Consider the following 72,089-nt stretch of genomic DNA (forward strand, 5'->3'; position numbering starts at 1 on the left):
TCAGATTAATTTTGAAAATTGAATGGTCAGAGAGGATGGAGCAGTTGACATAACACACAACTGGTTGTCTGGTGCCAGTTAGCACCTAAAATTGGCACCTCATGGTAATGTGACAGGCTTGCTATGCTATTCATTCACTGCAGGCAGGTTGGGAGACGTCAAACATATGTCACTTAAGGTAAAGGCACTTCTTAATGAGAAAGTGCACTTTGGTTGCAGAAGTGAATGAGTTCTTTTGGACAAACGGTTGCCCAGAGACACATTGTAATGTTGCCCTGTTACAGGCAATGAATAATAGGAGTGAGAGCTTTTCCCATTCAAGGTGTGGAGAAACTTGAGGCAAGGAATGTGCCACCCAAAAGAAAGAAGACACAAGGTAAATGAATGCCAAGAGTTTATATCCAAGGATAAAGCTGAAATGCCAGAAGAAGTTTGATGATCTGTGTAGCATTGACAATGAACCCATATTGTTCTGTTTTAAGCTCCACTACCTTCAGCTTCATGGCTCTAAATACTCAAACCTATTTTCAGCATCTGATCATGAGCACTTGAATACCCTCTTTCACACCATGTTCACACATTCTGCAATTCTTACGTTCCTGTAAATTTGGATATTTAATTCATAACATTGAATATCAAGCCTTAATTGTTGACCCAATTGCTTTCCTATATCTTTCATTTGTCATTAGATGAAAGTTATGGTTAATAACAATAGGGTTCAGCAACTTAAGGCAACAATAGAGGAGCTCTGAGATCTTAATTGATAAAGAAATTGCAGTTCACTAGTGTCCAGTTGTACTCAGAATATTACAGCTTCTCTCAAGAGGTGATGGCAATGGAGCAGGGTGACACTGTTGGATTTATCACTGTTTGAAGATTCTCAATTACAAATTATATACCTGTTTCCATAGACGTTGGACTATAAACAGTTGCCAATAATTTGGCACAGAGGATATGAGAGGACATAATGGTGGCAGAGGCAGATAGAGAGAGACAGATGAGATCAAGAAGGTTTATGTGCCTGTTGTAAGCAGAATATTATAAAATACACTGATTTAACTTTGAAAATTGATAAGAGTTTGAAACTATGATATCGGGTTTGCAGAGTCAGACCTGAATTGTTGCTTCCAAGACAGGCAGCTTGTGTCACAAAATTTCAGACCTGCCTAGGTAGAAAGTACTCTGATTAAACTGATTTTTATTCAGGTTTGGGAATAGGGCAGTGTGGGCAATTATGAATTAAGATTGGGTCTGCCACACCCAAAAAGTAAGTAACCACAGGGCATGGGTGTGCTGAGTTAGATGGCCTGCCTCAGTTCTCTGGAACATAGTAATTTCAGAAGCTGGTAATAATCATATGCCTGGATTGATAAACCGGAAGTGCACCACTAAACTGACTCCTGAAGAGAGAGTTCTGAAGCAGGGTCACTGGACTCAATTTTAACACTCCTTTTTCTCCATAAATGTTGCCAGATCTGCTGGGTTTCTCCAGAAATTTGGTTTTGTTTCAGATTTCCTGCATCCACCGTTCGATACATCTGTATAAAGAGATTTGTTTAAGAGTAAACTCAGAAGCTCATGGTTTATGGAATGCAGTAAACTCATAGGAGAGCGGTGATAATGCCACTGGACTGGTAATCCAGCACCTCAGGCCTAATGTTCTGGAGAAATGGGTGAGATAGCAAATGGTGAAATTGGAATTAAAAAGAGAATCTGGAATTTAATGGCAAGCATGTAACCACGGCAAAATGCTATAAAAAAGCTCATCTGGTTCACTGATGTCGCTGATACAGAATTGAAGAAATGGACTCCTGAGGGTGCATTGGTTGCACAAATAATTTAGTGGGGATTTAGCCAGAAGCCAAGCCTGAGGCAGGCTCATTCTCAGAACAGTGCAAGATTATTGATGAACTTTATAGATATATCTTTCAATCAAACTTGCCAGAGACGGAATTACATACTTCTAGAGAAGATTGCACTTAAACCTGGGCTTTCTGGCTCAGTGGTGGGGACATTACCACTATTCCATAAGAAGCCTATCTTGATGAATGTTACAAAGTCAGAGGTTGGTCAAGGCATGAATAAATTAATAGAAAACTGATGCCATTCAATCAGTAAATACACGTGTGGTGACACAAACTAATTCACCAAGTAATACAGAAATGGATGAACCAGTGGAGTAGTTAAACAATGGGTGTATCAATTAATCAGTAAAATGTTATGGATGCAGATTAGTTAATTAACTAATGAGAAGCAAGTACACAAAAGAGTGAGCAAATCCATTAACCAATTATGTAATGGAGTAGCAAGCTGACATGAATATAAAATGTTAGTGGCGAACTGAACACCAATGAATAAAGAGGAAACAGTTTCTCCCTATTGCTCTATCAAAGTTGTCCTTAATTTTGAAACCTCAATTAAGTCTCCCTTTGAAGCGCTCTTGTGCTGCAGTGGTAGAGCCCCTACACCTGAACCAAGTCCCAGCTTCGAGTCCCACCTGGGCCAGAAATGTGTAATAACACCTTTGAAAAGATTGATTCAAAAAATAAGTTCCTTATGAAACTTAAGTCACTCCTTAAACTTCTTTGCTCTAAATAGGACAATTCCAGTGCCTTCAAGCACTCAACATAAAGGAAATTTGAAAAATAGTCAAAGAACAATGGATGCTGGAAATTTGAAACAAAAACAAAAATTGCTGGAGAAACTCAGCAGGTCTGGCATCATCTGCGGAAAGGAGAGAAAACAGAGTTAACATTTTTGGTCCAGTGCTCATTGTTCAGAATCTGTCCACTTTGAAATGATGTGCTGATGGAGTTGCCAATTCTCCAGGATTAGCCTGGGGGCTACAAGAATTGAAGATCAATTTGCAGAACACCGTTGTGTGTAACTCCAGAGAAAATTCACATAGATATGAAAAAAAAGTCTTGCTTGTTTTATTTGACGCTCTCTGTTCATCAATACAAAAACAATGACAATGAGGAGTGTTGTCTGAGCTCATCAGACACTTTGTCCAATTAGTTTTAAATGAATTTACCCAGGTACCCCACAATATCAGAACAGTCAAATCGCTACAGACACAAATTGGTACCAACGCAAATTGTCATAACTTTATTTTGGAACAAGTAACAGTAAGACTGAAATACGAACAATGCTATTCCTAATTCTGTATGATCCCCTTAATCATTACAATACTTCTCAGGGTCTCTTATAGCTTTAGTCAGGTTCACAAAGTCATTGTTCTCTTTCTCTCTCACTCTGGATGGTCAGTTGTTCTTTGCCTTTGCCATGTGGCCTCTTCTTCATCCACAGAAGGTCCAAGATGTTGGTCTGCAGGTAAGCCCTGTTATCAGAGCTCCATCACTGGCGCCTGAGGAAATCAGTACAAGCTATTCTCACTGAAACCTTTTTGATCATTTTCAGCTGCTTCATAAATCACCTTCCCTTGCCTTGAGGTTACAAGTTCATTGTGACAACGTCTTAAAAATAAATTCTTTCTTAGGCTCCACGCATCACCAGCAAGGCCAGCATTTGTTGACCATCAACTAAGTAGCTTGCTAGACCAATTCAGTGGGCAGTGAAGAGACAATCATATCATTGTGCATCTGGAATCACATGTCAGCCAGATAGTTCCTCCGCTGAAAGACATTTGTTTTTACAACATGTATAACATGACTTCAACTAACTTTGTGTGGCAGATTCTGAAGTGAATTCTACACACTGACGGTGTTAGATTCATTTATTAGTTCAATGACATTCCCATGACACCACCTTTTGATAATACTTTAAGCAATATTTTATTTTCTTCCTCGTTTTTTACATTTGTTGTATTCATTGACAATTTTTTTAACTTAACGGCAATTCATTTTGGTATTTTGCTTTTCAAAATTGCCTTTCATTAGTAGCTACTACTCAGACATTCATTCATTATTGTTATTGTTAAACTTGAATGAAGAAAACATCAAATCATGATTATACTTTTCAAAGTGTAGACTCTTCATGCACCAAGAGATGAATGTGAATGTGAGTGTGTCTGATGCTAGCAAGCTGAAACCACTTTAGACATAATTAATACAAGGATTTTTTTTTGTGATGATTAATGCAAGTGCATCTATGATTGAACTATGGCTGATTTTAAATATCAAGGCATAATTGGGTAGGAAATTCTTCTAATGCTGGTTTTTAATAAATGGCATCATATTGATTTGGGGTGGCTCAGTGGTTAGCATTGTTACCTCACAGCACCATTACCTCACAGGGTCCTGGGTTCAATTCCAGCCTTGGGTGGCTGTCATGTAGAGTTTGCACATTCTCTCTGTGTGGATTTGCTCTGGGTTTCTTGTGCAGGCCAGATGAATTGGCCATGTTAAACTGCCCAAAGTATTAGGTGCATTAGTCAGAGGGGGGGTGGGTTGCTCTTCCGAGGGTCAGTTTGGACTTGTTGGGCTGAAGGGCCTGTTTCCATGCCGTAGGGAATCTAATCTAATCTACAGCATTTTAACATACAATTGCTCATAGTTTGAAATCTGATGGTGAAAGTAGACAGTTAGATGAATGAATGAACCTGAAATATTTAAATTGAAAAGCAAAATAAAAAGTGAAATTTGTGGAAATGAGTTTAAAAATATAGATAAAGTAAATAGAGAGGAACACACGAAAGAATTATGGATTAAAATAAGGACAAAAATGGAGCTGATTGTTTCGATGTAATAATTTGTGATCAATTGTTTGGATATCATTCTAATTTTATTTGCGTATTATTAACATTCATTTTAATACAGTGATGTGAGAATCAAAAATAAATGAAACAATCTGATCCACCAAATAGATTTTTTTCTTAAACTCATTATTAATGCAACAGCTAATATTATGTAAGGGGATTGGTCAGCTCTGTTGGCTGGACAGCTGGTTTGCAATGCGGAGTGACACCAGCAGACTGGGTTGAATTCCTGCAATGACTGACATTGCCATGAAGGTTATGCTTTCTCAGTCTTGCTGCTTGAATGAGGTGCAATGACTCTTAGGCTAAACTCATCACTGGCCATCTTGCTCTGATTAGCATGCAGGCCTATAGCCCTCTGGGAGTATGATGACTTTACCTAATATCATATCGCAAGTGATTGCAACAATGCCATAGCTTTTGAGCAGCGAGCTCATATGAAATAAAGTAAGCAATGAAATTTATGTGTATGTAAAAAGAATATGAAAAGAATAGACAAGAACATAAACAATAGCCATAACATAAAGCCTAAGGGAACAGTTTCTGACTGGAAATACTCATAAACACATAGCCTAATTAGGAAGTAACAGAGATGTTACACATTTCCTTCAAGGTATTTCATTTTCTGTCAAACACCTCCTGCCACTGTCTTATTTTGTACACAATTCACTGTATTCTGCTAGGAAATTGGATTTTAACTTTGCCAGAGGTGGCAATGACATGTTCAACTTGTTACAACTACTTTATTGGATTATCATCAAGTAGATATCAATATATCAGAATTCCTATTTCACCAAACAGTAAAAAAGCTGTTGTATTTTATCTAGCAGGATAGTGCTCTTTGGCATTTGCAGACTTTAAAAAGTCAAGCTTGATACTAACTATTCTCAACTTCTTAACTTTACATAAACCTCTACTCATCTTTACCATCTTAATGGTGCCAACACTGAGCCAACCTCCTTCATCTTGGTTTCCCAATAAACAACAATTGATAACTCAATGACTGCTCACAGATAGCATCCAGGAGTCACCACATTTCAATAGGAATACTCAGCAGAGCTGGCAGTATCTGTGAAAGGGAAATAGATTCAAAATTTCAGGTTGATGAATTCTCATCAGAGCCCTTAGCATTACTCAGTATCTGGACAATTGTTTCATTTTCACTGTTTGACAGTAATATCTGTATGTCTAAAATGTGGTTGTGGTTGTAATGAGTTGAAACTGCTCATTGGATTCTTAATATTATTAAAATGTAATCATTTTAATTTTTCAGAGGAAAGGTCACTGATCTGAAACATTATCTCTGTTTCATTCTCCACAGATGCTGTTAGACCTATTGTTTATTTCCAGTATTTACAATTTCATTTCGGCTTTTCAGTATCTACAGCATATTTGCTGTTCTAGAAATTATTGTTTTAATAATCTGAAACCATGGTGTAGATTCATGTTAGATAGAAATAGATAGCATTCTATTAATACGCACGTTTCATCAATGCAAATTCACTGTAACGCGATTGACGAATTGGGTATGCTGTTTCTACAGCACGAACATTTAAAACATGTGTTAGCTGTAATGCAGATACAGTGCCAACACTTTAAGCGCTGTTTCTAAAGCATGATTTTTCTATAACGCAAAGGAGCACAAGAACGCTTCTATAGAAGAATTGATTGTATTGCAATGAAATGCAATGTCTTTGCAAGGGCATGATTATAAGCAGGATTTAAGAATAGCATGGTCTGGCAGTATATGTGGAGAGAAAGCAGAGTTAGCATTTCAAATCCAGTAACCCTTCTTCAGAACAATTCTGAGGAAGGGTCACTGAACTCAAAACATTAACATTCTTTCTTCTCCACAGTGCTGCCAGATCAGCTGAGTTTCTCCAGCAATTTCTGATTGTCTTTCAGATCTTCAGCATCCGCATTTCTTTAGCTTCTCCAGGGATGCATGCATGGGAATGCTGTGGCAAGTCGTTTCAAGATGATATCTTTCTTTCTTCACATAATGGTTGGAATAGATGCTCAATTATGAGTCCTGTAACCGAAGGGAACTATTTCAGTATGACCTTTACATTTTCTACAAAGCAGAAAGTAATTAACTCATGCACCACTAATTTCCAAATGGTTAATGAAACATATAACCTTTCTTTATCTTTGAGAGTTGAATGAAGAAAATACAAATTTGTTCAGCCTCATGATCATATGGGTTCATTGCACATTTCAACCCAGTAAATGTGTCCAAATGTTATTACTGCACTTAACGAAAATACTATTAGCACAGACTTCAGCGAGACAGATGTGATCTGTATTAAATTATGGCCTAATAGTGTAAAGCATACAGGAAATATTTTTGGGCCAAATATCCACAGGCCCTACAAATGTCAGTCAAAGTTTAATTGTACAAGTGGTCAAATAACTTGGAAATATTTATAAGTGATATTATTGCACTGAACACATTTACGTCAACCTCTTTCTCTACTATTAACTGACCTAAAATAAACGGGTTAATATCTCTGAAAAACTAGCAGCCAGAACAATTTGGTGTGAACATGTTAACTGTTTGAACAATTGCAGTGTTCTTTATAATTTCTAGATTTATGCTTGCTCCTTGTCTTTCTGTTTCAGTGTACTAGAAGATATTAACAAGTAAGAAGTTTTGAAGACTTTAGTAAAAACAATGTTAGAAATGATTTTGTTTGAGGGCTACCTGTAGAACAATAAATAAGTTGGCTTTTATATAAGCAGGCATATGATAGGGGAAAAAAATGTTATAGACTCATAGAGTCATACAGCATGGAAGCAGACCCTTTGGTCCAACCAATCCATGCCTACCATGTTCCCAAACCAAACCAGTCCCACCTGCCTGCATTTAGCCCATATTCCTCCTTACCTTTCCTATTTGGGTACTTATCCAAATGTCTTTTAAACATTGCAACTGTTCCTTCATCCATCATTTTGTCTGGCATTTCATTCCATATGCAAACCACTGTCTATGTAAAAACAGTTGCCCTTTAATGTCCTTTTTAAATCTTTCTCCTCTGACCTTAAAAATACGCCCCTTAGTTTTGACCTCCCGCACCCTAGGGAAAAGACCTTAATCATTCACCTTTTTTTTGAGAAAATGATTTGAAACTTTTTACAAAATTATAAAATTACTACAAAATAGTATAACAATCTTATAATATAACAACAACAGTAAAACTACTACTCCACTCCACAAACAATTGAAAAAGAAAAAAAAGAGTAAGAAAACCTACACAAACTACAATTCAATAAATTACTAAATAAAAAAAAACTAAATTAAACCAAATTGAACCAAAGCAAATTCACCTTATTTTTAACCCTCATGACTTTATAAACCTCAATAAGGAACTGAACTGAATGTGTATTATCATTGTGATTTCAAAGTTGAGAAATGTTACATTACATTCCTGAAATATAATTCAGTCTTATTATTCTATATTATGTATAATAGAAAGCTTGTTTATTTTGCTATCAACATGTTTCCTAGTGGAGTCATGCAATTTGATTTGTACTATTGCTCCACACAATTTGAAATTAAAGGGATATGTGTTACTTTATCACATTTTAGATAGGCATTGTAGCTGAGAAACACATTTAATAATTTGACTAGATGTGTGGGAGTTACATGTAACATTGGGGGGTGTATTTCATGTGCTACCCATGAGTGGAAAAGCTGGGAGGGTAGACTTTAATTTAGGGCATCATGCTGGTGAAGCAAGTCTTGCTACCAATCTGCCAAACTGCAGCAATGCAAATTTATAAATAACATGGAGATGTCGGGCATGTGTCCAAGATTCAATTGAGGCCATTGAGTGGACAATTAATCACCATTTAGGGGCCTTGTCTGTCCCTGCTCTGATTGCATGGGTGGTGGGAGAGGTCCCTCAGGGTACAGCCTGGCAGAATTAACCACTGGGCTACTGGCTACTTCAAGATTGAGATGCCTCTTGCTCAACCTTGGTATCGAGTAAAGGCTACTCCCCATGCCCACCACCATCCAACTCCTTAGCCCTGTCTGCAATAATAGTGTGTCATCTGGATGTGACATAAATCAAATATATGGATTTCATTTACTTGAAGGTATCTGTTGGATTTATTTACAGCTAAATTAATATTTACAGTTCAGCATAATCTCAAACGCATCTGAGGTTTATGGTCATGTGAAAACATCTAGGCTATACTACAAAGGTGTATAACACTTATTTTCATGTTTCTGTCTTTAAGGGCTGTCACTTCAAAGGTGATAATACAACCTTTTCCAATATGACCCCCTCGCTGTTGTATATCAGCTTTGCTGTGCAGGGTGAATTAATTCTGTTATTTTTAAGTGAAATCAGAAAATAGAGAAATGTTGGAACACTAAAAGAGTGCATCTTGGTGGATGTTGTGTTTGCTCCCATGATGCCCAGTCTGTTCTGGAGTTGGGCCATGTCACCATGGAATATATTGAATGTAGGCCAGCTGTCTGTTCTCAAATCAGGAGAAATAATCCCACAGCAGTCACCCAGAGGCTTGTGTCATGCACCTCCCTTTCTATACAAAACAGGAATCAATACATTTTAAATTAAATTATTGCTGGAAGAACTTTCAAGACATTTAGTTGTGACAGTTAGCTTTGTAAATGCTGTTATGAATAATAATTCTATTCGCTGTAGTCTATGTACCGACATTGAAAACAAGTTTCATCCTTTTTCTCTCAACATATGCAAAATGGAGATACCTCAAAAGGAAGAAATAGATCTTGAAATAAAGAGAAAATATAATGCTCACCTGTAAACTACAACAGAACTTATCAACATGATAAGCATTCACGTACTCAAAGTGATTTTAGGCAGAGAACAGAATTGAATTGTTCAAAATGAATTTCAATTCAACAATACACTGAAACACATTTATACAGATAAAAGTCCTTCCCTAAATTATTGTTTAAGTGTCACGATGGGCCATTTTGGGGATATTCACTAACGATCATCCAGATTTAAGACATTCTATTCTCTTCACATAAGAATCAAGGGAAGGGTAGCAACAACCATGGTACATTGTTACTGGTGCTTTGAAAAGTTTGTCATAAAATTGCAGCATCCATCTTCTTCCAGCATTTTCTATGTGATCATTTCTCAACATTGGCCAAACAAAAGGGTACTATTGCTTTACTCTACAAAGCTAATTCATGTCAAATGTATTTCAAGGTGCAGCAACCTTGTGAGTTAACAAAAATAAGGAGTTCTCCAAAATTTTAATCATGTTCCTGAAATCCTCTGACAAGTAAGATAATTAAATGCATGTTAATGAACAAACCCTGGCGTAAATAGATTTGACTTACAAAGCACCAGTTATGGGCAACCATTAAATGTGCTCATGCTTGAATTCCAGTTACTATTGCAATAATGAAATATGGCAGTTTGACTATGGGGAGATTCAGAAGGAATGAAGGATGAGATATTATAGAGAGTAATTCAAATATCTTAATTGACTGATTGGCAAGAATGGATCAGAAGGATTTACTCTGCTGGGTATGTAGAAGAGGAGAAGGACAGCAATACACAAATGTCAAAGTTTACCAAGGCTTAGAATGAGGACAAACTTGACATGATATAATTTGCAAGTAGCATTACCTCAGTTTCAGTGAGAGATACTATCTGAGAATCCATTGTATCATTAAGAGATTCAGCGGTATGAAGATACAACAATAATAGGAAGGAAAAACACAGCAGATCTATTAGGACTGATTTACAGTCATTATACATGGAGCGTCATGATTGGATACTTCCGACTTGCCACCTACGGAAAAGTAGTACAGAAGAATGACAGAAAAAGGAGGTACACAGCTAAAACGAGAAATTTCTTCCTGACTAGCTCAGGTGATTGAATGGAGTCTAAGATAGAAAGCTTGTTATGGTTTATATTGACTAGTAAATAACTTATTTTTTATGGTGAACTTCTATAATAGAGAGAAACTGTGCCCATATGAGGAGGTGCAGAGAATCAGTACATAACATCCAAATTGGCAACATCTTTCCTAATTTGTGAAAATGTGACCTACCTAATACCTAGCCTTTTCTACATTTGTGTAACTAATGTATGCCCTAAGTCTTCCCCAATTTAACAAACTGATAACCTCTCCACAGGCACACGACCCAGAATATTTTATTGTTTCATATATTTCTAGCAAGCAATAAATGGTACCAGTCTAGAGAATGAGTCTAACAGCTAAGAAACAGCATCAGTGCTGTGTAGCCAGTAGTTGTAAAAGTTCTGACGTATTTTGGGTCAGCCAGATAATAGACTGTGTAAGTTTGCATTAGTGTGCAACATGGCCTTGTTCACAAATGCATTCTATATATGGTACTGACTAAAATAAATTCACTTTTTAAAATGCACAATGGGAAAGCAATGCAGACAATTTTCTTTTTATCAATGGTATGAAACACTATCAACTTCACCCAAATTACTATTCAGGCACATTCCATGGTGCTTAATGAATACAAAACACAAAACTATTTAATGAACTTCCAAATGATATGCAGTGAACGCTAAAGAATTCTGCACACCCATAGACAATTTTCTTGGAGTTCATTTAAGGAATCATACATTCTTGGCTTGTTATAGACACAATGGAAGGGGATAACACCCAAAAATTAACGACTCACTAACTTTTTTCTCTGACTGTAAATTGGCCTTCATCTCTCCAATCCATCATCTCTGTTCCTGTTTTCCAATGATTCCAGATTAACATTTAGGCATTATCCACAGGCAATAAAATGCTGGCCAGCCAGTGCCATCCATGTCCCATGAGCAAATAAATGAAATTCCTGGAACCCATCAATCCTTCACTAAGCCAAGAGATGATGATGAATTATCAACAAGCTGTTTAATCATTGTTGAACATACATTTATATTTCTTTTTTTTCCCACAATTTGGTTCAAATTGATTGTACCTTGTAACATGCCAAGAAAATTTCAGGCTACTTGTGACATGCTTCTATGCTATATATCATAGGACTTACTGTTCAAATTTGCACTCCTACTGAAAGGCTTTGTGAGCATGCTTTTGAATCTGCATTCATTCAAAATTCTTGATGAACTTGTATGTGAATTCTGGATATATAATATAATCTGAATAGGTAAGGTTCTGCCGTTAAAGACAAATTTGTAAAATTAACCTTAAATGTAATGGAAATAAGATTGGATATGTTCTCTTTTAACTTGAATGGCAGCAGAAGACGAGATGAAGCTATAAGAAATTATGAAGTCAGAACCGTGGGCCTTCGGAAAATGTGAGTCACCAGTGGGTTATCAGTCAAAGGTGTGGGTCATGGTACAGCTTTACTTGTTGTCCAGATCTGACCAAGTGTTAACAACTGTGAGGCTGCTTTAAATCCCACAGTTGTTCTTCAGTAGTGGATGTAGTCAAACCTCCCAAACTTGTAGGCCTGAATGTAATCCTAAAATTCCTAAGAGGACGTAGATGGTTTTTACTCAAAGGTCCTGCCTAAATGCGACATTCCCTCCACTGCCATTTCCCCATCTGCCTCAGAACACTCTCACAGGATCTCAGCAACTTTCACACACCAAAATGTTTTCACAATGGAAAAACATTTGGAATACGTGACAGAACAGATTGCGGAATTATGCTGGTCATTCTATCTGAGATGAAAAGAACATTTACAATGTTCTATAGATTCAGGCTCAGTTCCTGCGGATTGGAGGGTGGCTAATGTTGTCCCACTTATTAAGAAAGGAGGGAGAGAGAAAACGGAGAATTATAGACCAGTTAGTCTGACCTCAGCGGTGGGAAAAATGCTGGAGGCAATTATAAAGGATGAAATTATGACACATCTGGATAGTAGTAACAGGATAGGTCAGAGTCAGCATGGATTTATGAAGGGGAAATCATGCTTGACTAATCTTTTGGAATTATTTGAGGATGCAACTCTGAAGATGGACAAGGGAGATCCAGTGGATGTAGTGTACCTGGACTTGCAGAAAGCCTTTGATAAAGTCCTACATAGGAGGTTAGTGAGCAAAATTAGGGCACATGGTATTAGGGGCAAAATACTGACATGGATTGAAAATTGGTTGACTAACAGGAAACAAAGAGTAGTGATAAAAGGCTCCCTTTCGGAATGGCAGGCGGTGACCAGTGGTGTGACGCAGAGATCAGTGCCGGGACCGCAGCTTTTTCCAATGTACATTAATGATATAGATGAAGGTATTAAAAATAATATTAGCAAATTTGCTGTTGACACAAAGCTGGGTGGCAGGGTGAAATGTGAGGAGGATGTTAGGAGAATATAGGGTGACCTGGACAGGCTAGGTGAGTGGATGGATCCATGGCAGATGTAGTTTAATGTGGATAAATGTGTGGTTACCCACTTTAGTGGCAAGAACAGGAAGGCAGATTACTACCTAAATAGAGTCAAGTTAGGTACAGGGGCAGTACAACGAGATCTAGGTGTTCTTGTACATCAGTCAATGAAAGCAAGCATGCAGGTACAGCAGGCAGTGAAGAAAGCTAATAACATGCTGGCCTTTATAACAAGAGGAATTGAGTATAGAAGCAAAGAGGTCCTTCTGCAGCTGAACAGGGCCCTGGTGAGACTGCACCTGGAGTATTGTGCGCAGTTTTGGTCTCCAAATTTGAGGAAAGACATTCTGGCTATTGAGGGAGTGCAGCATAGGTTCACGAGGTCAATTCCCGGAATGGCGGGACCATCTTACACTGAAAGACTGGAGCAACTGGGCTTGTATATCCTTGAGTTTAGAAGGCTGAGAGGGGATCTGATTGAGACGTATAAGATTATTAAAGGATTGGACACTCTGGAGGCAGGAAGCATGTTTCCGCTGATGGGTGAGTCCCGAACCAGAGGACACAGTTTAAAAATAAGGGGTAGGCCACTTAGAACAGAGTTGAGGAGAAACTTCTTCACCCAGAGAGTGGTGAGTGTATGGAATGCTTTGCCACAGAAGACTGTGGAGGCCAAGTCTCTAGATACTTTCAAGAAAGAGTTGGATAGAGCTCTTAAGGATAATGGAATCAAGGGTTATGGGGATAAGGCAGGAACAGGATACTGATTGAGGATGATCAGCCATGATCATAATGAATGGTGATGCTGGCTTGAAGGGCAGAATGGCCTACTCCTGCACCTATTGTCTATTGACTGTTGAGTGGGAATCTTTGCGGTATTGAAGATGTCTGTTAGAATAATAGAATCCCTACAGTATGGAAGCAGGCTTTTTTGGCCCATCAAGCCCATAATGACTCTCTGAAGAACATTCCACCCAGACACCACCACCTCCCACTAAACACCACTCCCCATCCACCATAACCCTGCTTTTCCTATGGTTAATCTACCTAGCCTGCACGTCCCTGGACACTATGGGTAATTCATCATGGCCAATCTATCTAAAAATCTGCACATAGAGTCATAGAGATGTACAGAACAGAAACAGACCCTTTGGTCTAACTCATCCACGTAGACCAGATATCTAAAATTTATCTAGTCCGATTTACCAGCAATTGTCCCATATCCCTCTACATACCCATCCAGATGCCTTTTAAATGTTGTAATTGTACCAGCCTCCACCACTTCCTCTGGAGGCTCATTCCATACCTGCACCACCCTCTGCCTGAAAAAGTTGCCACTTAAGTCCCTTTTAATTCTTTCCCCTTTCACCCTAAACCTGTGCCCTCTAATTCTGGACTCCTCCAACTCAGGGAAAAGATTTACTCTAAATACTTACCTTATCTGTGCCCCTCATGATTTCATAAACCTATATAAGGTCACCCATCAGCCGCCAAAACTCCAGGGTAAAAAAAGCCAGTCTATTCAGCCTCGCCCTATAGCTCAAACCCTCCAACCCTGGCAACTTCTTTGTAAATCATTTCTGATCCCTTTCAAGTTTCACAACATCCTTCCAATAGGAGTAAGACCAGCATTGCACGCAGTATTCCAAAAGTGGCCTAACCAATGTCCTGTACAGCTACAACATGACATCCAAGCTATTGCTCTGAAAGGAAAGAATACCAAATGCCTTCTTCGCTATCCTATCTACCTGCAACTCCATTTTCAAGGAGCTATGAACCTGCTCTTGAAGGTCTCTTCGTTCAGTAACATTCACCAGGACCTTATCGTTAAGTATATAAGTCCTGCCCTGATTTGCCTTTCCAAAATGCAGTGCCTCACATTTATCTAAATTAAACTCCCTGGACTGTGGAGGGAAACTGAAGCATGTGGAGGAAACCCACGGAGACATGAGGAGAATGTACAAACTCAAACAACCATTTGCTCAAGGCTGGAATCGAATCTGGGTCCCTGGCACTGTAGCAGCAGTCATAGTGATGTAAACATAATCAGAGCCAATGTAGATGCATGGAATCAGAATACCACTGATCAAATCAGATGAGCTTACTTAAAACCTTGTGTTCTGATGCTGGTGATAGTTTCCACTTTATTTATTGAAAATCTTTGTTTCTTCACTATCTAGAAGAAAGCTCAATATAACACAGGGACAAATCCCTCAGCCCTCCAAGCCTGCACCGACGTTTTGTCCTTCCATACTAAAACTGTTTTCACTTCCAGGATCCATATCCCTCTATTCCCTTCCCATTCATGTCTTCGTCCAGGTGCTTCTTGAATGCTGTTATTTTGTCTGCTTCCACCATCTCCTCTAGCAATGCGTTCCAGGCACCCACCACTCCTTGTGTGAAAATCTTGCCTCATACATATCTTTTAAACTTTTCCCCTCACACCTTGAAACTGTGTCGCTTCGTAATTAACCCTTTTACCCTGGGAAATAGCTTTATACTTTCCACTCTATCCATGCCATCCACAATCTTATAAACTTTTGTTAGGTTGCCCCTTAACCTCCTGCATTCCAGTGAAAACAAACCCAGTCTATCCAACCTTTCTTCATAGCTAAACCCCACCCCCCCCCCCCCCATCCCGTACCATGCAACATCCAGGTAAACCTTTTCTGTACCCTCTCCAAAGCATCCACATCCTTCTGATAGTTTGGTGACCAGAACTGCATGCAATTGACCAGAACTGTACACAATATAACAGCTGACTGGAAAGGAAGAATATTTTAAAAATCTATGGACAAAGCTATTACAGACAGTAAATTTGGTGAATAGGCACTGATTCTCACAAATATATTTCTATATTGTAAGTTCTGGTTTCCAGCTTCTATCTCACTAAGGCAGACAGTAAATATCAAACTTCGAAATCACAATGGAAAATGCATGAAAGACAAAGCAAAAATAATATTTATAGCTGACACATCTGCTGTTTTTTTTGCCTAATCGTGTACAACCATCACAATATTGACACCAAAAATAAATCCAGGCAACATATTATAAAAAGTTACATTTCTGGCCATTGTCAGTAGTAAGTCAATTTCAATTTATAATCAGTTCCAGTCTCATTCTTATAGTTTATGCCATTCACAGAATTGCTTGACTAAATTAGTGCTTCACAATTCACTCTTAGCCACCTGCTTCCTTTGCAATATCTGTCATGTATTTAGTCAAGTTGGATCTTCATAAAAATACTAATACACAATGATGATGGTTTCTTTATTGTTGAAATTATGCCAAATACAGTACTTGCAGAAAAAAAACAAGTTGCATTTGTTTGACAAATTAACTTTTCATAAAATAATATATTGCTGTATTTAACATTTAAAATTTAACATGAGGAAATTTTCAGGTAGTTTGTTAAATTTAATGATGCAATATTCTCAAGCTTGTAGAAAGCTACTTGTCAAAACTTGTCAAAAAGACTTAAGGCTGTGTGAATACAACATCATTGTCAGCTTGGAAGGCACAAAGGACAATATGAATCTATAAAGTTGTCAGGCTTGTTAATAAGGATAATATTCAAATAAAACTATGTAGTTCACTTCATCATTATCTAAATGTTACATTCCCAATTTTCTGTGCTCCTCCAATGTACTGAGAATCTATATTTTTATCATGAGCCTCTATTGCACAAAGGATCAATTGTACTCTGGATAAAATCTATATGGCTTGTAGTCAATCATGTGATTTTCATGTGAAGATTTACAACTGGTTTGTCCAAACTTTATCTGCACTTTATACATCAATTTTCAATACAGTTTCTAAAGTTTCATTATCAATAATTAACTAATTTTATGATAGAATATTAAACAATCTTTAGGTGTGAAAGTTTATCTCCTCAACCACACATCAAAGGTCTTTGACATTGTTAAGACTGCAGTCGAGAGTGTGGTGCTGGAAAAGCACTGCAGGTCAGGCAGCATCCGAGGAGGAGAAGAACCGACATTTCAGACACAAGCCTTTCGTCAGGAAGGGCAGATATTCCTGATGAAGGGCTCATGCCTGAAACATTGATTCTCCTGCTCGTCGGATGCTGCCTGACCTGCTGTGCTTTTCCAGCACCACAATCTCAACTCTACTCTCCAGCATCTGCAGTCCTTACTTTCTCCTGTTGCAGCAATACAATGTTGTGAAGAACATAGGTGTTTTCTTGCATACTAAATCGAGAATTTGAGGAAGACTAGTATGCAGTGAAAATTAATCTAATGTTGACCATTGGATCGCGCCCACTCTTGTACTTTTTTTTAATCAAGCTAAATAGATTCTTTACCATAGATCCTTTAACATCTACACAACATTAGACAATAAATTATTTATATTCAAAAGTTTCATCTATACTGAAGCAAAATCATCATGACATGGATGCCCTGCCTTGTAAGGCTGTTCATATTAATGTTACTACAAGCTATGTCATTGTTGATTGACTCCAGATTACTTGTTTTAGAGCAGCAGGGCTTCAAGGTTGGTTAGCTCAGTTGGTTTTACAGGTGGGCTGCAATGTGATGGCCACAACTCGGGTTTAATTCCCACAATGACTGAGGTTACCATAAAAGCTCTGCCTTCTCAACCTCACCCATCGCCTAAGGTATGGTGATGCTCCAGTTGAACTCCCCACCAGTCAACTGTCTCTAAAGAGCAGAGCTTTGGTCTTCTCGGGCAATGGTAGCTTTACTCTTACCTCTTATCTGGCTTGTATTAGAACTATCTATTATTTGCTGTATTCTAAAAATGCCTTTACAGAGGATGTTCTCAACAATAACAATGGCTTTGTTTTGCAACATTTTAAAGTCTTACATTAAATCCTATCTTCTTCAATGGGCCAGTACCATTCATCCTCAGATCTAGCTTTGTACCTTGAGGCTGCCATGCAGAATAACACAGAGAAGTCAGTCATGTGAACTGTCTCACTAAATTTTGAGAGACATTCAATGCACAACTGAATTTATACATAGTTCCTACCTCACATGTGTTTCCTTCACCTGGTCTTGAATTCCCCAAATCTGAGCTGACATTATTTTTTCTGTTTTGGTAGTTCAGGACATAAAGGGACAAATTGCTACTAAAGTATGCATAAGGTGGTACTATAAATTATTACCGCTGAGGCTATTGAACAAGAAACACCCATGTTCTGATTATGGAACCATGTCTAAGACATTTTCAGTTGGCTTCTCTGTTTACAGATGTCGATTTACAGTGCATTTTATTACTGGTCGTTCTGCTATAATGCATGTTTCGTCAACACGAATTCACAGTAATGCGATTAACAAATTGGGAATGCTGTTTCTAAAACAGTAACACAATTACATCGCCAACACTTTAAACACTGTTTCTCTGGCACAATTTTTCTATAACACAGGGCTGCACAAGAATGCGACCACTGCATTATAAAATAATTGACTGTATTTAAAAACTGGCATGTAACTCACTGCTTTGGCTTTAATTTGAGGACTGCTATCTTCATTACTAAAATTCAATGGATTTACACTAGAAAGTATTATCTACTTAGCTAAAGTTGATCTCATATTGGCTGGTGCAAGGGTCTTAAAGCATAGTCCTGGAATCTAGAATTCATAGAATTAACATAAATATTCTTGGAGGATAGATAAGCTTTGTTCAACTGCCATGATGATTTTTAAAACTGGACGATGAAGGTTTACTTGCAGACTCCAATCCTACTGGGGGAAAATGGTGCTCACTTTTACCAGTAGCACCTTTGCTGAGGGTGTGGTCAGAGTTTGGATAAAATCATTGAAGATGATCCTCATGCCTAATCTTTCTTCTCAAATCTCACTTTCCTCTCATCCCATTAGCCCTACATAATTGCACAATTAAGATGGTGTGAGCTTGCTCTTATTTTTCTCCATCTCCCACATCATTCTGGGACTGCTTTCATTTCGATATCCAAAAATTGCAACCTGTCCAGGTATTGGAGGAAATCTTGAGAGGACTGTAATGAAGAAAACATGTCTGTCACTTTTTTCTCACTCTCACAGATACCAGTTCAGTTGCTGTCACTGCCTGTAACTTGGAGGAGAAGGGGCATGTGCGTGTTACAGCCAAAATAGCAACATGCACCACTGGCCCAAATTGCTTATGAGATCTGCTGCAGAGGATTTAGATGTTGACCTGTCAAAGAAATTTTGACAGGTAAGCTATGAGATGTTGCAAGAGTCTTAAGCATCTGCTGTTCTTTGATGAGATATATGAAAATCATGATGATATAACTAACTTTGACATCAGTATGAGTGAAGACATCTATTCAGACTGAGCATGTGGATGGAGAGGTCTTAGACATTACACCGGAGAACTGCACTTGATAAGCAAATATGTGCAGATGCAAATCAAGGAACTCTGTCAGCATGTAAGGAATTGAAGAATCTTATGTGGACTCTTATGTTAAAGAACAAGCAGCCTCAGGTACAGTGTATATACAGACAGCCATGGCCTGAGATAATTCAGGCTATGGTATCTGAATATGCAGCAGCAATATTGGCTTAATCACACAACACCAGGTTATAATCCAACACGTTTAATTGGAAGCACTAGCTTTTGGAGCACTCCTCCTTCATCAGGCAGACAACCACCTGATGAAGGAGCGGCGCTTTGAAAGCTAGTGCTTCCAATTAAACCTGTTGGACTATAACCTGGTGTTGTGTATCTCAGTGATGTTATCCTTAGTGATGTGCAAACATCTCTCACATTTTTATCGTTGCGTTTTAGGAAGACAAATTGCTCCCTGAATATCTGTGAAAAACTGGCCTCCCGCTGCGGATCTTTCTCCAGCTCATCTTCCCTCAATCCAGCAACATGCTCTGCTCTGCATTGACCCTTCCAAATTGTCAGCTCTTCTGCAGTATAGGATCTCTGCATATCACTGTACACAGGTGTGGGAACAACTAGATTTTGCAGAAACCCTGAATCAGCAAAAATAAAACCTCCCATTTCCTGTAGATTTTTGAAAGTTGAAGCAACTATGGAAAGCACCAAACATGTAGAAATGTGACACATCCAGAAAAAGAAAACCAGTCAGTTAGCAACTTGCAAGTAGTTATGTCTAAAGGAAGTAAGCAATTTCATGAAAAAAATAATAAGTTGTTAATTAATTTAATAAGAGTTAATGGAAATAAATTGCACATTGCCTTTGAACAAGTACTAGGAAACTACTGAGAAACCATTTTGGAACCGCTCCTCTGGACTTTTAGGGAGCTTGGGAGCAATACTTTTGAAAAATTGCCAAACAACTGTAAGGCAAGTCATTAGTGAACCGTTAGAATTAATAAGAGATTCAGTACAAGCAAAATGAAAATATCTTTTCTTCCTAGTGGAAATAGAAGAAACAATGGAAGTCTCTTTCTTTCTACTACAGAGTCAGACTATAAAGTTCAACAGAGAACATGTATAGATACACAAATAGGGAGACAGATCAGCCATCTTCGGGCACAAATTTGTCCAGGTTATCACTACCATTTGAAAAATTTAGCCAAAGACATTCTATAGTGATTATAAAGGATTGTGAATGTAGCTTCCTTTAAATCTTATTTGATTGAGTAGGCAATTGTTTTTACATGCTTTTAAATCTTGTGTAGAAATCTTGTGTAAAATAGAATAGTCAAAACTATCTTTGATATTGTACAAAACAGTGTTTATTAATTTAAAGCAATTTGGAATTAATTCTTTCAATAAACTGTCTTCATCTGGACATTTAGATTACAATATCCTAGAATTCTTAAGTTATGATTCTATGTGCTGACATTGATGTACAAAAATAAATGCTTCCAACTCACTATTAAAGCTGTAGATATAGTTCAGCCTGAGATAATTTTGCTGATTTAAAATTATTTGTTGGGGGGGAGGTGATATTTCATTCCAGGGCTTAATCTGTAGCTGGTAAAATAAATTCCTTCTGAGGTATTTCCTAATTAAGGCTTTAAGTTGACAAACATTTTGACAAAATACGTTTACCTTGCCAGGGGTTAAAGATAGTACAACTGTGAACACACGAGTTCTTTAAATTTCACTCACAGTGGGTCCTTGCTTCTACTTAACATTGTGGTCAGTCAAGCAAGCTTCAAGCTGATAGATGTTATGATCTGCCGACTCCACATACTTCTGACAGGCATTCATTTCGTATCAAGATTAGAGTGGTGCTGGAAAAGCACAGCAGGTCAGGCAGCATCCGAGGAGCAAGAAAATTGATGTTTCGGGCAGGAGACCTTCATCAGGAATCTTCATTTCGTATGTACTAATGTCTACATCGCGATGGGATCTAGTATGTTTAGTATCCCAAATAGGCATTGTTTCCAAGGCCACACTTCTTTGAAAGCCTTTTTCCATTCCCACCAGAACCCAGAGTCTTAAAGAGCAGCTGAATAGAAGCAGAATTTTTCACCCATAAGCTTTCAGCATGTCCAACATTAGGCTGTAACTTCTAAAGAGCTGGCAGATGCTGCCTTCAGACTGTATCAAGTCCAGAATATCGCTTATCTAATGTCTGAAAGCTCCTGACAACCTGCATTTGGCCTAGATACAACTGACAGTCAAACTGATAGAAGCAGTAAAAGCAGAAATACCAATGAGGAAGGTCTTAGGTTCAAGCGCTGCAATCATATATTAACATAGGCTCTGGTTCATTCAGTTAAACCAAACACAGAGAGCAGGGAATTTATTTAAATGAGGCTCAGGGAGACAAAAATCATCGGTGAAATCAAAATTAAAATCAGACAACTGCTCAACACTAAGTGGGGGGAAAGTTTGAATCTTTTCTGTAACAGTTTAACTAAAATCAAGATGCACAGCAATAAATGAGAAGGAAGCGTTTAGAAGGATAAGGGCCACGTGCTGGCAAATGGGACTAGATTAATTTAGGATATTCGGATGGTATGGATGAATTGGGCCAAAGGCTTTGTTTCCATGCTATATATCTCTATGACTCTAAGACTATAAATGCTGGTGGAGGCAGCAGTGCCCTCATCCCATGAATGAATAAAAAAATGTTAGATCAACAATAAAATTTTTCTAAAGGCACAGTGGCAGTGCATGATCTGGTGTATAATGTGAACAGGAACATAACACTTGCTGGGTTCTTCAAATATGCTTTATGCGCAATCATTAGGAATCAGACAGAAGCTGCGAAAAGGAAGTGGACCATTTAATCTGTACACATCTCTAGTAATTTTGTAAACAGCGTGTCAGAAAGATCATCATGAGGGCAATAGTCTGGCTGCTAAATTGCAAGCTGCGCATGAACCAGAGCTAAGTTAACCTTCAAACATTCCTCAAAGTTTAATTCCCATCAATTTTAGAATGTAGATTTAACCTGGTACAGAATGAGTCAGCCACAAATTAAGAGGTTACAAATAATTCAGAACTAAGTAAAAAAAGTGACATATCTCATACATTATCTGCATAAATATCAGTAGAGCAACCAATGAAGAAAATGATTTGGGAAACTGCACAGAGATTCCTCACAAGGGAAAAATAATTTATCATTGTCACTGCTGATCAAAGAAGTAAGAAGGGACAATTACCCATGTAAGAACACTTGCAGGACTGCCCTGTTTTGACCCATCAGAGGACGGAAGACCTTGGTAGTGCTTAAGAATTGACATTATACTGGTAGAGGGTCCAACACCAAAAGGCTTGAAATTCATACAACTTCAGCATGTCTGGATATTAAAAGCTAGGATTTGAAGCGAGTTGCACCATTCCAGGTTCCCAATTGCTACTTACTGGCTTGAAAAGCTGAAGTTTATTCTGCTCACCAAATGTGGAAAGAGAATAGAACTTGCATTAGTAAAAGGAACGTAACCTTTTAGACTCTCCTAGGATATCTTGATAATGGAATGACAGAAATAATTTTAAAAATAAAATGAAACAAATTTTAATGATTAAAAATACTGTAAAGTTACAACATATACATTTGTTTTTATCATGTGTGAACTTTGAAGTTATCAACTAGGCCAGTATTGGAATGACAAAAATAATTTTAAAAATAAAATAGAAACAAATTTTAATGATTAAAAATACTGTAAATTTACAACATATAAATTTATTTTTTTACAGGTGAAGGTTCCATGTTGATAATATTTTAGATATTATTAGGGGGTGGCACGGTGGCTCAGTGGTTAGCACTGCTGCCTCACAGTGCCAGGGACCTAGGTTCGATTCCAGCCTTGGGCGTCTGCACATTCTCCCCGTGGAGTTTGCACATTCTCCCCGTGTCTGCGTGAGTTTCCTCCGGGTGCTCTGGTTTCCTCCCACAGTCCAAAGATGTGCAGGTTAGGTGAATTGGCCATGCTAAATTGCCCGTAGTGTTAGGTGCATTAGTTAGGGGTGATTGTAGGGGAATGGGTCTGGGTGGGTTCCGCTTTAGAGGGCCGGTGTGGACTTGTTGGGCCGAAGGACCTGTTTCCACACTGTAGGGAATCTAATCTAATCTAGAGGATTCGTGATGCAGTATTCTCCTTCCCCGCTGTATGAAACCCAGGTGGTATCAGTGTCTAGGCTCTGGAATTATAATGTACAGTTTAAATCAGTGTTTGTCTGAAAGTTTCACAAGTTATGTTCATTTGTATAAGTAGGATAGAGGCACATAATTGCTTGTTTGGTTTGCAGACATTTACCCAGTTTGGCACTTATGAGCCTTTCTCCTTTTTCAACGACAACAACATTTTATTCTAACCACATTCCTCATTGATGATGCCAATATTTTCAATCTGAAAGACTTTTCACTCAGTTTTGCTCAGTGTAATTATTGGAATTCCTAGTACCATGTCTAAGGCCTTTCTGAGGGCTTCCTTCCAGTCCTTATCAAACCAGACCTTGCTTCGTTGTCATAGCTGGCAATTTGAAATATTAGAATGTCTCTTCTTGTGGAACAAGTGCTTAATTTGCTCAACACTGATTCAAAACGTCACCTGTCCCTGGTCAGGTTCTCCCTCAACTGTTCCATCATCCACTGCCCATGAATACCAGTCAAGTTTAAGTCTGCTTTTACTGTTGTCATCTATTTTTCACTGGATGATTTAATTTATTGTCCTGGCATGCCCCTCTAGGACCATTATCAAGTTTTGGTGAGCTAGATTGTCCTTTAATTCCCCTTTATCATCTTGCTGATTGTCTTGATCGATCTTATCCAAGGCCTGTTTAACTTTTTGGATTAATATCCTAAATTTGTTGTCCAATTTAGCCAAGTTGAGGATATTGACTGTGGACACTCCTGCCCTGTAAGTTGTTGCCAGATTTTTAATTATGTTTCCTTTACTGCATTTGGCTGTCCTGGGCCTGACCTTACCCTTATCAGTTCCCATTTTTCATCCTAGTAATCTATTAATTAAATTTAGAAAGTTAGGGAAGTCAACTCTCTGGCAGCAGAGTTTTGGATATATCTAACAACACAGGTACGAACTGGTGGTGAATTCTTGTCTGTGCATCTTTAAAGCCAACTCACTGGTGCACTTACTGCCAGTTGTCGTCTTTTCTTTCTTTACTATAAAAAGGGTATAGGGGTATATAATCTGTGAGTTTTCCAGAATTCTTTGACCTGGCTCCAATCTAATGGTGAAACATCCCAATTCACAGCATCTGTTGGTGGAAAATCCCTACCAGACCCCCACGTTTTTGACATTTACATAACAGACACCTGGACTCCCATTTACTGCCTCATACACTACTTGGTGATTGTTATATCCATACATTTAGGTGTCGTCCTGATGGACCTAAAAGTATCATCATCACGCTTGGCCACTGTGGTAGTTGGGAACCATGTATAGCCAGAGTAATTTTCTCCCAGCTCACCTAGTCTTCTGAAGACAAAGCAGATGATAATAAGAAAGACTGCATGCCACTGAATTCCGAAAAGTGATTAAAGTAGCATCATGGTTCAAGAAAACAGCTCACCATCATCTTCTCTATGGCAATTAGGGATGGGCAATAAACGCCGACCCAGCCAGAGACTGCCACATTACATGAACAAATTTTGAAAACATTTACCTGAACAGCTAGGTCTTTTTGAAATCTTCATTTTTTCAACCTCTTGCCATTTAAGATCAATTCTATCTTTCTGATTTTTCTAGAAACATGAATATCTTTAGACCTATTTATATCCAAATGGATTACCATCTACAGAATACTCCCAACCATAAAAACATATCAATGTACCATTGACCTATTCTCCTTGATCAATTTTTTTCCCCACTATTTTAATTTTGTTCTTTAAGAATCGATTCCTCCCAATTCCTCTTTTTATTTTAAAATCACCAGTTTTAATCAGGTACTAATTTCTCCAATGCACTATCAGCAGCACCCCCTTCACTTAGCACTCCACCCCACCCCACCACCCCACTCCCACACTATTGCATAAATGCTGTCCCCTCCATACTTCACATCAGCTCTGATGAAGAGTCATGAGACTTGAAATGTTAGATTGCTCTCTCTCCATGGGGCTGCCTAACCCACTGTGATTTCCAGCATTTTTTGTTTTCAGTACAGATTCCAGCATCTGCAACAATTTGCTCCAATCAATTTTTTCCTGATCAGTTTCTTGGGGATTTAACCCAAAATTTAGGGTTGGAGTGTATTGACACCAGTGTATTGAGAAAGGTCTAAAGAATGAAAACGATTTTAAATCCACAGACATTTGAGAATGATGATGAGATTGCTATTTTCAGTTTGTACAAAATCCCTCAAAGTTAATTTTCACAGATTTCAATTTGGTCAGATTCCAGTTTTTGTTTTAACCTAATAAAAAAACAAGTGACAGCACCAGAAAACTCACAGAATAGCTTAAAGGAAAATGAAGTGACAATGAATGTGTTAGAAATGAACCACATTCATTACTCATATCAGGCATGCTCGACAGCATGTTCAAGAACTCCCCCTCAGTTTTTCTAATTATTTATTTAAAATTAATTTCATATTAATTATTAAATTAGAATACAAAGGTATAAATGCTTTACTTTAACTGAAATCTCAAAAGAACAGCAAGAAATTTCATTTCAACAACACTTTTAATATAGTAGGCACTTCGGAACAGCATTTTTTCTATATATGATAAAACAAGCTTGAATAAACCTTACTTTTACTTTGTCCTGTACTACATCCTGTGATATTAATAAATTAAATGAAAAAATGTTTTATTTCCTGCTATTCCTTTTTTAAATATTATCACAACATTAATCTGCAATGGCTATTGTCATTTTCTTACCTTATCGTTGTTAACATAGAATTACCATTCCCACACTGTATCAACAAGTAGCATGTGTTCAATTTACTAAATGCCATAATTTACTTACCAGACAAATTGATAACTTGCATTTATACAACAACTATCCCTAGTCTAATATGATGTTACTTTGAGTGCCTATTGCTGTTGGACATGTAGTGCCATCTTGGATTAGCAGAATGCTTATCTCTGAAAGCAACAAGATAACCTCCTTCTATTCCCTTCATGATAAAATTACAGGCACTAAGAGTGAAAATGTGTACATATTAGGTGTTTGAAAAAATATTTATACAGACAAAAGAATTTAAAAATTTGTATCTTTAGGATTCTAAGAGATGACATAGCACAAAGGTGCTGGGTCGTCAGGCAGCATCCGAGGAGTAGGAAAATTGACATTTCGGGCAAAAGCCCTTCATCAGGTGCTTTTCTAGCACCAGTCTAATCTAGACTCTGATTTCCAGCCTCTGCAGTCCTCACTTTTGCCTAGCACAAAGGTGGTTTGACAAACCTTCTTCGTTTCTTGACAGCTTCACCTTTTGGGGCTCTAGATTTCATTCCTGGTTGTTCTTGACTTCGATGTATGTTGACTTCATGGATCTTGTTAGAATCCTTGTTGTTGTCATGATTGTTCATCTTTCATTATTTGAGTTTACCATCATGTGTGTTCAATACTCAATGGTAATTATACTATTCCCTGGAGTTGCCATCTATTTCACCTCAACACTGCAGCATTCAATGTCATGAATTCATGGGACTGAAACTCACTGTACACTGTGGAATATCCGCAGGTAAATAGGTTTATTAAATAGGATTTAGGATTCTGACCAAAGCATAGAGTCTGAAGTTCAAACATTATACATGTCATCTTCATACTCCCATATTATTCAATAAGTTTGCCCTTTGTTTCTGAGAACTTGGACAGATAGGGTTTTCATAATTTGTCTTCCAAATATCATCTCTACTGGTGATGGTAAGCCCAAGGTATAGTTCTGAGATGCAATATATAGTGATACGAAAATCCTCAGCTGGTCTGGCAGCACCGGTGAGAAGAAAGCAGAGTTAATATTTCGAGTCCAGTGACTCTTTATCCCAGCTGGTGTTCTGTTCTGATAAAGAGTCACTAGACTCAAAACGTTAACTCTACTTTCTTCCCATAGATGGTGTCAGACCTGTTGAGTTTTTCCAGCAATTTCTGTGGTTGTTTCAGATTTCCAGCATCAGTTTTTTGCTAAATGCACATGAGAATCCTATTTTGTCACCCTACAATGAGTGTCTTAATGGTACAAACCATTTGCTCTGTGACACCTTTAGCTTTGGTGAGGGTGTCATATACTTTGTAGCCCATTTGACACAAATAGCCCCAAAAGATATACCTGGATTTCATGGCACATTATTACATATGATCTCTTCATGTGTACTAAATGCAGTGAATGTTGTACACATTATTTCTGCCATGGAGTTAGTTCTTTTATTGTCTGACAGTTAAACATTTCAAAAATAGTTGGTAAATCAGAGATAATTGTCACCACATGTGGTGAATAAATATGTTCTGCCTTTGGACTGAGGGACTGATGGAATTTGATGAGGGTGCTGCTGTGATTGATAACCCTTGCATGCCTTGCACAGCCTCATTGTCTTCTCGATGTCATTGTTGATCACTGGTCAATAAATGCCATCTGTGCCAATGGACTTGTTGATCTATGCCCATATGTTCCTGATGCCCTAGGTATAAGTATGTGCTTTTCATTGACATTACACCTCCTGCAATACCTAGTTTATATCTGTTCGTCCAAAATTGTCGGACAGTGCCTGGCAGCTCTTGGATCATGCCAAGCATTCTTCTTTGATAATTCTTTTATGTTGTCATCAGTTATCGAACATCAGCTGTTCCTTCCTGAAGTTGGTTGCACTTGGTCTGACAAAATTGATTAAAATGACCCGTATCCCATTTTCCACCTCAGTGTCTTTACTTTCTACCTGAGACTTTAATGGAATTTCAGCATTCTTCTGTTGATTTGATAATTGCCACCTTTTCAAGGGCAACAAGGGATGCACAATAAAAGCCAGTGATGCTCACATGCCACAAATGAATATATAAATCTGCTCAGTATGTTTGAGGTACCAGGTTTGTGACAGGCACCAATGTCTTGCCCCTATATTTTGACTGGAAATCATTGTAATCTAGGTGGTGTACTTGACTGGCGTCAAATCACTTCCAATGATTGCAACAGCAACAAGGGATGCACAATAAAAGCCAGTGATCTCACATGCCACAAATGAATATATAAATCTGCTCAGTATGTTTGAGGTACCAGGTTTGTGACAGGTACCAATGTCTTGCCCCTATATTTTGACTGGAAATCATTGTAATCTAGGTGGTATACTTGACTGGCGTCAAATCACTTCCAATGATTGCAACAGTGAATGTCTTAACAAACAGATGTATATGGAATCTTGTGATATCAAACACCAGAGCAAGATGTTTCATGTTCAATGTTGGAATAATTGGATTGCACTTGCGTTAGACGTTTGGATCTAAATGCAATTGGTTTGCTATCTTGCTGGGTGCACATAAATAATCTTTTTTTGAAATGCAATGACAAATGTATTATCTAGTGATCAAAAACCACTTTAACCAATAGGTGCAAATGGTCCCCAATGAGACTGTTTTAACTCGACCATATCAATATCTTAATAGAAGATTTAGTACCGGGATAACATTACCTCTTCAAATAAACTCAGATTAAGGGACACCTTTTATAGGAAGTAAAAAGAAATGTGTATTGGTTGCGAGTAATGAAGCAAAGCATCCTCAGATTTTGGGCATGTAGAACAAATGAACTGAACATTAAACATTTTCTTAGCAAAGGCCACAGAATAGAGAGGAGAGGGTGAGTGGATATCCTTCCAATCATAGTATGATTGAAGGCAACACTGAACGAAATGACTGGACTAACACTACATGACAAAATACCCTTAGGGCCATGCAATTCCAGGTGAGCTGCAGCAGGGAGTGATGATTTAGGACCACTGAAAATTAGACTAAGAAAGTACGTGGTAGCACCAACTGAGTAATTGAAGAAATTGAGAATCAAGGTGAGAGACTAGCAGGAGTTGGCAAACCAGGAAAAGAAATCATGGGTGTGAAGAACCCATGGAATTTCCTAGGATCGGAGAGAATGAGGTAGAAAAGAAATTCTCTTTTTCCCTGAAGTACCAGCAACTATATCAAGTGATAGTGACAGGCAACACATGTGTGTTCATATATGGCTGGGAAAGAAAGTTTGAACCATTTGTTGCAGGTAAGACTTTATAACTCACATTCTACTACTATCAATTGAAAAGCAAATAGCCTCATAACTATTTTGTTCGAGATAGATCTCCAGGGTGATGGTAATCTGGAACCATGATCCCATGGGAAGGGGGTCATAGTTTAAGTACCCCTTTGATGACCAGATGTGAATATTGCACTAAATCACCGCATTACACTACCTGTTACTCTTGTACTCTGGACCCCTCTGTTATATGGTGTTGGATGGGATAAACTTCCTCTCTTAAGGACTGGAACATTGTAACACCAACACCTTCTGCTACAGATCATTGATTCCTTTATCATGTGATAGATTTCGACCTGGTGGGCAGGACCCTGACTAATTACACACAGTTACCAGTCCATGATGTAATGGTGTGTTAAAAATTGATAATGCCAGAGAAGAGTAACCCAGGAGGTGCTGCAATGGGCTTAAACCAGTACTAAAAGGATTATCAAGAAGAGTCATCAAGTGATCACAAGTGGAAGATTAAAGGTGGATCCACCCAAAGGCAAAGCAATAAATTTAAGAGACGCAGTTAGTGACTAAACAACAATGCAATATGACTTGTGAGAAGAAGGAAGAATAGTGGAAGAACCTAACCAGAGGCTGAGGATATTTCAAGCAGTGCAGATGATTGTAATGGCAATCCTATACACCATAGTTCAAACACTCTGAGAGAAGGAGGGAGTGGGAAATCCATTCAAGCTTTTGAGATAAGGTTCCAGACTTAGCCTAGACCATTAAGGCTTTGGTAAGGCCACGAGCAAACTCCTAATTTCTATGAAATCTGAACTCCAATGTGGTCCCAGAAAACATTCTGCCTTGTGCCAAGTTGACTTGATCAGGGCTCCAAAATGAGGCCTTCGTTACCCTACAGACTGCAAGGAAACAAATTGGAAGACAACATTAGTTTATGTATGTTTTCTATATTTAGAGTAAAATATTTGCCAAAATATGTACAAGTCATAATGGTAAATATTTACATAAGTAAGCAGAACAGAATATCCCAGGGTATTAAACAAAATGATCACATGATACCAGATGGCCAAGGGGTCATGAAATTCGGAGACTATGTTATTAGGAAACAGAAACTTGTGTATTTTAAATATGGTCTGCAGACATTGTACCATTGAGTGAAGGTCTCAGGTGATTGAGACCGGTTCCTTTGGGTATGCTAAAATAAAATCATTGCTTAATTGAACCCTGCAGACTTGAGAATAGTCTTTTCATCACAACAACCATTCTTGTGCTATTTTCCTTAACATTGAATTCCCACTTTCATACTGGATTGATAAATAGCATTTATTTGATTTATTTAAAAATCTTAATCAGGTTTACTTAGCAGACAAATTGATAACTTGCAGTTATGGAGCAATACATAAACATTCTTAGTGTACCATCGTACTGCTTGGACTCTTCCTGACTGCTCGATAAGTTATGTCATCCTGTCCTTGACTCATCCACGTACTCAGCTCTTAAAGCAGGAACACAATAGTTATGAGTTCTGATCTTGTAACTTACTTTAATTATTGCATAACTGCGTACGACTAACTGCAATCACAATATTCGAGTTTACATCATGCGTGAGATTGGGGGAGCTGTCTTATTGGAAAAGTGGTTAAGTTGGATGTAGGTTTGCTCGCTGAGCTGGAAGTTCATTTCCAGAGGCTTCGTTACCCGACTTGGAAACATCTTCAGTGGGCCTCAGGTGAAGCAATGCTGAAAATTCCTGCTTTCTACTTATATGTTTGTGTTTCTTTGGGTTGGTGATGTAATTTCCTGTGGTGATGTTATTTCCTGTGGTGAAGTCACTTCCCGTTCCTTTTCTCAGGGGGTGGTAGATGGGGTCTAACTCAATGTGTTTATTGATAGAGTTCCGGTTGGAATGCCATGCTTCTAGGAATTCTCGTGCATGTCTTTGTTTGGCTTGTCCTAGGATGGATGTGTTGTCCCAGTCGAAGTGGTGCCCTTCCTCATCCATATGTTAGGATACTAGTGAGAGAGGGTCATGTCTTTTTGTGGCTAGTTGATGTTCATGTATCCTGGTGGCTAGTTTTCTGCCTGTTTGTCCAATGTGGTGTTTGTTACAGTATCAACAAACACGAGTTAGACCCCATCTACCACTCCCTTAGAAAAGGAACTGGAAGTGACTTCACCACAGGAAATAGCATCACCACAGGAAATGACATCACCAACCCATAGAAACCCAAACATATAAATAGAAAGCAAGAATTTTCAGCATTGCTTCGCCTGAGGCCCACTGAAGATGTTACCTAGTAAAGTAACGAAACGTCTGGAAATGAAACTTCCAGCTCAGCAAGCAAACCTACTTCCAAAACCTCAAGCTGAGCTACAAATCTTCTCAAAACTCGCTAAGTGGTTAATTTGTTATAATGCCACTTTCTGTGGAACTTGTTAATGTGAAAGAATTACATCTGACAAAATGAAGAATCAGGGAAATTTTCATTTCAATCCATTTCTGCAAATTTGCTCTAAAACATTCTTTGGATGGCAGTCTGAGGTATAATAAATTTATTACAGGCCAATTTCTGATTATTGTTTTATGGAATATGGTAAAATGTAGTGTGTGACAGGCAAGTGTGAGATTATTAGCTTTCTAATTAGAATGCTAATTATTGAAATAAAACTTTATTGTTGGAAACTAAACTCTAATTTTATTAGAAAGGAAAGCTTGACTTTCCAAGTGCCTTTTCCACATCGGTTAATAGATTATGACAGCTTAGGGATGGAACACCACAGGAAAATGTTAACCATGTAAGGGAAAGTTGGGAGTTAAGATCATACTTTGAAACTGACTGCAGCAAAATTCTGGGTCCTTGAATCTGTCTGTGAAAACTGCTTGTTTAAAAATAGAATTCAATTCAGGATAAGGAAACAAGAGATGTAAAAGGATTCAGATACAGTTGCACACACAGCAGGCATTCAATATTAAATATGTAAGGTTAATAACAGCTCGAAATCTATTCCAGGTTGGTCAAGGAAAGTATTTTTTACACATGGGGATGTTGATGATTAGGGTAAGAAATGAATTTATTAGCTTTCAGTTAGTATACAAAATGCCCTCCCTTTGTCTGGTGGACAGAGGGAGAGATACATCCCGATCTAGAATAAATACAGCCAGATGCAAGCACAAAGAAAATTTCAGAAAATAGATTGAAGAACAAAAGTCCAAAGCTGCAAAAAAACTATTCATGTGCTTTACAATACAAATCTTTACATGGATATTCTATAAACCTGCCTGAATTTATTGACATAGTTTATCTTAATAAAACTCTCCTAACTTTGCTTCAATGAAAACAAATCACAATAAAGCTTTGCTGCTAATTCTGTTCCTGATTTAAGATGTGCAAAACCCCAAACCCTTACACATGATAATAGCAAGCTGCCATTGCTGTCATGTTGTCCTTTGTCCTGGGTATCCTATGACTGGATAGAGGGTAGTTCTTTGATGTCTGAGGACAGGTAAACAGGACCGGTTGGACTTTTGGAAGCTGTATGGGGTGGAAACCATGAGGTTTGTGGTCAGGCTTTCCATAGCTTGCTCATATTTCTGTTAGCAAGATAAGGAAGAGATGGGAGTTGAGAAGAGGCAAATGGCAGTGACATACTATTGTCCTTAGTGCTCTCCAGTGATACTAGATACTATAAACTGTCACAGTCAGTTGTAATTCTGGATTAGTGGTGCTGGAAGAGCACAGCAGTTCAGGCAGATTCCGAGGAGCAGTAAAATCGACGTTTCGGGCAAAAGCCCTTCATCAGGAATCAGCTTTTGCCTGAAACATCGATTTTACTGCTCCTCGAAATGCTGCCTGAATTGCTGTGCTCTTCCAGCACCACTAATCCAGAATCTGGTTTCCAGCATCTGCAGTCATTGTTTTTACACAGTCAGTTGTAAGACATGAGGCACCTTTTTAACCATAGGAGTCAGTTGACGTCCTTGTCATTCACCAGTTTTGTTTTACTTCTTCCTGCTATGGACATTTTGTCTTGCAAGATAGAGCAAAAGCTGTCTTTTCTGTGATTGAGTTGCATTATATTTGGTTGAAGGGTCTTTCATAGCTAAGTAGCCAGAGGCATGTGGAAACTGAGAGATGTGGGGGTTTAGTGGTGTTTTTTCAAATGCATGAAAGAATGGCTGGAGTAAATGGATGTTAACTCTTACATCTGAGTGCCACGAAAGTTAGGTGAATGATAGAGTTATGATGTATTGCACAGCAGGACAGGTTAGCAGAGCAGTGGGTGGGAGATAAGATGTGAAAATGTTTCCATGTACCCTGTGGCTAGACTTCGAAAACTGGTGTTCTGACCTCCAAATCTGAGGGCAGCATTTAAGAGCTTCTTGAATCAATGAAAATAACTGCCTCTTTTCTTGTATCCAACTGTATAGCCTCCAGCTCTACATCTATGAACCAGGGACCACTCGGCCCCTGGTGAGAACAGAAAGAGTATTCCTTGTGTAAATTACCACATGCCCAGCACAACAGTTAGGCAATTAATAGCATGGACCTTGCTTGGACAAATGTTACAGTCAGCTAATTGAGCAAACAGAACCAAGTTTACATCCTGCTTGTGTCCATGTAAACAGAAGTTAGTTCATGAACCTAATACCCCCCCCAAAAGGAATAAACCTATTTAAAAACATTATGATTGCCCCCTTTAACATGTGAGGTGGGGTGGATGCAAGTACAGAAATTATATCTTGTCATGCAGTACATTAGGAAGTGGAAATACAGTCATACAATTACCCTGGCTCTTGAGCTCTACCAAATGGAAAGTTTGAGAAATTTCAATACATAAATTGGAAATATATATATTTTAAGTGGTTTTAAACTGTAAGTAAAGCAAATAAAATTACAACAAATATTTAAAAATACTATTGCATAGTTATAAACTTCACTGTCAGCAATTAATGTGAAGCTCAGCAGAAGAGTTGTTTTTATACTTATCAATTATATGAGCTCCCTTAATCACATTTAATGCACAATGTGCAAATAAAGCAGAAATAAACTCGATAATGATTTTTGTGCCCTTTTTGTGTGTACCTCAGATTTTCCTTTTTAATCTCATGTGCCATGAAATTGTATGGGAGTTGTACAGATCTCCTCTATACTTAATTTTTGGAATATGATGTCATTAGACCAAAGAAGGATAGATTAGGGCACTTTCTAGATAGGGTCATAGAGGTGTACAGCACAGAAACAGACCCTTCAGTCCAACTCATCCACGCCGACCAGATATCCCAACCCAATCTAGTCCCACCTGCCAGTACCTGGCCTATAACCCTCCAAACCCTTCCTATTCATATACACATCCAGATGCCTTTTAAATGTTGTAATTATACCAGCCTCCACCACCTCCTCTGGCCGCTCATTCCATACATGTACTACCCTCTGTGTGAAAATGTTGCCCCTTCAGTCCCTTTTATATCTTGCACCTCTCACCCTAAACCTATGCCCTGTAGTTCTGGACTCTCCCACCCCAGGGAAAAGACTTTATCTATTTATCATATCCATGTCCCTCATGATTTTATAAACTTCCAGACGGTTACTCCTCAACCTCCGACAACCCTTGCCTATTCAGCCTCTCCCCATAGCTCAAGTCCTCCAACCCTGGAAATATCCTTGAAAATCTTTTCTGAACCCTTTCAACTTTCACAACATCTTTCCGATAGGAAGGAGACCAGAATTGCATGCAATATTCCAACAGTGGTCTAACCAATGTCATGTACAGCCGCAGCATGACCTCCCAACTTCTGTACTCAATACTCTGAACAAGAAAGGAAAGCATACCAAATGCCTTCTTCACTATCCTATCTACCTGCGAATCTACTTTCAAGCAGCTATGAACCTGCACTCCAAGGTCTCTTTGTTCAGCAACATTCCCAAGGACTTTGCCATTAAGTGAATAAGTCCTGCTAGGATTTGCTTTCCCAAAATGCAGCACCTCACATTTATCTAAATCAAACTCCATCTGTCACTTCTCAGCCCATTGGCCCATCTGATCAAAATCCCCTTGTAATCTGAAGTAACCTTCTTCGCTGCCCATTACACCTCCAATTTTGGTGTCATCTGCAAACTTACTAACTAAACCTCTTATGCTCACATCCAAATCATGTATTTAAATAATGAAAAATAGTGGAACTAGCACTGATCCTTGTGGCACTCCACTGGTCACAGGCCTCCAGTCTGAAAGACAACCTCCCACTATGACACTCTGTCTTCTGCCTTTGAGCCATTTCTGTATCCAATTGGTGAGTTCTTCCTGTATTCCATGAGCTCTAACCTTGTTAACCAGTCTCCCATAGGGAACCTTGTCGAATGCCTTACTGAAGTCAATATAGATCACATCTACCACTCAGCCCTCATCAATCCTCTTTGTTACTTCTTCAAAAAACTCAGTCACATTTGTGAGACATGATTTCCCACGCACAAAGCCATGTTGACTATCCCTAACCAGTCCCTGCCTTTCTAAATACATGTACATTCTGTTCCTCAGGATTCCATTCAACAACTTGCCCACAACTGACATCAGACTCACTGGTCTATAGTTCCTGGCTTGTCCTTATCACCTTTCTTAAACAGTAGCACCACTTTTGCCAACTTTCAGTCTTCTGGAACCTCACCTTTGACTATCAATGATACAAATATCTTAGTAAGAGGTCCAGCAATCACTTCCCTAGCTTCCCACAGAGTTCTCGGGTACACCTGATCTGGTCCTGGGGATTTATCCACTTTTATGCATTTCAAGACATCTAGCACTTCCTCCTCTCTAATATGGACATTTTTCAAGATGTCACCATCTATTTCCCTAATTCTATATCTTCCATGTCCTTTTCCACATAAATACTGATGCAAAATACTCACTTAGTATTTTCCCCCATCTCCTGTGGCTCCACACAAAGGCCGCCTTGCTGATCTTTGAGGGGCCCTATTCCCTCCCTCGTTACCATTTTGTTCTTAATGTATTTGTAAAAACCCTTTGGATTCTCCTTAACTCTATTTGCCAAAGCTATCTCATGTCCCCTTTTTGCCCTCCTGATTTCTCTCTTCAGCATATTCCTACTGCCTTTATACTCTTCTAAGGATTCACTTGTCTATACCTGACATATACTTCCTTCTTTTTCTTAACCAAAATCTCAATTTCATTAGTCATCCAACATTCGCTATACCTGCCAGCCTTTCCTTTCACCGTATCAGGAAAATGCTTTCTCTGAACTCTCATTTCTGAAGGCTTCACATTTTCCGGCCGTCCCTTTACCTGCAAACATCTGCCCCCAATCAGCTTTTGAAAGTTCTTGCCTAATACTGTCAAAATTGGCCTTTCTCCAATTTAGAACTTCAACTTTTAGATCTGGTCTATCCTTTTCCATCAATATTTTAAAACTAATAGAATTATGGTCGCTGGCCCCAAAGTGCTCCACCTCAGTCACCTGCCCTGCTTTATTTCCCAAGAGTGCATCGACATACTGAATCAGAAATTTTTCTTGTACACACTAAACAAATTCCTCTCCATCTAAACCCTTAACATTATGGCAGTCCCAGTCTATGTCTGGAAAGTTAAAATCCCCTACCATAACCAACCTGCAAGGTTTGTGAAGGTTTGTAGCTCAGGTTGAGGTTTAGGGTGTAGGTTTGCTCGCTGAGCTATAGGTTTGATATCCAGACATTTCATTACCTGGCTCGGTAACATCATCAGTGGCGACCTCCAAGTGAAGCGAAGCTGTTTTGTCTCCTGCTTTCTATTTATATGTTTATTCTGGATGGGGTTCCTGGGGTTTGTGGTGATGTCATTTCCTGTTCGCTTTCTGAGGGGTTGATAGATGGTATCGAGATCTATGTGTTTGTTTATGGCATTGTGGTTGGAGTGCCAGGCCTCTAGGAATTCTCTGGCATGTCTTTGCTTAGCCTGTCCCAGGATAGATGTGTTGTCCCAGTCGCCATAAACGCCATAAACAGCTCGATCAGCTCTAGCAAATCTCCCTGTCAGTATATTAGCCCCCTTCCAATTTAGATGCAATCCATCCTTCTTGTCAGGTCACTTCTTCCCAAACAGAGCTTCCAATGACCAAAAAATGTGAATCCTTCTCCCATATGCCAGCCATGCATTCATCTGCTCTGTCCTCCTATTCCTGCCCTCACTAGCTCATAGTACCAGGAATTATCCAGATACTTCTACTCTCGAGGGCCTCCTTTTTAAATTTCTGCCTAACTCTCTGTAATCTCCCTTCAGAATCTCAAACTTTTCCCTTCCTATATCGTTGGTTCCAATGTGTACACTGACATCCTGCTGGCCCCTCTCCCCCTTGAGATCATTCTATACCCTCTCTAAGACATCCTTGATCATGGCACCCAGGAAGCAACGTACCATTCTCATTTTTTTCTGCTGGCCACAGAAATGTCTGTCTGTACCTTGGACTACAGAGTCCTCAAACACAATCAATTGCTTGGAACCCAACGTACCTTTCATTATATTAGAACCAGTCTCAATGCCATCACTTGCTACATTTTCCAGAAGAGCATATTTGTTTGAAATGGGGCTAGTCACAAAAGACTTCTGCAACATCTGCCTACCTCTCTTACCTTTCCTGGAGTTAAGCCATCTATGTGACTGTATCTGAGACATTCCCCCTTCCTACAACTGCCATCCATCACATCCCCTTGCTCTTGTAAATTTCTCATTGCCTCTAACTGCCTCTCCAACCAATCCATTCGATTTGATAGGATTCGCAACCGACGACATTTATTGTAGATATAATCCTCAGTTACTCCGAAACTCTCCCCAAACTCCCACATCTGACAAGAAGAGCATATCACTCTACTAAATGCCATTTTTGCTCCTTCACAATCTACAGATCCAGAAAATAGCACTGTCTTAATCCTCTTCAAAACCAGTGCTCCAGGTTAAATTAATACTTATAGCTTATATTTTAACTTTAATCAAGAGACATAGCTCAATAAAACATATGATCAAGAAAGAACCCACTCGACACTCTACTGCAGACTTATTGTAAAGCCATGCTTAAAATCCACTTATCTGTTTCTGAGCTGTGTCCTCTCCCAAACAGGTTCCTCCAAGATCAGTTATGAATTTCACTGTTCTTTAATTTGCCCAGATGCTCTCTGATGTCCAGCGATACATGAATTTGATATGAAGTTAAATACAATGGATGTCACAAGGGACTTGGGGTTTCAGGTACATAGATCTTTAAAATGTCACAAACAGGTGCAGAAAATAATCAAGAAAGTTAATGAAATGCTGCACTTTATATCTAGAGGACTAGAGAACACAGATGCAGACGTTATGCTGCAGTTATACAAAATTGTGCTCAGATACCACTTGAAATATTGTGAGCAGATCTGGGCACTATACCTTCGGTAGATTATATTAGCCTTGGAGGGGGTACAATGTAGGTTACAAGAATGATGCCTAAAGTTCAGGAATTAAATTTTGCACTGGATTATACAAATTTGGCCTATTTTGTCAAGAATTGAGAAGGTTAAGGGATGATCTGATTGAAGTCTTCAAGATATTAACAAGAAAAGACAAGGTATGTAAAGATAAACTATTTTGTCTGGTTAGGGATTCTACAATAGTCTGAGGGTTAGGGCCCGACTGTTCAGTAGAGATGTTAGGAAGCACTTCCATGCACAAAGGGTGGTAGATGTTTGGAACTCACTTCCACTAATGGCAGTGGATGCTGGTTCAGTTGTTAATTTTATATTTGTGATAGGAGAAGTTTTGTCATAGAGTCATAGAGTCATAGAGATATAGAGATGTACAGCATGGAAACAGACTCTTCGTCCAAACCGTTCATGCCGACCAGATATCCCAACCCAACCTAGTCCCACCTGCCAGCACCTGGCCCATATCCCTCCAAACCCTTCCTATTCATATACCCATCCAAATGCCTCTTAAATGTTGCAATTGTACTAGCCTCCACCACATCCTCTGGCAGCTCATTCCATACACGCACCACCCTCTGCATGAAAAGGTTGCCCCTTAGGTCTCTTTTATATCTTTCCCCTCTCACGCTAAACCTATGGCCTCTAGTTTTGGACTCCCCGACACCAGGGAAAAGACTTTGTCTATTTATCGTATCAATGCCCCTCATAATTTTGTAAACCTCTATAAGGTCACCCCTCAGCCTCCGACGCTCCAGGAAAAACAGACCCAGCCTGTTCAGCCTCTCCAAAGGTAGTAAGAGATATGGGTCAATGACAGTTATATGTGGTTAGGCCACTGATCAACCAATATCTCATTGAATGGCAGAATAGGCTGAAGGGGCTGAATGGCCTATTCTTGTTCGTACGTTCCTGTGTCCTGTTGGCAAGGCTGGCATTTATTAACTGTCTAGAGTTACTGATATATGATACAATTGAGTAACTTGCAAGGTCATCTCAAAAATGAATTTGGAATCAATCATATAGGCCAAAAAGTGAAAGAAGACCAGGTTTCCTTCCCTAAAGGAAGGTCTTAAAGCTGTTGCAATTTCTTGAGAATCCAGCAGTTTTACTAATTTATGAAAATACAATTTGCGCACTGTGTATGGTGGTCAGTATGAGGAAATTAATAATCTGTCTAATGTTGAAAGTAATGCTTAATAACTACAAGTTGAAGTATTTGAAAACATTAATGCAGAAAGACCATACATTATGATGTCGACCTTATAACAATATTTGATAAGTTTGTTATTTTTTGGTTAACCTAAGCTGCTATTTGAGAAAGGGATGAGATCAGGTGCACTGTTAATTTCACTTTCAGTCTGACCTTAGCCTCCATTGCAGACTAACACGGAGTTGAGTGTAAAACAAGCATTCCACCTAATCCAGTTCATTTTCTGCATGGTCAGCTAGGTAAAGATTTCCCTTGAAGTAATGTTTTAGCAGGTTTGATTTTGTTGCAAGCCTTGTAACATGCTTGTGACTGAGTCCCAACCTGTTAAAACAAAAGCAATTGCAGAGTTCCCATAATATTGCGGCTACAAAAAAAAAGTCCATTGTATGACAAAGTACCCATATAGGTGCATTTCACAGGAAGTATTGAGGGAGAAAAGAATAGGATATAGTGATAGGCTAACATTCAGTGCTGTGTTGTCTTGTGTTGTTGGTACGTTGGAGTAGAATGAACTGTGTTTACTTCAAAAACTCAAATATGTTTATCAACAGCTCAGATTTGCACTTGAAGTTCTCCTGCTTGCAAGCTTCTTGCTGGATTCCACATGATAGTTGGTCAAATGTTTTAGATTTTGATCCAATACCCATCAACGTGTAAGGATCTCAAACAATTCTTTGAAAAAAACATGCACCAGAGAGGAGGTTTATATACTGGCTGTCAGGTCAGATGGGTTGTATGGGTTCTGTGCTGTACATTGCACATAGTATGACAGGACAAAGCAGAGTGGTGCCACCACATTCTGTGGTCACTGTTTAATCAAGCAGATTTTCAGCCCAGGCATTATCAATAGGAATTTAGTTTCATTGCACATTCACTACAATATAACTTATAAAAGAATGATGGAAACAAAGTTGCGTCATGACCACTAGACATGAAGGATATTATAAATAGTTTAAAACAATTTTATTTATTTTGTTTTGAAAATGGACTTTGCTGGACGTTTAGAAAAGCTGCCGATCTCATGATTTTCAATTCTGGTAACAGGTTGTGAAACTTTCAAGAGTAAAATTGCAGTGAGACAAAGTTAAGCAATTAACCTGGTGGAATTTATTACCCCACAATACAAGTCAATGAGGCAAAGAGAGAACAGGCTTTTGTCCTCAAAAGAGACACACCAAAACTTCCTGTGCCTGCATAAGTGCTAAAAGTCACTATCTTGCTCTTAAAGTGTTCAGTGGGTTTTCACAAGAGGATAGAAGCATATCCACTAACCGAAATAACACATCAATTGGCAATGTCAAATGACCCAAATTCCTGTACATTGCGAGGAGCTTGAATGCTTTTTTGTATTAAGTTTTGAATCAATATGCTTTTAATTTCCAAGCCAGTATGATTCAAGAAACTGAAAAAAAAAAACAAAGTTCAGGCTTCCAACAAAGGTAGAGTCCTTCAAAACCTACTTGTGGAAAGAGCCTTGTTATTTCTTAGAAGGTAAACTTGCTCCCAATCTGCATTCATCAGCATTCCTTGTTGTCTCCAACTTTGAAGAAATGGTACAATGCCTGTCTTCAATCATCTGGCTTCACCCTGAACATTAACACCTGAATGTAGGAACTTCCCCTCACCAGACTTTGATATTCCCGTGAGTTGATAGTTACACTTTCGGTTTTAATGTTCACAAATGTAAGGTCCCTTTTTCCCTTTATCTTTTATGTGTGAGCAGTATTCCCTCTCAGCTCTTCAGCCTGACTGGCATGCTGATGAATTAGTTTCTGGTTCCAGGAGCTGCTGCCGTGTATGGACCTCAGAGGTTTGTGTTGCCATATAAATAAACAGGGAAACAAAGAGTGTGCATGTATATCTGTGAAAACAAGAAGACCACTCAAGGTTTCAATGTGTGAATAAATAACACACACCTGGTTTAACACTAAGGGACTTTGCTGCTGAATATTGACTTCAAAACGGGCATTCAGGAAACATACCACAGCCTTTTCAAGAGAATCCACTCTATTTATGAACTGTGGACTGAATGAGACTGGAGTATACAAGAGAGGCCTAGAGGGGTCTCCTGTGATGCAGTGGTATTATCATTATTTCTGAATCAGGAGGCCTGGATTCAAGTCCAATCTACTCAAGAGGTATGTAGTAATATTGCTGAACAAGTTGATTAGAAAATATCGACATTGGGACCTGGTCAGTTGCCTCTCTGTGTCTTTAATTCATTCATGGGACGTGAGCATTGCTGGCTGGGCCAGTATTTGTTGCCACCATGAGAAGATGGTGTGAGTTGCCTTCCTAAACTGCTGTAGTTCACATGCTGTAGGTAGACCCACCATGACCTTAGAGACGGAATTCAGAGCTTTTGTGCAGGTTTGAAAAAAGGCTGTAAAGAGTTCAGGAGCTGAGTGGCCCTGGTGGAACACAAACTGGACATCACTGGGCAGGTTATTGCTGAGCAGGTGCTGCTAGATTGCACTGTTGATGACACCTCCCATCACTTTACAGATGATCGAGAGTAGACTGATGGGGGACCTTCAGTAATTTTGTGTTCAGGACATACTTGAGCAATTCTTCACATTATTGGGTAGATTTCAGTGTCGTAACTATACTGGAAGAGCTTGGCTAGAGAGCAGCAAGTTCTGGAGCACAAGCCTTCTGTACAATTGTGGGAATGTTGTCAGGCCCCATTGCATTTGCAGTATCCAGTGCCCCCAGCGGTTTCCTGATATCATGTGGAATTAATCAAATTGAAGATTGGTATCAGTGATGCTGGGGGTCACAGTGGGAAACCAATTTGTTCATTCACTTGGCATGTCTGGCTGAAGATTTTTGTGAATGCTTCCGCTTTATCTTTTGCACTATGGAAAATAGCTGCTGAAACTTTAACTCAGTTTCTCTCTGCACATCCTCGGCACGGTGGCAGGTGGGCAGCACGGTGGCATAGTGGTTAACACTGCTGCCTCACAGCGCCTGAGACCCGGGTTCAATTCCCGCCTCAGGCGACTGACTGTGTGGAGTTTGCACATTCTCTCCATGTCTGCGTGGGTTTCCTCCGGGTGCTCCGGTTTCCTCCCACAATCCAAAGATGTGCAGGTCAGGTGAATTGGCCATGCTAAATTGCCCGTAGTGTTAGGTAATGGGTAAATGTAAGGGTATGGGTGGGTTGCGCTTCGGCGGGTCGGTGTGGACTTGTTGGGCCGAAGGGCCTGTTTCCACACTGTAATGTAATCTAATCCTCTGCCAGACCTGCTGAGTGCTTCTAACATTTTCTGTTTTATTTCAGTTTTCCAATAACTGTAGCATTTTGGTACTTTAGGGGCAGGGTTTAAGTCGGTAACTGAATGCAACTGGATCGCCTGTTGGAATTGCTAACAGGTAATTATCTTGTAAAATGCGATACAAACCGTTGCTTATACCTGCCTGAAATAGTTACCTGCCTGAAATATTTGCCTGCCTTGTTATGTTTCAAGATACGTTTGTGGTTTTTGGTTTAAATTTCCTGTATCCACAGTATTCTGATTTGTGAATTTGTTTTGTTAGCCAAAGTGAATATGTCTAGTTAGGCAATAGGTCATACATGACCCCATTGAATCACAGAATGGATTCGAGAAGCTACATGACTCACTCCTGTTCCCATTTTCAATATTTTATACATTTTCACAAGTTGGACTGATGATGGAAAATGTGACACCAAAGAAGACCTGGTATAAAGGCTACATATAGGAGAAGCAATGACACATCATAGGCTCTCAATGGCTTACCGGAGCGATGGGAACATGGATGTACAAAAGGCTAGAATCAAAGCAATGGACATTTACATTCATGATGTGAGATGTGGGAAAGTTTGATAGGCAGAGTGAGAGGAAAATGTGTTGCTGGAAAAGCGCAGCAGGTCAGGCAGCATCCAAGGAACAGGAGAATCGACATTTCGGGCATAAGCCCTTCTTCAGGAATGAGGAAAGTGTGTCCAGCAGGCTAAGATAAAAGGTAGGGAGGAGGGAGTTGGGGGAGGGGCTTTGGAAACCTATCGCAATGTGGATTCTCCTGTTCCTTGGATGCTGCCTGACCTGCTGCGCTTTTCCAGCAACACATTTTCAGCTCTGATCTCCAGCATCTGCAGCCCTCACTTTCTCTCAAAGAGTGAGAGGAAATACAGAGATAGGAAGAGATGAGGTATTTATACTAGAATTATTTATAGTAAAATACTTACTTGGATGCATTGGTAAATGTGGAAGGAACTAAGTAATAATAGGCAAATAAACATGAGGAGCAGGGTTTTTTAAATGAAGTAGACCTCACAATTATGGTGGATTTCCATTATTCTTGAAATTTGGAAGATATACTATTTCATAACCGTTTTGATTTGTCAGCAACCTTTCTTCCTGCTTCAGTTAAATCATGGCTGTCATTTCCTTCAAACAGGTTTTCACTTCCTCCTTGCCTCCACTTTTCCTTTCTCTTTACAAATTATTCCCAATTGGAAAATTCTCCACCTATCCTCTTTCATCCATAAAACAATAAATTTGTGGTGAAGTGTATGGATGGTAACACAATCCAGGAAATGGTAACAGGGCAGCTCCTTTTATGTTCTGCGCTATTGTCTTTTACATTAGCTTTTCTTCCTTCACTTCACTCCTTCACTTTAGTTTCTCATTTCCTTTACTTCTGTTTTCTGAACTTTTTGTTCCTTCTCTTCCCTTTCTCTACCCTCTCATCATTCACTGAACTTTTATCTATCTTCATATTTATCCACAGAAGCACAACATACAACAAAGTTCCTTCAATAGCCTTGGTCATTTGAATTCAAGTTCCATGTACGCTAATCTTTTGCACCATTAATACTTTATTCTACAGCTGTGAAGACAGTTTTCTTGACAAAGTTGAAATAAGCTACAAACAAATTACAACAATTATTCTTTACCCACAGTGTATTCCCTCAGAAAGAATGTGTGCTCCTGTGATCTATGTCCTAATCTGACACTTCTTCCCATTGCCTGTCTAGCAGCAGAGGTAACTGGTTGCTAGGTATCAGTTGATATCTCAAATCGATTGGCTTTTCTTCACAGGGCTCTGTGATGACTTTGCAATTTGTGTTAATGCATCCAACATGTTTGGTCCTGACTATTTCTCGGCACATTTACGCCATTTGAAAATTATATCCGGTTAGCTAGATGTGTCTTTGTCAGTGCATGGCAGCAGCTTCACCCATGTCTATTTGAGTTATTCTCCTATTTCAATGCATTCTCTCATTATGCTGTGATAAATCTCACTTTTTATAAATATTCTTTGTGCTGATGGCCAGCATTTTGTGAAAGAAAACAAAGTTATAACATTCAGGGGCACAGAGAGTTCCAAAAGTAGTTAGGTGACAACGTTTAATTATGCCTTGTAATATGATTGGACTTATTACAAGACTTTTAATAGGTTACGCTTTACCGTGGCACTGAAAAGCAGTTCTGAGGACAGAATTTATGAAAGAAAGAGACAGAGATGAGGTCAACTCTATGTTGGGCTTGCTATCTTTTAGGTGTCCTTCAGGGAATTGACCAAGAGCGGTTGGTTAGCTCTATGTTGCTAAACGAAGTTCATGAGAAGCTCTAGAAATTGGTAAGCAGCTAAAAGTTAGAGTCGGGATTCAGAAGAAGCCACAGAGAGTTGTGAAAGTGTCACAATGCTGTCTCTGTGTTGGCAGGAGTCATAAGGAGCTTGCAGGAAACCAGCAAACATTAACATTTCAGTGCAACTGAGAAATTGGGGTTGAAAAACCATAAGCAGTGCTTTGCTGATGCAGTTAAGTAAGGTTAGAGCTCAGGGAAAATGTGGAACAGTTTTTAGCCTGGTGAAAAAAAAAGTTCTGGGGAAACTCAGCAGGTCAGGCAGAATCTGTGAAGAGAAAACAGAGTTAAACATTCTGTGTCTAGTGATCCACCATCAGAATGAAGATTGAGATATTGATCTTAAACTGCTGTTTCATTGAAGTTTAATCTAAAATAATGATTTACTGTATGAGAATTAATTTGTCCACTTATTTGTTGCAATGTACCACCTCATGCTATATTTTTAAATTTGCTCAGTCTAAAACTTTATTTTTTTCAAACTCCCACTTTAGTCATGTGACATTGGAATATACCCAGTTTACTGCTGCCAGTCAAACATTCTGTATGCTTTACCTTTAAGAGATTCTTCGATGGTTCCAAACAGGATGCTCATTGTTTGTTACACTTTTCTAGAAATAGCTCAAAAACAGCAACAGAAAATTAAGTTGCTTTATTTAAGGAGGCAGCTAATCTGAAGTTTCAGTGAAACAAAGCAACAGTACTTAATAGAAGCAGAGATTTTCTCTGCTGGCAGTGAGCTTAGACTTAAACATTCAAACTGTGAGCGTGTTATGTTTATACCTCAATGCTAAATGTTCTGCAGTTCTCAGCTTGTATCAGGAATTTCTATCCATAGGTCCAATCCAAAAAGACTGTACCTGAAATCCCACTTAAGTCACTAAGTGGATCAGGAAGGTTCATGAACATCTCAATCCTCACTGATAGCAAACATCAGCATGTACATGCAACAAACAAGGATGAAAAGGTAGCAGCCATCTAAAAGTGTCACATGAATCATCTATCACGGATTTATCCCTGATCCTCAACATCACAGTCTGCAGCTCCTATTGGTGCAATTTTATTGACTCCCCTTCTCATCCTCCTGCTGTACTCAGAGTCAAGATCAATACTTGGTCATACTTTCACTCAATTGTTCTCCCAATTCGGTTTCTGACAGGAAAAAGAAGATGAGGCACTGCTGAGGCAAAGAGAGTGAGAGTTGGTGGGGGTTGGGGTGGGGGGGGGGGGGGGGTGAAGAGGTGTCTTCTCTCCAAAACTTTGTTGCTGTATCATTTCCTGTCCCGGTTGTAAAATTATCAAAATAAAAACAAAACATATTGCAAGGCATTTTGAGGATCTTCTACTCTATAGTCCTGGCTAAAATGTCCCCAGTGGATGCCATTCCATTGATCTGGACCAGCTTCTCCTTGGATTCCATTTCCTAGGGGAAATTGCACTCCTGAAAAATTTATTGAGCAAGCCCACACACTGGTCCTGCCTCCTTGTCATATATTAGAATATGTATGTGACCTGTGGATCTTTAGCATTTCCCAGGTTCTATCAGAAATCTTTCACTGTTCATATTTTGCAGATAAGTTAGAATATCTAGAAAAGCTAATACATCTTACTGATACTGTAGAGCAGCATGTTGGCTCAGTGGTTAGCACTGCTGCCTCACAGTGCCAGGGATCCAGGTTTGACTCCAGCCTTAGGTCACTGCCAGTATGCAGTTTGCGCATTCTCCCTGCGTCTGCGCTGGTTTCCTCTGGGTGCTATGTGGTTTCTTCCCATAGTTAGATGGATTAGCCATGCTAAATTTCCCATAGTATCCAGGGATGTGTAGGCTAGCTGGATTAACTATGGGAAATGTAGACTTACTAGGGTAGGGATCAGGGTTGGATGCTCTTTGAAGGATTAGTATGGATGCAATGAGCTAAATGGCCTGCTTCCACACTTACCTACCAACTCCAATCCACTACACCCTCACAACTCTTAGCTAAAACATAATTCCTCCTATCCTAAGACAACTTAAGGTTTTAACCTGCAGCCTTTGTTGGGTAACTGTCTGAGACAAAGGTGCCAGCAGCATATGATTTGTTCAAAAGATCTGTACAACACGTTTCCTCTCATCTCTTTATATATGAACTAAAACTAACACGCTAGACTTTACATACCCACCTGGTGTTTCTCAACACCAAATGAAACAAAAATAATAAGCTTTAATGGAAAGATACTTTTCATCCAAAAGTTCAGTATAAATTGTCTATTAATATAATTACTACACTAACAGTAATAATTAAAATTATATAATTAATTGAGAGGAAATGAAATGAATGTGAAGCAATCCAAAGCGATGAAAATCAAAACATGGATTACAGCAATAATAACATTTTAAAATTAAACAGAATCCACAATTTGCTTAATTATCAAAACCAGGCTAAAAGGAAAGAAAAACATTTCTTTAAATCAACATTTTGAAAGTTGCTTTCAATTAGAAAGACAAATTAGATATCAAATCATTGTTGCATAAACTAAATTACAACTTTCTGCATGTACTTACACAGATACATTATCATTTTAAATTAAAACAAGTGCCAACCTCTTTCGTTAAAAACTTGTGCAATATACCTGGCTATGTCACTGTATACTCAATGCTTTTTAAGCCTGAGCTGCATGAGAAAGATTAGAGGCAGTGGTAGTGTACACAAGTGCATATGATATGAAAATTATTTCCTCTCTGCTTTTTGTTTGTTTCACACAATGTTTTTGATTGAAACATTTCTACATATCAAATATTCAGCATGTCTTCCAAGATGGCTATTATGGTATACAGTTATATTTAGAAGTTCTATTTGAATATAAGTGTAACTGATAATTCAGAAATGTTGCAGGCATGAGATAATTATGAATATAAAAATGTAGCTCATAACTGCACATAACAAAAGGAAAGTGAAGTGTTAACCTATGGAAGAAGAATTTATGTATGAATTCTTCAGAATGTAAATTTATAAGCCAAATTGACTCAATGGGCACTGTATTTTAAAACTTATATCCAATAGATGTTTATACCAACATTAATAGTAAATTAATAATAGAACAAAATCCGTTATTTTATTATACCACTGACACCAAGACTTTCATGAAGTAATCTATAGATTACACTGAGTTTTTGCAAAAGATTTTCACTTATTCAATGCCTTTCATAACCTTGGGGCATTCCCAAAGCAGTTTGTTTCCAACTAATACTTCTGAGGTATAATCATTGTTGAAAAGTAGAAGATACAGTGAACACTTTCTACATAGCAAGATTCTATGAACTATAATGTGATGCTGACTAATAGTCTGTCTTAGTAATGGTTAAAGGACAAACATGGATCAAGATATCCAGATGATCGCACCTTCCTTTCTTTGAAGTGGGTGAAATGGATGCTTTGTTACATGCAAATCAGCAGGTCTCATGTACCATCAAAGTTCATGATGGCTTAAGACTGTAAGATCATAAGACATAGGAGCAAAAATTAGGCCATTCAGTCCTTCGAGTCTGCTCCACCATTCAATCATGGCTCATACATTTCTCAACTCCATTCTCCCACTTTCTCCTGTAACCCTTGATCCCCTTGATACGCAAGAATCTATTTATCTCTGTGTTAAGTATACTCAATGATTTAGTCCCCACAGCCTCCTATAGCAATGAATTCCATAGATTCACCACTCTCTGGCTGAAGAAGTTTCTCCTTATCTCCATTCTAAAAGGTCTTACTCTAAAGCTGTGCCCTCGGGTCCTCATCTCTCCTACCAATGGAAACATCTTCCCAAAATTCACTCTGTCTAGGCCATTCAGTATTCTGGAGTTTCAATAAAGGTCCCCCCCCCCACCCATATCCTTCCAAATTCCATCGAGTATCAACCCACAGTCTTCAAACGTTACTCAAACGTTCCTCATTCCTAGGATCATTCTTGTGAACCTCCTCTGAACATGGTCCAGGGCCATTACATCCTTCCTGAGGTATGGGGCCCAAAACTGCACACAATACCAAATGTGATCTGACCAGAGCCTTATAAAATCTCAGAAGTATATCCCTGCTTTTATATTCAAGTCCCCTCAAAATAAATGTCTTCATTAAATTTGCCTTCCTAACTACTGACTCAACCTGCAAGTTTACCTTGAGAGAACCCTGGACTAGAACTCTCAAATCTCTTTACATTTTAGACTTCTGAATTTTCTTCCCATTTAGAAAATAGTCCTTGCCTCTATTCTTCCCACCAAAATGCATGACCTCACATTTTCCAGTGTTGTACTCCATCTGCCACTTCTTTGCCCATTTTCCTAACCTGTCCAAATCCTTCTGTAGCCTACTGCCTCCTCAGTGCTACCTGTCTCCCGACCTATCTTTGTATCACCTGTAAACTTATCAGAATGCCTTCGGTTCCATGATCTAGATTGTCAATGTATAAAGTGAAAAGTTGTGATCCCAATACTAAGCCTTGCAGAACACCCCTTGACACCAGTTGCCATTCTGAGAAGGACCCATTTATGCCCACTCTTTACTTTCTACTAGACTTTCTATCCATGCTAGCACTTTGCCTCTAACACCATGGATTATTATCTTACTCAGTAGCTTCCTGTGAGGCACCTTGTCAAAGGTCTTCTTGAAGTCCAGGTAGATAACATCAATTGGCTTTCCTTGGTATAACCTGCTCGTTACTTACTCAAAGAATTCTAACAGATTTGTCAAGGATGACCTCCCTTTGATGAAACCATGCTGACTTTGCCCTATCTTAGTGTACACTTGCAGGTATTTAGGAATTTCATCCTTCACAATGGATTCCAGGATCTTACGCACGACTGAGATTTGGCTAATCAGTCTGTAATTTTCTGTCTTTTGCTTTACTCCTTTTTTAAACAGGGGTCTCATGTTAATGATTTTCCAGTCTTCTGGGACCCTTCCTGATTCTAGCGATTCCTGAAAAATCACCACTAATGCTCCCACTATCTCTTCAGCTATCTCTCTTAGAATTCTGGGGTGTAGTCCATTTGTCCCTGATGATTTATCCACCATTGGGCCATTCAATTTTTCTAGCACCTTCTCCTTGGTGATGGCCACCATACTCAGCAATGCCCCCGTCTTGAATTTTTGGGATATTACCTTGTCTTTCACTGTGAAGACTGAAACAAAGTAATTTTTCAGTTTTTAGACATTTCCTTGTTCCCCACTACAATCTCCAGCATCATTTTCAAGCAGCTCAATGTCCACTTTTGCCTCTCTTTCACCCTTCATATATCTGAAGAAACTTCTGCAGTCTTCCTATTCCTGGCTAGCCTACCCTCATATTTAATCTTCTCCCTACTTATTTCATTGTTTTGTTGCCCTCTGTTGGTCTTTGTAAGCTTCCAAATCTTCTGGTTTCCCACTGCCCTTTACCACATGATATGCTTTCTCTTTTGCTTTTATGCTATCCCTGACTTCCCTAGTCAGCCATAGTTACTTCAGCCTCCTTGAAACATGCTTCCTTTACAATATGATGAATCTCTGTGTGTCTCTTGGATTATTCCCAGAAACTCCTGCCATTGCTGTTCCACTGTCTTTTCTGCTGGGCTCCTCTCCCAGTCAATACTAACCAGCTCCTCCCTTCATCCTCCGTAGTTGCCTTTAGCTAGCTGTATTAATGTTACTCCGATTCTAGCTTCTCCCTCTCAACTGCAGAGTAAATTCAACCATATTATGATTACTTCCTCCTAAGGGTTCCTTCACCTTAAGCTCCCTTATCAAGTCTGCCTCATTGTACAACACTAAATCCAGTGTGGCCTGTTCCCTAATGGACTCCAACTCAAGCTGCTCCAAAAAGCCACCTCATAGACATTCCGCAAATTCCTTCTCTTGCAATCCATTACCAACCCGATTTTCCAAGTCCACCTGCATATTGAAATCCTCATGGTCACTGTAACTTTGCTTTTCCTGCACATCGTTTCTATCTCCTGTTGTATCTTGCACCTCAGCTCCTGACTGCTGTTTGGAGGTCTGTACATAACTCCAACTATGTTTTTTTTACCTTTATGATTTCTCCATTCTACCCACACAGATTCTACACCATCTGACCCTACTTTGTTTCTTATAATTGATTTAATTTCATTTCTTTAAACCCCTGCTTATAGCCCTGGTTATGTAATTCGTTAGAACTCTGGCCCCAGCACAGTTCAGATGAAGACCGTCCCATTGGAACAGATCCCTTCTTCCCTTGTACTGGTGCCAATGTCGCATGAATTCAAACCCATTTCTCCCACATCAATCTCTGAGCCATGCATTTACCTGCTTAATCTTATTGACCCTGTGTCTCTTAGCTCGTGGCTGAGGTAGTAATCCAGAGATTATTACATCTTTGATTTTATTAATTTAGCTCCTAGCTGTTCATACCCCCTAAGCAGAACCTCTGCCCTAGTTTTATCTGTACTGTCCATTTACCTGGATGAATGTAGCTCCAATAGCGCTTAAGAAACTTGACACCATTCTGGAGAAAACATCTTTCTGATTCCATTCCATACAACATCTTCAACAGTCAGTGTCTTCCAGGAAGAGTGAGGGGAACAGAAATCACAGGGCCTGATGCTAATCCTGGCCTGTGACCCCAGTCCCTGACTGAAGCACAACAACCCTGCACCCAACCTAAGCACAGCAGGCTCTCTAATACTTTCTGTCCTGAGTGCTGCTTCCTACACCACCGCGCACAGTAGTAACAATGCATTCCATTTACATGATGCATGATATAAATTCACCAAAGCACCTTGGACAACACCTTCCAAACCCATGACCACTTCCATCCAGAAGGACATGGGCAACAGATATGTGGGAAGACATACAAGTGACTTAGCTTAATATTGACAATCTTTCATTATTACTGGATCAAAATCTTGGAATTCCCTTCCAAACAGCATTGTGAATTTACCTTCACCAAATGTACTGCATTAGCTCAAAAAGGCAGTTCAGTACCATCTTCTTAAGGACAATCAGTGAGGTCAGTTTGAGAGCAGCCCAGAGCTAACTATGTCATCACAGTGATAGATGAGTCTTCAGCAGATTCCCTGGTTTCAAATTATCTGGGAGCTGGCTTGAAATGGTAGTTACAGTTTTGACTTGACGTGTGACTCACTGAGAGAAGACAGTCAAAATAATAACAGTTAGACAGGGAGTCTTCAAAATAATAAGTTAGACAGGGTATCTCTGTGTCTTTTAGCGAAACAAAATTGTAACTTGAATTACCTTGGAAGTTTTGGAGAAGTAATCAGAATAAGGGACTGTGGTAAGCACAATCAAGTAAATAAATGTTTTATGTTTGAGAATAGCAGAGCCTGTGACATACTTAAGGTGGACTGTACAGAAATAAATAACTTTAGATTTGTGTATCTTTCAAGAGAATTCTTGCAAAAGAGAGAGGTAAACTTGAATGTAGAACATACTTGTTCTAAACCATACTGTTAAATGCTTGTTTTATTTAATATATTTCACATAAGGATGCCTTGTCGTATAGTGACAGGCTCTGAGACGGAAGCTCTGGGCAAGGAAGATATGTTTATAACACATCCAGTCGAGAGTGTGGTGCTGGAAAAGCACAGTAGGTCATGGGCTTATGCCTGAATCATCAAGTCTCCTGCTCCTTGGATGCTGCCTGACCTGCTGTGCTTTTCCTGCACCGCACTCTTGACTCTGATCTCCAGTACTCACTTTCTCCTTATATCACATTCAAACAGGTTGAGGATCTGCTTGTAAATCCTTCAAACACACTACGTTCTCAGAAAGGAATGATGAATGATTGATTTATTATCACATATACCTTGGAAATATAATGAAAAGTCACCACAATCTGGTGCCATTATGAGGTACAATAAGGATAAAAATACATTGCTAAGATAAGAGTTCATATTCTGTTCAAACTGGGGTCTCAAGCATGGCTCCAGGGCTTCTGCAAGATATCTGAAAGATGTTCCTGTCCTCAAGGAGTCCCGCTCTGGAAACAGCAATGATAACGTTGTTGCCCTAGGAGACCCCAGCTCAGCTGCAGCCGCTGCCTCGATGACACCACCAAGAATCCAGACTCCAGGCCTACTGCCGCTAGGATTCCTCACTCCGGACATCACAGCAACCAAAAATTCAGGCTCTGGGCCTACTGTAGCCAGAGTCCCTGCTCTGGTCACCGCCCCTTTCAAGAGTCCAGATTCCAGGCTTACTGTCGCCAAGAATCCCCACTCCAAAGTCCAGGCTCTGAGCCTACTGCTGCCGAGAGTCTTGGTTCTGGGCACTGCCACCGCCATTAGGAGTCCTGGTCCATGCTGCTGATTCAGCATCCGCCGCCCACCAACATCACGCTGGCCTCGAAGATAAAGAGGAAAGGACTAAAAACGGAAAGTGCATAGAGAAAATGATGCTGCCAGCTGAGAGTGGTTGGGCTATGACGAGCCCGAACATTACCTGTTGTGCCAGCACCATCTCGGAAAGTAAGAGTGCAGATGACTTCCTTGTCAGCCATGTGATACAAAGAAATTGGAGCTTCTACCATCCATAGTTTCAAGGTAGCACACAAATGGGCGGCACGGTGGCACAGTGGGCGGCACGGTGGCACAGTGGTTAGCACTGCTGCCTCACAGCGCCTGAGACCCGGGTTCATTTCCCGCCTCAGGCGACTGACTGTGTGGAGTTTGCACGTTCTCCCCGTGTCTGCGTGGGTTTCCTCCGGGTGCTCCGGTTTCCTCCCACAGTCCAAAGATGTGCAGGGTCAGGTGAATTGGCCATGCTAAATTGCCCCTAGTGTTTGGTAAGGGGTAAATGTAGGGGTATGGGTGGGTTTCGCTTCGGCGGGTCGGTGTGGACTTGTTGGGCCGAAGGGCCTGTTTCTACACTGTAATCTAATCTAAAAAAAAATGTACAAGAGTTTGCTGCTACAACAACTTGCAAGCCAGTAGGCTCAGTTGGTTTGGGTGACCAATGTGGAACACAGAACATATTGATGCACACAACGTGGAGATCGGTTCCTAATCCAGCTGGGATTGATTGGGACCCACCTTATTAACCAACCTATGGTGGAGGTCATGGTGTTTTGGGTTAGACCTGGCTTTGGGCAAAAAAGTGGAGAAGATATATAATGTAGTTTGTTTTGTTTAAAGGAAAGGTTGAAATCTTCTGGCATAGTTCTATTGGTTAAAACAATTTATTTGGATCTATTTTAAAATGACAACAGTCTGTAACAATGTTTAAAGCCCCAGATATTCTGTCTTCAAATAACAACAAATATTCATTACTCATTTCTTTGTTCACAGATTTTCAGTGATCTTTTACTTTGGAACTTAATACAATTGGAACTCCATTGTGAAGTGGCCCAGTGCCACTCCATCTCCATCCCATAGAGAATCAGGATCCTGTGTGAATTGGCCAAGCACTTCCTGACTTTACTCCTAATTACAAGGTAGAGATGATCCCCATTCAATTCTCAGCTGAAAATTAATTGCAAATTTATTTAGCAAATAAACACATTTTTTTCTGTTCCTACAAGGTACAGTGTTATAAATGTAAACCAATATGCAAGCAATAGATTAACATCTTCATTAAATTACTGTGACATTCCTAAGAAAGGTGTACAGTAGATTAATCCCAATGCACAAATCTAAACATATTATGCATATATAAGATACTTGAATGACAAGCATTCAGTTAAGATTATGTATACCACAGAAATGCAGTCTGTTGACATCAATCACAACTGCTTGTGTAGGTGATAATGACATTTTATTTATTCCAACTGGGATCTTATAAACTCAGTAAGCTGTTTCTTCACTTTTCCAATACAAATATGGAACAATCTAAATGGGATAGGTTTTGGTTGTTTGGGGTGAAAGTGATTCTGGTATGTCTCCACCTCTTTTGCCCCAAACTAAAATCAGAATAGGAACAAAGTGTTTCTTGTCACACTGGAAAGTATGTAGGATGATGTCACGCATATCCAAAATTCCAACCTACCTTACTTTCTTCAGCAGACATTGCGTACGTCAGCTGGATGCAAGTACCCAGCAAGTGCCTGGTCTCAATCCAGATGGAAGCTGGCTCTGCAATGTATTGACCTTTGGCTACCATGTAGCACACAGAAAATGAGACGTGGCTGATTTTCTTTTGAAGCAAGAAATTTACAGCATCAACCTCTCCACTCTTTTATCAATAAAATTCTGCAGCTGCTGGAAATCTGAAATCAAAACACAATTTGCCAGAAACACACAGCAGGTTGAAACTCATATGTGGTAAGATTCTGAGTGTTTCCAGAATTTTCTCCGTCCACAAGTTTTGTCCAGTTGATCTTACACCGCTACCCTGATTTGTGTTTGAAGTGATACATGTGTAATGGTTGTCACAGGCTGGACTCAAATACACTTACAACAGCGGCTGTCATCATATGACATATTCAGGAGACTAAGTACAAGTATATTTCTCCAAATATCCAATTTAGCATTAAATAAATGCATTCACTATCATATACACTGATCAATTAAAAAAGTTACAAGACAGACAGAAAATTATCATTTATTCACAGAATTGAGTGTTCTGAGGGTATAGTCAGGATTGGAATCAGTTGGTCAACATAAATTCAGGAGCTTTCAGTCAAGCTAAAGGTTTTGTTTTTGTGACACCTGTCCAGAGACAGAGAAATAAAGGATAGCATATAAAAGTATCTAACTGATGTTCAAATTGGTCATAATTATCAACAGTAACCATTGCAATGTATTGGGATGGTTGAAACAGAAGTCATAAAGTAGATTATCATTTATCAGCGATCAATGTGCTTTCTGCATCAAGGGACAAGTTTTCTTAAAGATCACGAAAAAGATGTTGGAAAATTTTAAAACTTGAGATAAAATAATACAAGACCTTTCTGGTTTTGGTATTGATTTGATATAAAAAGGAATAGCAACAAAACAAATTTTATCTCAGTGCATTAAACATAGAAACATATTGCACCCTTTTTTATAAGAAACAAAATAAAATACAAAGTACAAAAATGTATTTGAGCCAAAGAAGAATTTTAAATTTGGGAGATTGGAAACTTGGTCAAGAAAAGGGATTTTGAGGAGATTCTAAAAGGAAGGGATATAAACAAACTGTGGTTTGGACGGAGGTAAAAAAAGAGGAGAGATTTAGGGAATACATTGAAATGCTAAGGACATACAGGAGTCAAGGTATATTCATAAATGGTGCAGAGAAGTACAAAAGACGTGCAAAATGTCAACAGACGTGGAATAGAGAATCTTGAGGTATTGTAGAATGAGAGGGGTTTTGTGGAAAGACTTAAGAATGAGACCAAAAAGGTACTTAAAGAAAATATGAATTCTAAATCTGAGCGATTATCGAGTTGATGGAGGATATCAAAGACATGAATAATGCATGAATAGGACATGATGAAGATATGAGTTGGGGTTTCTTGCCTCTTAAGTTTATTGTAGGTGGCGTTGAGAGACCGGCAAAGAACATTGGGATCATTGAATCTGAAGGTGGCAAAAGCATGTTTCAGGGTTTCATGTGGGACTCAGCCTGAAGGTGAATTAGGTGATAGAGCAGAAGTGAAATTAAGTAAGGTTATGCTGGTAACAAGAATATTGTATCAGAAGCTCTGTTTGGGATGCAAAGCAACAACATGTTACTAGAATACTGAGATGCAAGCTATTGGACTACATGGGATTAAGGTTCACAAGGAGGAGGTATTAGCAATTCTGGAAAGTGTAGAAATAGATAAGTGCTCTGGGCCAGATGGAATTTATCCCAGGATTCTCTGGGAAGCTAGCGAGGAGATTGCAGAGCCTTTGGCTTTGATCTTTATGTTGACATTTTCTACAGGAATAGTGCCAGAAGATTGGAGGATAGTAAATATTGTTCCCTTATTCAAGAAGGGGAGTCGAGACAACCCTGGTAATTATAGACCAGTGAGCCTATTTTTGGTTGTGGGTAAAGTGTTGGAAAGAGATAGGGTAAAGCTTTGGAAAGAGATAGGATTTATAATCATCAAGAAAGGAATAAGTTGATTAGGGATAGTGAACACAGTTTTGCGAAGGGTGGGTCATGCCTCACAAACCTTATTGAGTTCTTTGAGAAGGTAACCAAACATGTGGATGACAGTAAAGCGATTGATGTAGTGTATATGGATTTCAGTAAGGTGTTTGATAAAGTTCCCCATGTTAGCCTATTGCACAAAATATGGAGGCATGGGATTGAGGGTGATTTAGCAGTTTGGGTCAGAAGTTGGCTAGCTGAAAGAAGACAGAGGGTGGTGGTTGATGGGAAATATTCATCATGGAATTCAGTTACTAGTGGTATACTGCAAGGATCTGTTATGGGTCCACTGCTGTTTGTCAATTTTATAAACGACCTGGATGAGGGCATAGAAGGATGGGTTAGTAAATTTGCGGATGACACTAGAGTTGGTGGAGTGGTGGATAGTAGGAAGGATGTTGTAGGTGACAGAGTGACATAGTTAAGCTGCAGATCTAGGTTGAGAGGTGGCAAATGGAGTTTAATGCAGAGAAGTGTAAGGTGATTCCCTTTGTTAGGAGCAACAGGAATGCAGAATATTGGACTAATGGTAAGATTCTTGGTAGTGTAGACGAGCAAAGAGATCTCATTGCCCATGTACAAAAATCCCTGAAAGTTGCCACCCAAGTTGATAGGGTTGTTAAGAAGGCATACAGTGTGTTAGCTTTTATAGGTAGAGGAATTGAGTTTCAGAACTATGAGGTCATGCTGCAGCTGTACAAAACTCTGATGCAGCCACACTTGGAGTATTGCATACAGTTCTGGTAACCGCATTATAGGAAGGATGTGGAAGCTTTGGAAAGTGTTCAGATAAGATTTACTAGGATGGCATCTGGTATGGAGAGCCTGTACTAAACTGTAATGTTCTGTGTTCTGTGTTCTATAGCATGACTGCGCATATTCTGATGCAACATGTAGCAAAAAGAAAGAGGTTGAAAATTGATGGTTTGTGTATGTAGATCATAATCAGGGTCAAAGGTAATATGTTTTGTGCTTTCAACCTTCACATTATTCTCCAATTTAGTCATAAGACTGGATATTAGACAAATGATTGACAGCAAAGAATCAGTGGGAAAGTGAGGATGTAGAATTTGGTGTCAATGGCATGCACGTTGAGGTTAACTCCTGGGCTCTAGATGATGATATCAATGATTTTTGAATAGTAGATTACATTCTGATCCACTGTTTTGAACCATTCTGGATCAGGTGTGTCTCTCAGATGATCATATTCAACTTAAGACTAAAAAAGACAAATTGTAAGTGGCATGGAATGGGTCTGAAGGCCTGACCTTATACCTCCAACGGAAATGAACCAGTTGTAAATACTCAAGCTTGTGTTTTAACCAAGTCACTCAGAGATATTGCTGACATTCTGAGGGTTGAGGAATCTCTCCTTACTAAGGTGTTTTTGTAGCAAAGGGTATACACCAATACGGTCTGTAAGTTAGTGATACAGAAGACAATATGAAGTAAGGTAAATTCTAAATTGTATGGACATGTGTTAATGAATGAAGCAAATAATCCACAGCTGGTGGTACAGTCAATCATAAAATTAAGCTTTGTTTAAATTTTAAACCAGACAGACTGACTGGTCAAAAACAAGGACTGCAGATGCTGGAATCCTGAGGCGAGATTAGAGTGGTACTGGAAAAGCACAGCAGGCCAGGCAGCATTCAAGGAGCAGGAAAATCGATGTTTCAGGCAAAAGCCCTTCATCAGGAATAGAGGCAGGGTGCCTGCAAAGTGGAGAGATAAATGAGAGGGGGTGGGGAGAAAGTAGAATAGAGTACAATAGGTGAATGGGCGTGGGGATGGAGGTGATAGGTCAGAGAGGAGGGTGGAGTGGATACGTGGAAAGGAAGACAGGCAGGTAGGACAGTTCAGAGGGCGGTGCTGCGCTGGAAGGTTGGAGCTGGGGTGAGGTAGGGGAAGGGGAATTGAGGAAACTGGTGAAATCCACATTGATGCCATGGGGATGAAGTGTTCCAAGGTGGAAGATGAGGTGATCTTCCTCCAGGCGTCGGGTAGTGAGGGAGCAGCAGTGGAGGAGGCCCAGGACCTGCATGTCCTCGGCAGAGTGGGAGGAGGAGTTGAAATGTTGGTCCACAGGGCGGTGTGGTTGATTGGTGCAGGTGTCCTGGAGATGTTCCCTAAGGCGCTCTGCTAGGAGGTGTCCAGTCTCCCCAATGTAGAGGAGACCGCATCGGGAGCTCCGGATACAGTAAATGATATTGGTGGATGTGCAGGTAAACTTTTGATGGATGTGGAAGGCTCCTTTGGGGCCTTGGATGGAGGTGAGGGAGAAGGTGTGGGCGCAGGTTTTGCAATTCCTACAGTGGCAGGAGAGGGTGCCAGGGAGGGATAGTGGGCTGTGGGGGGGGCATGGACCTGACCAGGTAGTCACGGAGGGAACAGTCTTTGCGGAAAGCGGAAATGAGTGGGGAGGGAAATATATCCCTGGTGGTGGGATCCGTTTGGAGGTGGCGGAAATGTCGTCGGATAATTTAGTAGGGTGGAAGGTGAGCACCAGGGGGGTTCTGTCCTTGTTACGGTTGGAGGAATGGGGATTGAAGGCGGAGGAGTGGGATGTGGATGAGATGCATTGGAGGGCATCTTCAACCACTTGGGAAGGGAAATTGCGGTCTCTAAAGAAGGAGGCCATCTGGTGTGTTCTGTGGTGGAACTGGTTCTCCTGGGAGCAGATACGGCAGAGGCCGAGTAATTGGGAATACGGGATGGCATTTTTGCAGGAGGTAGGATGGGAAGAGGTGTAATCCAGGTAATTGTGGGAGCCAATGGGTTTGTAAAAAATGTCAGTGGTGCTCCTCGAATGCTGCCTGGCCTGCTGTGCTTTACCAGCACCACTCTAATCTAGAATCTGGTTTCCAGCATCTGCAGTCCTTGTTCTTACCTAAAAAAATGTCAGTGTCAAGTCGGTCATCATTAATGGAGATGGAGAGATCCAGGAAGGGGAGGGAGGTGTCAGAGATGGTCCAGGTGAATTTAAGGTCGGGGTGGAATGTGTTGGTGAAGTTGATGAATTGCTCAACCTCCTCGCGGGAGCACGAGGTGGCGCCGATGCAGCCATCAATGTAGCGGAGGAAGGGGTGGGGAGTGGTGCCGGTGTAATTTGGTCAAAACATTCCCCTAGGAATGAATTAGATAGTGGCTGTCATCTATTTTGTTCTGTTGAATCAGATGTAAACATGCCATTTCTGTTTACAAATTATCGGGTGCAATATATTAATATATACATAGAGAGAGAGAGACATTTCAGTTTGTGCAAGTACACCACAATGTGAGCCCAACTCACAATCCCAAATTGGTTGACAGTTAATTATCAGTCATCAGCTAACAGGCGAATTCTCCATGGCAATGCCTCCATCAATCAGTCAACTTACCAATCAATCAACATTCTTCTCTCATAAAATATAAATACTGTTTTCCTCTTGCATTAGCATTCTTATGAAATGTTCTAATGAGAGTAGGTCATAAATCTTCAACAAAATATACCTTTTTTTTCAGCAATACTCAAGTTCTGTGCAACTAAGTGATACTAATTTGATTCAATTTATACCGCAATTTGAGAGGGGAAAATGGAATCAGAGGTAATAAAATTACAGCTGAATAAAGGCAACTACAGATGCATAACGGAGGAGCTGGGTAGAATTGACTGGGAGAGGAGCCGAGCCGGAAGGAGAGTGGAATAGCAATGGCAGGAGATTCTGGGAGTAATTGAGGAGACACAGGAGAGATTCATTCTGAAAAAAAGAAGCATGGTGCAGGGAGGATGAGGCAGCCATGGCTGACTAGGAAAGTCAGGGATAGCATAAAAGTAAAAGAGAAAGCATATAATATGGTGAAGGGCAGTAGGAAACCAGAGGATTGAGAAGCTCACAAAGACCAACAGAGGGCAACAAAGAACGAAATAAGGAGGGAGAAGATTCAGTATGAGGGTAAGCTAGCCAATAACATAAAGGAAGAATGTAAGAGTTGTTTTAGATATATAAAGGGCAAAAGAGAGGCTAAGGTGGACATTGGGCCACTGGAAAATGATGCTGGGGAGATAGTAATGGGGAACACCCAACTCCAGCTCCTCGGAAATCACGTTAAGGAACTGGAGCTGGAGCTGGATGAATTTGGATCATTCAAGATGCTGAGGGAGTAATAGGGATGAGTTACAGGGAGGTAGTCACTCCACAGGTACAGGAAAAGGCAGATAGCTTTCAGGGGATGGGAAAGGAACAGGCAGACAGTGCAGGGATCCCCTGTGACAAATCCCCTCAATAACAAGTATACCATTTTGGATACTGTTGGGAGATGACTTACCAGGGGTAAGCCATGGGGTACAGGTCTCTGGCACAGAGTCTGTCCCAGTTGCTCAGAAGGGAAGGGAGGTGAGGAAGAGAGCATTAGTCATTGGTGACTCCATAGTTAATGAGACAGATAAGAGATTCTGTGGGAAAGAGAGAGACTCACTACTGGTGCATTGCCTCGGATCGAGTTTTGGGATCCTTAAGGGGAAGGGGGAGGAGCCCAAAATCATGGTCGACATAGACACCAACAACATAGGTAGAAAACGGAATGGAGATGTAAAGTAGACTTTCAGGGATCTACAGTGGAAGCATAGAACTAGAAGACACAGAGTTGTTATCTTTGGTTTGTTGATTGTGCCACGTGCTAGTGAGACAGGGAGAGAGAGCAGTTTAACATGTGGCAACAGGGTTGGTGCAGGTGGGAGGGATTTGGATACTTGGATATTTGGGGCTCTTTCCTGGGTAGGTGGGACCTCTACAAACAAGATGGTCTACACCTGAACCAGAGGGGTACCAATATCCTGGGGGGGGGCGGAATTTGCTAATGCTCTTCGGGAGGGTTTAAACTGATTAAGCAGCAAGATGAGAACCTGAATTGTAACTCCAGTGTCCAGGAGTTAAGAGTAATGACATCATGAATAAGAGTTGAATGTTGCAGGAGTATACTGACAGGTAGGAAAGTGGTTTGAAGTGTATCTACTTCAACACCAGGAGCATCCAGAATAGGAAAAAGGCAATGTTGTCATGGAGAATACTGAGATACAGGTTATTAGACTGGATGGGATTGAAGTTCATAAGAAGAAGGTGTTAGCAATCATGGAAAGTATGAAAGTAGATAAGTGCCCTGGGCCGGATGGGATTTATCCTAGGATTCTCTGGGAAGTAGCAAGGAGATTGCAGAGCCTTTGACTTTGATATTTATATTGCCATTGTCTACAGGAGTACTGCCGGAAGATTGAAGGATAGCAAATGTTGTCCCCTTGTTCAAGAAGAAAAGTAGAGACAGTTCTGATAATTATAGACCAGTAAGCCTTACTTTGGTTATGGGTAAAGTGTTGGAAAAGATCAAGAGATAGGATTTATAATCATCTAAAAAGGAGTAATTTGATTAGGGATAGTCAACGTGGCTTTGTGAAAGATCGGTTGTGCCTCACAAACCTTATTGAGTTCTTAGAGAAGGTGGCCAAACAGGTGGATGAAGGTAAAGCAGTTGATGTGGTTGATATGGATTTAAGTGAAGCATTTGATAAGGTTCCTCATGGTAGCCTATTGCAGAAAATACAGAGGCATGGAATTGAAGGTGATTCAGTGGTTTGGATCAGAAATTAGCTAGCTGTAAGAAGACAGGTAGTGGTTGATGGGAAATGTTTATCCTGCAATTCAGTTAGTAATGGTGTACCACAAGGATCTGTTTTGGGGCCATTGCTGTTTGTCATTTTTACAAATGACCTCAATGAGGGCATAGAAGGATGGGTTAATCAATTTGTGGATGACATTAAAGTCAGTGGAGCTGTGAACAGTGTGGAAGGATGTTGCAGGTTACAGTGGGACATAGATGAGCTGCAAACCTGGGCTGAGAAGTGACAAATGGAGTTTAATGCAGAAAAGTGAGTGGTGAATTTATGGAATTCATTGCCACAGAAGGCTGTTTAGATGACGTCACTGAGTTTATTTAAGACAGAGATAGATAGGTTCTTGAGCATTAAGGGGATCAAGGGTCACGAGGAGAAAGTGGGAGAATATAGTTGAGAAACTAATCAGTCATCATTGAATGATGGAGCACACTTGATGGGCTGAATGGTCACATTTCTGCTCCTATGTATTGTGGTCTTCTAAGTGGGTATTTATTAATTTGAAGATAGGATCTGTTCCTCACTGATCTCTCCGGAAGCCAGTATTGATGCAACCTGTGAGGCTTGTGACTGTCAATATTTTAAATTATTAATCTGTTTCATAATTACAGGCTGAATGTTAATTAGTTTTTGGCTAAGCACAAGTCACGTCGAATTTAGTGGATGTAATCCTGACACAGACTGAATGAGTTATCCAGAAATTTCCAACCAAACATGATGAATTAATTGCCATTTCCATCTGATGGCATGTATCTTGTCCACCTCCTGCTCCCCACCCCCAATCCTCCCATCGTACCACATACTCTTCCCAAAACAACTCACTCCTCAATAGAGATCTTGGAATTGCCCAGTAGCCCTTTTGCATCATAGTAAAAGACTATTGTGCACAAGAACAAGTGCGCTCAATATGATGCTACCTTGCAAGTTTACTAACATTTGCCCCGGAGGTGGCAGACAGGAGGAAAGCAGTGCCCCACTTTTTGGCCAGGGCCCTGGTACTCTGACTGGATGGGCGGGATACCCTTGTTCCCCAGGGAGAGAAGTCGGCATGATGGCACCAGACTATAATAGCCTGGCCCGAGGTTGCCACCATCATTACAACAGTCTCTGCTGTCCACAGGAGTGCTCAGCTTTGCAGGAATAAGGTCTGATTTCCATTTTGAATCTTGCACTATTGTGTTGTGAAAAAAGTCCCACATGCAGTAGGGAGGTGCATTCCTGATTATCAGATGCATGAGAATGCCAGATTCTTGGGTATCAGATAATGATGACTTTGCTGTATTTTCGTTATACTTACTAGATGATAGTGGAAAATGAGGATAAAAATGACAAATTGCAATTTATGAATTATGTTTTATGCTTAGAATATGTATTTTTGATTAATATTATTTGAAATGAAATACATTGCAACTAAATGTTGATCAATAACTAGAAATGGCACAGACCTCTCAACAAAAGGCTGGAAAAATGATAAAGGAAAGATCAGATTCAAAGCTGGAAGCCTTTTTATTTAAATAATTTTGTTACAGTGATGGCAAATGAAAAAAATAGTTTCTGCCTGACCCCAGTGTCATGGATTTTATATTAGAAAGAATGGTGTTTGGTCAAGCTGAAAACTGAGTATGTGCTCCACAGGCACACAGTGCATCAAAACACAGCTTAGAAATGAGAGGAATGTTATATGTATATCAAGCATGTGAAATATAGAGACCTAGTGGAAATCACTCAACTGAAAGATATATGGCACCACGTTAAAGACCTGATTCTTAAAACTTCCCTGCCTATTGGCATTGGCATCTGGCAGAAATAGATTGAAGACAAGCCATTGAAATCTTCAAAAAAATGGAGATCAGAAATAGCAGCAATAGCACATTGACAGAGAGTTAGGGTTGCCTCTAAACATTCAAGGAGACAGAATAGATTTGACAAACAAATCTAGTTTTATAATCGAAACACATTCAAGAACTCCATAACACATACTTGTGTGCAATGGTTGAATTTTTGACAGCTACTTTCTACTTCAATGATTATTAGTTGTTGCTTTTAAACAACAAGATAAGGAAAGTTTAATCAGAAATACAGGGACTCTGTCCTTAGCATGCTTTTTAGCATTGTGTTTTCTGGATCCTTTCTAAGTTGACAACAATATCGCCTTGTATTTAAATAGCATCTTCTGTCCCTGGTAAAATTTCCCAAAGCACTTTACAGGAGTCTTATCAGCTAAATGCTCATGCAGATATACAGAAAGATATTTTAGGACAGTTAGGCAGAAGCTTGATCAAAGAGAAGTTTTTCAGAAGTGACCTAACAGAGGTGGAGAGATGGAGAGGTGGGAAGGGTTTGGAAGGATATGTTAATGCCAAGACACTATACAGCTGAAGTCATGACAAATAATTTTAAAATTATGTAAATGTGAAATGCATGACCGATCTGACTTGGACAAAGGTCACTGGAGGCCTTTATTGGACTGGAAGAGGTTACAGCAATATCAAGAGGCAGGGTCGCAGTGGGATTTGTAATCAATGATGAGATTGCTAACATTGAGGCTTTGCTTGACTAGGAGTCCATGTAATTAAAGAGTTCATAATGTGAGCAATCTACTGTACAATAATATGGTATGAAATTCTATGTGGATTCTTGCAATCATTTCCATTATCATTGGTGGAAACCTGAGGAAAATGCCAATGATGGCAATTATTGTGGAAAAGCAGAAGAATCCTCAGCAGAATATAACTTTCCTTGTTAATGGAAAGCAATCTAAGAAGCTGAGTCAATGTTCAGTGGAAGCTGAAGAAATCTGTTCTTTGGTCCATTTTTAATTTCACACACCAAGCAATAACGGAGAATAAACTGACTGAAAATCGAAAAACTGTTGCTTCAAAGGGATGGTGAGACAGTAAGGGATTGTAGAATCCTCCAGCTGTGAGCTGCCACTAGAATGTCCAGCAGGGCAGGCTTCCCAGCTGGTGCTCATGGTGCTACAAGCTCTACTCCAAAATCATTGTTTGTATGAATTGGCCACACCATTCACAGACATGCATGGACAGAGTGGAACTTTGCTTCACTGCACTGTACTTCTCAACTGGGATACAACTTACAAAAAAAAAGTTTGAAATGTCTTTGTTACCACTTCTCAAACAGAAGTTGATTGTTTTGCTATTGAATCTTATTTGATCTTCCTTGCCTATCTTTGCAGAGCAAGTATCCACAGGTCCATGATATATGGGACTGGTGGGTTTCAGATTTGGGCATGATCCCTCCAATGATACCTTTGATGGCCCACCTAAAACAACCTAGACAGACACACCACCCAGCCTAATGAAGGCACACAGGATGTGGCCAGCATCTCACATTTATGGTATTATAAGAACATAAAAAATGTGAACAGGGTTAAACTATTTATACACATACACACAATTGTAAGTAATCAAGACCCGAAGACTGTTCCTTCTAGCACTCTAACCTGAACTATTCCAACTTGAAAAATTCCCATTAGTTCAGACTTCCATGTGTTGACCGATCTTCAGTTCATGTTAATAGATTAGCCATGATATTCTGAGCTGCTACCTTGTACAATAATCTTTTAATTGGAACCTTATTGAATGTCTTCTGACAATCTGAATATACTACACCTAACAATTCCGCTTTATCAATTATGCTTGTTATATCCTCAAAGAGCTTTAGTAAATTTGTCAAACATAACATTCTTTTCAGAAACCCATGTTAATTCTTTTAGATTGTGGTAAGCTTTTCTAAATGTCTTGCTATTTCTTCATTATTAATGGACCCTGAATTTTCCCAACAATGGATAATAGACCCGTTGACTCACTGATTCCTGTTTTTCTCTCCCTTTCTTCTTCAACAGAGGGACCACATTCTGGTTTTCCAAACTGCTGGAACCTTCTTGGAATCCAATATATGCTGGAATATTTTGACCAATGCCTATATTATTTCTGTAGCCACCTCCTGTAAAACTCTTAGATGCAGGCCTCAGTCCTCTGGATTTGTCTGCCTTTACTCCCATCAGTTTGCCAAATACTTTGTCCCTCATGATAGAAACTGCTACAAGATCTTTCCTCCAATGAGCACTTTGCTCAATGATCATCTTCAGGAAGTTTACTGTATTCTTCATCATGAAGAACAATACAAAATATTGTTTTTGTACAAAATAAAATATTTATTTATGAAGTATTTTACAAAATATAAAAATTTCATAAAATATTGCCCTTTCCCTTATTCTCATTTAGTTCTCTGCTTTCTTTTTTTTATGTACCTACAGAAGCTCTAGCTGTTTGCTTTTATGTTTCTCATCAATTTACATTCAGAATCAAAGTTCTCCCTCTTTCTTAGCCTTTTAATCATCCGCTACTGGTTCCTTAAAATAAAATCCCAATCCTGTGGTCTGCCATTAGTTTTTGCCATGTTGTTTGCTGTGGTTTTTGATTGAATACACTTCTTGACCATAGATATTTATTCTTCTCTTTTATGCACTTAAAAGTAAGTAATTGACTATGTGGACAGATATTGTTTCAATATTTATCAAGCATCAGAATGAATATTATATAAGTACCTTGATTTGTTAAAGAACTGCCAGACAATAATTCAAATGAAATGCAATCTAAGCCTAAAATGAAAACTGTGGTGAATGGCTAAGAGGATTTGCACAATGATTGGCAAAGTGGATGTATTGCTAATACAGTATTATGTGGGAGATTTTCTTATTTGAGACTTCAGGGCATTCTGCCCAAATGAGAGCAATGTATCTTCCTTGGAATGAATTGACAACGGGTCTCATTGGTTTGCTATGTACATGGGTGCTATCAATAAGCCTTTTACTCTCAGGAGCCAGGAAAACTTCTGTGTCCAGTCATGACAATACCACCTTTCTTTAGAGGATGCATTTGCCACCGGTTGTTGTCATTTGTTAGGTACATTGCTGGGAAGCTGATTTGGTATATGTCAGTTATAGTGCTGTAAATGATTAATGCACTACAGAGATGGTTCTGCCAAGTCCTCTTTGGAAAAAGTTGTAATCCACAGCACCAGTCACTTGTAAGATGACCCACTAAAGGTTCTATGGTTACATGAATAATCGCTCCATAGGAAAGATACAATGAATGCTGATCTATAGTAACATCATCAAGAAGACAGTCCCCTTTGAAATTACTCTCCTCCTCTAAACCCAGGATGCAATTGCATTCACAAAATTAATTCCTATCCTGACTGCTTTAAATTCTGTCTGCTCCACTGGGGTGAAGCAGGCAGAGAAACATGTCCTCAACCCCATATCTTTCTGCTTTTTCCTGTTGGGGTACCACTTTCTCTTGTAATCAATATAGACTTACATCAGTGAGTGTCCCAGGAGAGTATTTGCTGACCAGAGGTTGTGGTATAATGTGTGTCTAAGGCATCACAATAATGCGAAGTGTGCAAGGGTGAGTTAAAGCATGCAAACTGAAGCAATGAATACTGATTGATAGTGATTGTTGGTTGGTGATTATGAAGGCGCAGTGAACTGAGCAGAAAATAGTGCAGCTAGTACCACACTTTCTTGCAGCCAAACAACTCTGGCAGCCTCACCTTCAAGAAACACAAGCCTCCTTTATGTATTACTTGCCACTCATGGTATCAGATCCCCATTTCATATGTACACACAATAAACAGCACACACATCAGCACATGTCAACAGTACGTAGCATTGGTTCAAAGCTGAACGTATGAATTAGCATCAGAAATGGGCCATTTGGCCTCTCAAATCACTCTGTCATTCTCATCTGATTCTGTTTTGAATTCCAGATTGCCATTCACTGGCAATAAACTTTAATATATATGTAATGACCTCATCCCCACTGCCTTCTGAGACAAAAAGTTCCAAAGTCTCAGAGTCCTCTGACAGAGAAAATAAAACTCCATCTCAGGTAGATAGAATAGTGAAGAAGGCTTTTGTTATGCTTTCCTTTATTGGTCAGAGCATTGAGTATAGGAGTTGGGAGGTAATGTTGCAGCTGTACAGGATATTGGTTCAGCCACTTTTAGAATATTGCATGTAATTCTGGTCTTCCTCCTATTGGAAAGATGTTGTGAAATGTAAAAGGGTTCAGAAAAGATTTACAAAGATGTTGCCTGGGTTAGAGTGTTTGAGCTATAGGGAGAGGTTGAATAGGCTGGGGCTGTTTACCCTGGAGCATCAGAGACTGAGAGGTGACATTATAGAGGTTTATAAAATCATGAGGAGCATGGATAGGGTAAATAGACAAAGTCTTTTCCCTGAGTTGGGGGAGTCCAGAACTAGAGGGCATAGGTTTAGAGTGAGAGGGGAAAGTCTTAAAAGAAACTAAGAGGAACCTTTTCAAAAAGAGGGTGGTATGTGTATGGTATGAGGAATTGGTGGAGGCTGGTACAATTACAACTTTTAAAAGGCATCTGGACGGCTAGGTGAAGAGGAAGGGTTTAGAAGGATATGGGCCATGTGCTGGCAAATGGGACCAGATCATGTTAGGATATCAGGTCAGCATGGATAAGTTGGACAGAAGGGTTGGTTTCCATACTGTGCATCTCTATGACTCTGTCCTGAAAGGTAGATCATTAATTTTTTAAACAGCGTTCCCTCATTCTGGATTCCTCCAATGGAAGGACCATCTTTGTCATATCCATCTTGCTAAGGACACACAGGTTTTTGTAGACTTCAATTAAATCACCCCTCACTTTTCTAAACTCTAGAAGAAACAGTCTTTCCTCAGAAGACAACTTCTTTATCAATATCTCTCTAATGGCCCATGTCTTAAGCCTTCTGGAAATCTAAGTGCAATATGTCTAATATCTTGTCTTTTCCATAGTATATTTTTCTTTCAAAGAACTTGAGTAAATTAATTAAACAGGTTTATCCTTTCACGAAACCATGCTGATGTTTCCTACTAACTTAGATTTTTCTCTAATGTAAGATTATATTGTGTAGCAAGTGAAAGATTAGAACAGATCGAGGATTGCCTGGCTGGCAGAAAACAATGAGCATGCATGAATGGGTGTTTTCTAATTGGCTGAATGCAATGTGTTCAGTCTGGCAAGGGTGTGTGCTGGTATCTCAGCATTTTACAATACATATGCCTTGGATTGGTTGGTTCTAACATCTTCCCCAAGATAGACACTGAACTAAATTAGCCTATGATGTCCTTTTTAGTCCTCCCTCTTTTCTTGAGTAATAGTGACATTTTCTGCTCTCCAATCTGAAGGAACTTTTCCAGGATCTAGCAAATTTTGGAAACTTTATAACAAGCCATCTATTACCTCACTAGCCAACTCTTTTAAGACCTTAGGATGAAGTTTAAAGGAGACTGGGACTTAGTAGTTCACAGTTTAGCCAATTTGTTTAGCACGGTTTCACTTGTGACTGATATTTCACCAAGTTCCTGTGACACTTCTATCCTTGATTTACAGCTACTACTGGACTATGTTTGTATCCTCTGCAGTGAAGACAGAGCAAAGTTTCATCAGGCATTTCCTTATTAACCACTATCAGTTCCTATCTCTCACTCTCCGGATGACCTTTACTTACTTTTACGTGTTCTTTTTTGGAATAGAAACTCTTGCTCTTTGTTTTTATAATTCTAGTTAGCTTCATTACTCTAATTCTTTCCACTGTTTAATCTATTAGTTATTCTCTGCCATTCTTTATATTCTGTTCAAAAGCATTTAAGAAAACAATAGCACCAATTTAGCATGCCACCTCAAGTGAAGTTACTTGAGATCGATTAAGCGTCCTTTCGGTTTTTTCCAGGAGTTAGCCAATTTAAATCTAGATTCGGAGATGCCGGTGTTGGACTGGGGTGTACAAAGTTAAAAATCACACAACACCAGGTTATAATCCAACAGGTTTAATTGGAAGCACACTAGCTTTCGGAGCGACGCTCCTTCATCAGGTGATTGTGGAGAGCTCAATCGTAACACAGAATTTATAGCAAAAATTTGCAGTGTGATGTAACTGAAATTATACATTGAAGAATTGATTGTCTGTTAAGCCTTTCATCTGTGAGCATACAGTGATAGTTTCACTTCTTTCATGTGTAAATCACAAAACCCTTTTTTTAATGGTGTCTAGCTATCACCATTGTTAACAGCTAACCCGAGAATGCAACTTTAAAAAAAGGGTTTTGTGATTTACACAAGAAAGAAGTGAAACTATCACTGTATTCTAACAGATGAAAGGCTTAACAGACAATCAATTCTTCAATGTATAATTTCAGTTACATCACACTGCAAATTTTTGCTATAAATTCTGTGTTACGATCGAGCCCTCCACAATCACCTGATGAAGTGGCGTCGCTCCGAAAGCTAGTGTGCTTCCAATTAAACCTGTTGGACTATAACCTGGTGTTGTGTGATTTTTAACTTTGAAACTGGTACAGTTGAGAACAGAAACTAGTCAAACAGTCAGGGCAGGCAAGGACAAAGCAGAGAACAAGGTAGGACTGATAAATTAAACTGCATNTTAAACCTG

This window comes from Chiloscyllium plagiosum, chromosome 32 (assembly GCF_004010195.1).
Source record: "Chiloscyllium plagiosum isolate BGI_BamShark_2017 chromosome 32, ASM401019v2, whole genome shotgun sequence".
In the NCBI taxonomy this organism is placed as follows: Eukaryota; Metazoa; Chordata; class Chondrichthyes; order Orectolobiformes; family Hemiscylliidae; genus Chiloscyllium; species Chiloscyllium plagiosum.